General features: G+C 40.1%; 2 long non-coding RNA genes across 2 annotated transcripts; one reads left to right on the top strand and one right to left on the bottom strand.

Annotated features, from left to right (window-relative positions):
• Window positions 1-22,840: 22,840 nt before the first annotated feature.
• Window positions 22,841-52,386, bottom strand: LOC116588092. The gene is made up of 5 exons (XR_004284777.1): window positions 52,216-52,386; window positions 48,837-48,891; window positions 39,817-39,909; window positions 36,414-36,544; window positions 22,841-23,213 (listed from the first exon to the last, which is right to left on the bottom strand). It is a non-coding gene; the product is annotated as an uncharacterized LOC116588092 (long non-coding RNA).
• LOC116588093 lies at window positions 30,674-44,663 on the top strand. Its single transcript, XR_004284778.1, has 3 exons — window positions 30,674-30,780; window positions 31,059-31,247; window positions 44,012-44,663. It is a non-coding gene; the product is annotated as an uncharacterized LOC116588093 (long non-coding RNA).
• Window positions 52,387-72,089: the final 19,703 nt, after the last annotated feature.

Raw genomic sequence — 72,089 nt, 5'->3', positions numbered from 1 at the left:
GTGTCTTTGAGGAAGAAGGAAAACACTTCCTACTAGGACAAACCTATTATAGCTGAGTACCTTTGGGAAGTGGCAGGATGGTGGTCCACTGAAAGTCATGATCATGGCTGAATTCTGACAATGAAAAGTGTTCAGCACAATGCTCTTTAGAGGCGTGTTTTATTTTGTCATCTAAATTTTAAACACCTTATTATGTCATCAACAAATTGAGGCTTAGAAAAAGCAGAAGGAAAAAAGGAGTTAAAAAAAAAAATCACTGAAGGATGGAAAAACATGTTGCCAATACTCTTGAGCAAATGTTCTCATTGGCCACTGAAAGGGAACTAATTGGTAAGAACCTGGTTTATATACAATATTGAATAAGAGAGTCATTTCCCCAGTGAAATGAGTATTGGGCTATTTTGTAAATATTACTTTGAGAGAATATTAAATCAGGCACCGACTCAAGTTGCTTCGGGTCCTAGTCAGTCCTGCTGGTGTTCTTTCTAAACAACAAAGTTTTTTTTTCTAGAATAAATAACTGAAGATCTACTGAAATTGTTCATGGGCCAAATATAGCAGAACCACTGCTCTAAAGACAGTAAAATAGATATTTCCCCTGGAAAGTACCTACTGATAAAAAATAATAGACTGAAGAGCTGAATATATTCCAGTTTTCCTGGTGGTCTTAATTAATAAAGTAGTTTGATTACATGGTTAATCAAATTAACTGGATTAGGTCAACTGGGGGGGGGGAGGCACATTAATCCTTTTTTCCGAGTGCTAGTTTATGTCAAATAAACATGGTCTTTCCAAAGTATCTCTGGAAAATGAGATTTCTTATTGCTTTTTGATAAATTTTTCCAATGATTAAATGCTTTAAAACTCAAATATTATGTTCCTCATCTAATCTAAACTTTCTTGGTATAAACCTATTTTCTCTTTGCCCAAGATCACTTTCAAAACATAAGTGTCCTCACATCTTCATTTTCCACCCTGAAAAAATACCCATGTCATTCAGAATAAAATTCCAACTTCTTAATTTTCCCTAAAATACCCATCCATAATCTCTCTACGCACCACTTCACCTCTCTGATCTCATCTCCTCCAACTCTGCCCCTGCTTACTCTGTTTTAGGCACATGATACCTGATAACTCTAAAAAACACTAGCCACATACCTGCCCCAGGAACTTTGCACTTGCTGTTTATTCCCCCTAGAACCATTGTTCATAGATATCTACCTAGAATGTTCTCTCATATCATTCAGGTTTCTGCTGCATGTTGCCTGACCAAAGAGTCTTTCCCTGATATCTTTATATTTAAAAAACTACTCTAAAATTTTCATTCTGTAAGTTTCTCCATTTACCTTTCTTTCCCATTCTAAGCATTTTTCTTTTAAGAGAGAGAGTGTGAGAGCATATGGGTGCAAGCACAAGCAAGCCTGGGACAGGGCAGAGGGCCCGAAATCATGACCTGACCTGTAATCAAGAGTCAGATGTTTAAGCAACTAAGTCACCCTGACACCACACAAACATTCTTTCCTTCAAATATTTATATATCTATTGGAGATCAGGGGCTTTATCTTTGTTTACTGGTATATCCCCTATACCATTTATAACTCTTCCATAAGTATTATCGAACATCTCTATGTGACAGACACTGAGACATACAAATCAAAAGTGTGTCAGAAAGATGTGGAAGCAGACATTTCCAGTGAGAAGGGTGGGGTGCCAAGGGGCCATAAGCTTTGTGAGCCTTCTTCTCTCATCTATTCTCCAGCAAAGCAAAGATAAAGCATGCACACTTTTTAAAAAAAAATGTTAGTGTCCTATTTTGACTGTTCTTCCTTAGTGTCCAATTCTTAACGGTCTTCTCTTTCTCTTCAGACTAATGTCTCTCATTCATAAGATATTTTTAAGGGGCTGAATTTTCCCTTACACAAAAGGTAAACATTTTGTGCTTGCAAAGGGGCATGTTTTGTGAATGAATTCATTGTTTTTGACTCTTGCATATAACCTGAAGTCATAGTTTCTAGCGAGATTAATGACATACAAACTCAAGCAATTGTAGAGGCTCAAATTGGTCCAAGTTCAGGAAAAACACCAGGAGCTAAGATATTTATCTGATGTTCATCTGTGCATTTAAAGAGAATGCCCACGATGAATGTAAGCCCCACCCAGATGGCGGCAGGCTGGTCTGACTCATCTTGGCGGTAGCCACCTGCTACCTCGCAGGGTGCCAGGTCCTGGTGAATCTGTTAGTAAGCAACTGGTTCTGGGAAGGCTTCAGTGTGTTCAGCTGGTGCTTCCCCCTTCACTCTGATGTTCTTGGATGTTTTCCTTTGTTACAGTCATGTATTGTGTCTTCACCACCTACTGTCTTGAAAATTATGATGCTATCTCTCTAGATAGATGTGAAAATGCTATCTTCTCAAGCAGAGTTTTGATTGTGGGCACCCCACCCCTGACTTCTCAGTATTTCTACTTCTCATCCCACCCAAATAAATACCTCCTACAGACTTTGAAACAGATAAGGAAAGTAATTTCTTTTGATGAGCCACTCAAAGGGTTTGGGTTCAGCTTGAGACTTTGGCCAAGATTTAGGACAGTTCCTATGTTGTCAAACATGTTTAGCCATCCCAATGGGGAACTTTATTCTACTGCTTCCTACACAACAAGGAGAGAGAGAGAGAGAGGTGGTGGCAGGTTATGGGAAATAGGAGAAAGGCCTTTCTCTTACCTCTGGGGATTGTCAATGGCTGATATGGAAGATTACACTGGAACAAAGATTGCATTGCCAGCTTGTGTAGTTTATGCTCTACTTGTACTACATTATTATAGACTACTTCTATTGTCTCGGTGGACAATAGAGGGTTTTATTTCAACATTATGTACAGAATGCCTGTATGGTCTCTTTCTTCCCTCCTCCAGATGCAGGAAGATACTGAGTATCAGATTTCTGAAGGAGCCATGTCCAAATGAGGAGGTATAAACATTTCCTTTTTTTTTCCCCTCCCCACCCCCCGTCAGCTTTCAAAGCCCAGTATTCTGTTGTTTGTGCAAGAAGACTAAGTCAGAACCCATTAGAGTGAGGTCTTCTCGGGCAACTCTGCACAAACAAAAATGAGTCATAAAATAGGATCCCGAAAGAGTGATTTCCATGCCAAACACCTGAAAGGTAAGTCTTGAAGGGATTTAAGGAAAAAATGTTTTAAGCATAAATACTCAGAAAATTCTGCTTTTAGGTAAAATTTCTTCTCTTTCTTTCCCCTTCCTGTTCCTGCCTCATCAAATACACGTGCCAGACCATAAATTATATATTCTCAGGTAGATACACAAATGTACAACCAATGTACATTCACAGTAATTGTTTCAATTAAACCATGGCTTACTGGTGTCATCTGCTGGGAGATACAGTCCGTGATATCGTCAAAACTTGTCTTCAACTGATCTTTCCATTCTTTCAGATGTTTTCATTTTCTCTCCCCAATGATGCGTCGCGGGTGATCCTTAAAAAGACAATCTCATGCAGGCAGCCTGTAGATTGGGGCATACTCAATACAAAGTGAAGAATTAGCATGACTTTTTCTTTTTTTATTTTGAATAAGAGACAAAAATTAGTCCAAATAATCCATGACAACAGTCTAATGTCATTGTCCTAAATTTTTCAAATTATCCATGCCAGTTTCAGCAATTAAGGACAGTTCCTTGTTGGATGAGAAACTCCAGTCCTCCACATATGCTCAACCTTAATTATTCCCAATTAGGCTGTTTCGTCAAAAGTTCGGTCTGGTCAAATTATTTGACTGTTAAGTAATTGCCACCTAAAGTTCTCCTGACCTGTCTTCTGCGAAAGAAAATTGATGTAATGAGAATACTGCTTTTGTGTCACCGTGTGTACACACTTTCTGGGCTACAGTTTCCCCATCTTCAAAACACAAATGCTTCATGGTGCTCAAAGGGATGGATGAGAGCTATAATGTCCCTAAGGTCCCTTGCATTTGCAGAGTGTGGGGGGAGTGGAAGGTCGGAAGAAGAAGCCTATGGATCTGAAGATGATGATAATCATTGCCTATCATTTGATATATGTCTTTTAAATCAATGATTGAGTCCATTTCATAAGTAAATGATGGGCCCAGTTTCTGCAAAATAACTTGCTACATCTTTTAGAAGTTTACCAGCAGCACAACTGATTTTATTGCTTCACTGATCGACGCAAACTCAGTTCTCTGGAGAAATAAAATAAGACTCCCATGTTATGAATCTTCTCTTCCTTTTATTCATACTACCACCACCACCGTTCCAATCTTGTCACACCACACCTTGAATGTTGCCATAGTTTCCCAACCGCCCTTCCTCCCTCCTGGGGTTCATCCTGAAGATTGCACTTAATCATTTTCTTAAAGCACAACAAAATCACCAAGATCCTACTTAAAATTTTGACTGCCTCTTCACTGAGGATGGAATGAAGACCAAAACATTTAGTGTAAAATTCTGGCTCCCAACTGTTCTTCCAGTCTCAAGCTCTACTCCTCCTCAAGGTTGAGCTCTAAATGCAACTTATTTTGGATTATTTTCTGATCACAAAATGCCCTTCTCACCTCCACGTTGTTGTCTCAGCTGCAGCTTCTCTGCCCAGCACTGTCCTCCACACTTTTTTGTTTTTTTTAAAGATTTAATTTATTTATTTGACAGACAGAGATCATAAGTAAGCAGAGAGGCAGGCAGAAAGGGGGTAGGGAAGCAGGATCCGCGCTGAGCAGAGAGCCTGATGCGGGGCTCCATCCCAGGACCCTGAGATCATGACCTGAGCTGAAGGCAGAAGCTTAACCCACTGAGCCACCCAGGCACCCCTCCACTCTTTATCAAAAGGAAATCTACCCTTCAGCTCTCTAAATAATATTCCCACTATAGCCAGAAGCCCTTTTGTTTCATATTTCTGGAGCTCATGGTCTGCATCACAGGTATGGGACATCATCACTGCCTGGAATATTACATGTATGGGTACAAGTCTTAGCCCTCCCACCAGAATACAACCCCAATATCTTGCACGGCATATTATCTGGCACAATGCCTCGCTGTAGAAGGAAGATGGGGCTGCTACGTATTTGCTTAGTAAATGAATTAATAAAATCAATAAAAATAAAAACAGAGCTACAAGGGGAAAAAATGAAACAAAGAAAGGACCATGATTTTTTTTTTTTTAAAGAACAGAAAATCATTTTATCTGTCAGTAAGATGACCACATAGAATGCGAACAAAGCATGCTATAAGCCATTTTTTATGGAAACTCCAAGTGGAAGGCGACAACCTTATACCAGAACTAAATGCACATGCATCTAGACATCGGCAGGACTAAACACATTCAACCTAACACCATGTTTTTGCAGGTCAGGGCAAACGAGACTTTGCCATTGGCAGATGCTCCAGTATGTCAGAAAGGGACTGCTCATTTGCATTGTTAAATAACTTGTAGTTAACTCTGTTTGAAGCAAGCATCCTAAGAACTTAATTAGAAAGCAAAGACTTTTGAGGAATGCATTAATCACTCTGCCTCTAGACTTTCCAGCCTGCTCTTCTAATCTACAGATTCTGGATGTGAGCGACAGCCTCCAGCTGGGTTTCCCACTTCCAGCTCTGTCAGCTCAGCTCGCTGCAGACTGGCCAGCCCCCACAGCCCAGAAAGGCCTGGGCCAGTTCCTTCACTTCTCCTGTTACTACTGTTTCTCCTAACTGGAGATTTGGTGCAATTCAGTGGCATTTGGATCCTGACAGACTTTTTCACCTTGTCTGAAGTCTGAAATCAAGGGGAAATCCTTGTCAGCAACCAAGTACCTCTCCTTTCAGTCCTGAATGGGTTTTTCCAATTGCAACACAGTTTTACCGATCTTACTGCCCTTAGAGTTTATTTGTGCTACTAACCGTGTAAATGTATAGATAGAATTTACCACCTGCTAGAGTCTCTAATTATTTAATATAAAGCCATCCATTTTATCTTTACAATTCAAACACCTGGACATACGCCAAGGCAAGTGTATACTTTGGCTCAGCATTTAATAATGAATTTCAGAAGCGTACAATAAAACATGAAAACTATACCCCTCCCCCCAAAATGTCTTGCAGTTAAAGCAACAGTGAACCCATGATCAATTCAAAAAGATGATTCAATTCATGAGATAGTGCATGTCTGAATAATGAATTCCATTAAAGCTGTGCAGAAATTCAGAGCTGAAAGTCTGAAAGCATTTGCAAAGATAATGTTTACACTAGTCCTTAAATACTCTGGCAAGGCAAACCCTAGAAGATGATGAATCAATGATTGAAGGGTGGAATAGAGACAATATCACAACCATTAGAAGGTTTTTAAATGATCTAATGAAATACCTTACCCTATATTTTTAAATTTTTCTATGAGAAACAACCCACCAGAATTAATTGTTAAAAGGCTTCATTTTCACACAATAAAAAGTAACTACCATGTAATTAGATTGCCAATTGTATGCCAATCTAATTAAGAAATCAACTTAAATACACCATGCATACATTATTCTTTTATATCAAAAGTCTTGGTATTGCACTGATCTCAAATATCCCCTGTCTTCCGAGTAAGACATGATAGCCACACTCTGGCTGTCTTCGTGTGGTTTCCCATAAATGTCATTTTCAGAAACCTATACCATAGCTTCATAGATCAAGGAATGAAAAGTATATGAAGCCAAAAGCTTGTTTTCCACCTTGTGTTTCAGATCATTTACACCCAGGAGTCCTGTTGATCACCTGGTGTCCGTTGGCGTCACTGACATGGATGGTGGGGTATAAGAGTAAATGAAGAGGTTGAGTTATGAGGTTTTAAGGGTGGATCTCAGAAATTCTACCAAGAAAGCTTTCCCTTTGTCTTTCAAGTCTTTGCTCCTTTTAAAATTACAAACAACCCTTCAAAAAACAGACTTTTCATGCACATATCAATCATTTGTGAATTGGTGTTAGTGGAAGACTTGGAAGACTTAGAAGACTTAGTGCCAGGCCTTGGAAGGGGAATGGGAAGAGCAACAGCAAGAAGACAAAATTGGTAGAACTTCTGTAGAGTTGGTGACCTCAAGTTCTTAAAGAAAACCCTCTTGCAATAAAACTGTAGTCATATGAGAGAAAACAAAGTCATATGCAACAAATTAATTTATAAAAAGACACTAAAGAAAGATGTTTTAAGCACTAAAAATATTAGTTAGGAAGACCAGAAAATTTATCATTCAAATGGAGACCCAAAAAAGAGCTATCATTTTTTTAAAAAAGATTTTATTTATTTATTTGACAGAGAGAGAGAGATCACAAATAGGCAGAGAGGCAGGCAAAGAGAGTGGGAAGCAGGCTCCCTGCTGAGCAGAGACCTTGATGCAGGACTCGATCCCAGGAACCCTGAGATCATAACCCAAGTCGAAGGCAAAGGTCCTAACCCACTGAGCCACCCAGGCACCCAAGGGCTGTCATTTTTATCAGGAAGTCGAACAGGTAGACTAGAATGTATGTTTATCCTACCTACACATCCATTTTTAGTCATGAAAAACTACTGCTATCTTTCTGGCATATTGGATAATTAATTTTCATCTTTCAATGTCCTCCAGAGTTGAAGGACTGATTCCATAGCTACAACTGTTTACAAATGCGATTCGTTTTCAAATTCCTGATCTAGTTTTCCATAATGTATTAGTTGCTTAGTTAACTCAGTAAACTTTTCGCTGAGAGGGGACCTTGCTTGGGGTGACGAGTGGCAGGCACACAGGGCTGCAAAAGTTAGATGTTTCCCCAACAGGAAGTCAGTGCTCTCACGCAGGAGAGAGACGGCTACTGGAAGACTTTGAGACAAGAAGGCTCTAGGAAAGAGTCTGAGTCCTTGCAGGAGGAAAAAAAGACCTTTATAAGTGATGAAGAAAAATGCTGATTAAGAAAGAATGAAAAGAGGAGCTCCTAAAATCTCTGTGACAAAAAAGAATAACTAGCTTCTTTCTTTCACAAAGATATGCTCAGATTTATTTCCATGTTTCCATAAGCCACATTGGACCGATTCCCATGATGCCAAGCTATGGTTACTCTTCTTCCTCTACTTAAAAAGTAAAGACTGTGTGATTTCATCATCCCTAAGGAGAGGTCTTCATGGCTCAAGGATAAAATCCGTTGCCAGAATAGATTCTGAAGCACATGGAGCACTTGTGGGACCTGTTTTGATTTTGTGTTTTCTGTGTAGGAAATAGAGAGCATCACTCACGAAGTTCTAATATTTACCCTCCCGTGCTAATTTAAGAACAACCCCAAAAGCAGTGCTGGGAATGGTGCACGCATTTTCATATAAAGACCTGCAAACGCTTTTGATTCTACACTATGCTTTTTGTCAAAAAAGCAGACGGGACATTTTAATGTGATCAAGTGCACATACCAGGCCCTGATTTTCCTAAATTGCCCCTACTAAATGGAATTCCTTTACCAAAGCACAGCTCCATTTCCCCCCTGAGGGGCATACTATTTAAATTCTCCAATGAAACTTGATTCTGTACGGTTCAAGGTTGAGCCAAAGCTGTAATAAATCCACCTTTAAACACTTCCACTTACTTATCAGGGGGCTTTAAATTATTTGATTCTATATATTCTATTTTAATAGACCAAAATATATACAGCCAGGGAACTTAATCTCTTAGCCTTTTCACCTAGTTATTCTCTGTTTATCACTTCACTTTGATGAGAAACACATTTATTACAAAGCTATTGGCTGAGGACAACATAAAATGGATAGCTTTGCTGATGGTTTCGAACACAGGAAAAACCTCAGGGCGACTTTTTTGCACATTTTCCTTTTCCAACCGTTCCACTGCTGTCAAAGAATGTCAGCTTTAGGCAAGACTTCTAGATGTGTTTTTCCAAAAACCCTGAGTAAACTTCATTTTGAAATCTTTAAAATGCCAGCCGTGAAGGTTGCCTTGCACACAGCCTCTAGGAGAGCAGCCCGGGTTGTCATGGTGAAATGGGTCACCGCCGTTCACCAGGCAGCCCGTGAGACTTCGAGCGCGCTGCTGGCGTAGTGGTAGCAACGCAGGCTAAAGCAGTCCCCGATCTATAGCTGAATCTAGGTCACCGGGATTCTTTGATGCTGCAGCTGGCCATGTGGGACTTCCATCTCCAGCAGGGTTCACAAAGCTCTCGCGTACACTGGGCATCCCCCGGAGCTGTAAACATTGCCATTTCACTCCGTCCGCTCCTTCTGCTGGCCATGTGTGATTCTTTGGATTAATTGAGGATTCCCAGCCCTGTGAGCTGGGAAAACATTCTGTGTGTGTGAGCGCACGGGTGTGTGTGTGTGTGTGTGTGTGTGTGTGTGTGTGTGTAAGATGCCGAGAGACAGAGATCTTGCTCGGGAGCCTGTATGCTGAAATTGCTATTTAAATGCATATTTCTACAGAGTGAGCTAAATATTAATATCACATTCCTCTGTTAATGTAAACACCAGCAGCAAGATTTGGCAGCTCATAAAACGAGGAAGAACTTAGGCTTTTCTCCATATGCAACATGTGCTTTTTTTTTTTTTTTCCTGAGTACCATTTAAGTTAACACCATATCTCCAGTGTGCCTAAAACGGCAGGAATGCAGTGAGACTGGCAGGGGGATGACAGCGAGGGTTTGAGCCTGTGGGTACCCTTGACGGTTGGGCGGGGCTCCTGTTGCTAGGAAGGCTCTCCATTGTCCTTTGTCCTTCCTTGTTGGAGCTGGACGCTACACATTTGTGCCCATTTATTTGACATTACTTTTTAAGTTTACATTACCTTTTCCATTCTATTTAAAAGGAGCAGTCTGCATTTTTCATATAGAGAAACAATCTTCTTCAGCATTTCTATTTTTATGATTACTTTTTTCTGTAGTTGGTTGTCCCCTGAGAACCTATTTTTCATTTGAAGAGCAAGCTTTTTTTTTTTTAAATTGTTCATCCAAATACCAGTGAGGATTTCCCAATTTTCTAGCTAAATGCCAAGTGCACATACCTACACCTAAACACACACATACACACACACACACACACACACACACTGCTAGTATGTCACTTGCTGCTCCCAGATCTGCACTATATAAAAAGTACTTTTCTCAATTTAGCTAAAGAGAAAAAAATAAAAAGCCTTTCAATCTCTACAGGAGTCGATGAATGAGGGGGAAGATTTCTATTTATCTACCTCTTTCTTCAAAGAAAAATGTTGAAATAAATAAATATCTGAAAGGAATATGACATCAAGCCCCAGATAGCAAGCCACTGAAGAAGAGAGGCAGAAGGCAACGCTTGATGGGATGTGGACCACATGTGGTCCACATGATGGGATGTGGAAGGATCCCTTTTCCTTGAAAAGGAAAAATAGCTCTCTGAAATCAGAGGGTAGAAAGCAAGAATGGTTACCATGATGCACTGAATCACATCCCTTCCCAAATTGGAAGGTCGAAGCCCTGAACTCCAGGACCTCAGAAAGTGACTGCATTTGGAAACAGGACCTCTCAAGAGGCAATTAAGGTTAAATGAGGCCATATGGGTGGGGCCCCGGTCCAACATGACTGGTGTCCTTATGAGAAGAGTGAGAAATGGCAGGTGCACAGAGGAAAGGCCACACAAGGACACAAGGAGAAGACACCATCTGCAAGCCAGGGAGAGAGGCCTCGGGAGAAGCCAAACCTGCCGACGACATCTGGATCTTGCGCTTCTAGCCTCTAGAACTGGGAGGGAATAAATTTCTGTTGTTTACGCCACTTGGTCTGTGGTATTTGGTTATGGCAGCCCTAGTAAATTAATACAGTTGCAAACACAAATACATTTGGATGTTCAGGAATTTGAGCAAACCTTTGCCTTTGCTAGGCATCTAAGACCATTAGTAATGAAGACAGCTACCTTTTTTTTTTTTTTTTTTTAAGATTTTATTTATTTGAGGGACACCTGGGTGGCTCAGTTGGTTGAGCAGCTGCCTTCAGCTCAGGTCATGATCCCAGCGTCCTGGGATCGAGTCCCACATCGGGCTCCTTGCCCCGCAGGGAACCTGCCTCTCCCTCTGACTCTGCCTGCCACTCTGCCTATGCTCGCTCTCTCTGACAAATAAATAAATAAAATCTTTAAAAAAAAAAAAAAAAAAAGATTTTATTTATTTGACAGACAGAGATCACAAGTAGGCAGAGAGGCAGGCAGAGAGAGAGAGGAGGAAGCAGGCTCCCCGCTGAGCAGAGAGCCCAATGTGGGGCTCGATCCCAGAACCCTGGGATCATGACCCGAGCTGAAGGCAGAGGCTTAACCCACTGAACCACCCAGGCGCTCCGATAGCTACCATTTTAATCAGCATGAGTTGTGTGCCAGGAAGCCTGCCCATCCTCCATGCACTGTTTCACTGAATCTTCACTGTTAACACCGGGAGATGAGCACTATCTTTGCCCCTATCTCATGATAGGGAATTGTGTGTGTGTGCGTGCACATACACACACACACACACACACACACACACACACACGTGTGCACGAGCTCAGGGAGTGACTCAGCGGACCAGAACCTCAATGACGGCATGGGTGGGTGGGCAGTCAGATGGTAGGCAGTCTCCCTCCAGATCCCATGCTTGATGACCACACAACAACTCCATTTCCAACCACATGGCCTTCCTGGGGTCCCTCCAGTAGAAAACATGACTTCCCATTCCCATTACGCCCTGTTAGGAGATACACCCTCCTTGCCTCCTCTTTGAATCTCATCTGCCAATTCAAAGCCCAGGTGAGATTGTAGCAATCAATAGAAGCCCACTTATGCTCCCAGCTTCTTCTGTCTCCTAGAACATAACATTCTATGCATTCCTATAGCACTGCCTGCATATTGCTGGGAATTATCATGAATCATCTGCCTGGGGGTATGTCCTGTGTCCATATCTAGAGAAAAAGCTTCTTGAGGGTAGGGGCTCTACCATGGATTTCCCCCCAGCATCTATTACCAGACTAGCATATAAATATACTTAAGAAACATATTTGACTAAAGCTTCCAAAAATAAATTTTGGTACAAGACACTGTAATTAAACTTAAAATATCATGAAAACACCTCAATAATAATCTGAGATGTGTGATTTCAGCTGTAGTAAGAGTCTGGTCTGCCTTGTCCTTTTGAGAGTCTACATGAGTGTGGCACCCAAAGGTGATTATATGAGGACAAGTGGGGAGTAAATCCAGTGGCCCTCAGATGAGTCAAATAGCTGTTTTGCTACTCAAGCACCCAAAAACTCCCCTTGCATGTGCATTTCCAACATTTATCAGTTTTTAATTAGACAGTTTGTTGTGTAGGAGATGCAAAGTTTTAAAGTCAGATACTTAATACCTAAGAAACATTGAACAAGTTAATGTCTCTGAATTTCAGTTTTGTATTTGCAAAAGAATGATAATTTTTACTTCAGCATCCCCACCATAGTCTTATGGGTCTGTAGTAAAATTTAAAAGAAGCAATTTATATAAGAAGCCCAATATACAACAGATATTCAGTATATGGTAAGGCTGCCTTCTTTCACTTCTTTCTGTGCCAAATGTAAAAAAAAAAAAAAAAATCAACAAACTGTCACTGGTAATTAAATTGCTCTGCATAGCCATTGGAAAATGTTTCCAATCATACTGATACTTAACATTTGATTAAAGATTTGCTATTTACAAAGGGCTTTTATGAGCCTTAACATTTGATCCTTAGAAAAAGTTCCATGAAGGAATCAAAGCAAGAATTATTACCATTTCAATTTCAGAGAAAAAAAGTAAAAACATTCTAAGTCCTCTATAGAACAAGTTACTCAATCAAACTTACTGAACTGGAAAGTAACAAAGCTCAGGTTTAAACCCAGAGAATCAGGATCTTTCTGGGAAAGCACAATAACTCCCTGAACGGGGCTCTGGGTAAGGTGACTGTTCTGAAAAATACAATGCGAACGTTTCACACACATTCTGTGAGTAATCGTGACAAAGGGTTCTGCTGCTTTTTTCACCAGTCTTCCTTAAGTTATACTCCCTTCTAGGGAGTATATTCTCAGTATAAAGGAAAAAATTATCCCTTTCCCATTTCCATGAGTATAAGAACATGGTGACATCTATCCAACTTTCTTCCAAGAGAGGCATAGCGAAAAAGCTGAGCAGGACTATGTGTATTGCATAGCTTGATTCAAATTATTTTTCATGTGATGCTTCGGGTTTTGTGGTAAAATAGAATCAATTTAATTGTGGTTTTATGAGAAATGACTTATATAAATGTTAGTGATACAATTTGTCAAGTTTGCAAATGTATTAATCTCAAAATAATAAAGCTAGAAATGATTTTATAAAATTTAATTGACAAACCAAAAAAATTGGAAAATAAAATTTCAAAATTATACTACGTATGAGATCCAAGGACATAAAATGCTTAGGGACAAATTTGACAAAAATCTGTGCAAAAGCATCATACAGAAAAAGATTAGACATTGCTAGAGAAATGTTTACAGATTTGAATAATGGAAATATATACTATGTTCATGAATTGGTGCTCGGTAATATTCTCTACTCTTAGCAAATTAATCTATAGATTTTATGTAATCCCAATCAGAATCCCAGAAAATCTATTATTTAAAGAAATTGATAAGCTGTTTCACAATGTGTATGAATATGCAAAAGATCTAAGGGAAAATTAATTTTCAAAAAGACATACAAAACTGAAGAACTTACACTATTTGATTTTAAGACTTTCTGTGAAGCAACCAAGGAAGTGGAATAAAATAGACCCAAACATCTATGATAACTTTGTGTCAGGGAAAATTTCTTTACTAGGTCAGAAATAATACTAAAAATAAAATAAAAATTTATTACATTAGACAGTATCAAAATTAAATCCTTTATTTTCTTCAAGAGAAGAATCAAGGAAATGAAAAGGGAGACTGGGAGAAAATATTTGCAATGCATATAATTGATAAAAAAGTATATCCAGTATATGTAAAGCACTTTCCCAACCCAATAAGAAGAAAAATAATAAAATTTATTAAAAAGGGTAGAAAATTTCAATAAACTCTATAGAAAGATATATGAATATCCAATATGTATATGAAAAGATATTCAACATTAGTCACTTGGGAAATGTAAACTGAATTAAAACCACAATGTGATGTTACTTGATGTCCACTAGAATAGTTAAAATTAAAATGACTGGCAATATCAAATATTGTCTACAATGGGGAGCAACTGGAATTCTCATACATTGTTGGTGAGAGTATGAAATGGTACAACTACTTTGACAAGCAGTTTGGAAGTGTTTTATTAAGCTAAAAATAAACTTACTGTATGACCTTGCAATTCCACGTTTAACTATTTACTAAAGAGAAATGAACATGCATGGCACACAAAAGCCTTGTACACAAATGTTCACTGTTCCTAGAAGTTTTATTCATAATAGTCCAAACAAGGAATCAACCCAGAATCCATCAACAAGTGACTAGATAAACAAATTGTGGTATAGTCATACAACTGAATATCTTACTCACTAATAAAAAAGAATGAATTACTAATGTACACCACAACAAGGATAAATCACACAGACATGTTGAATGAAGGGAGATGATACCAAGAACTGGTATGATTCCATTACACGAGATTTCAGAACAGACAAAATTAATCTATAGTAATAGAAATCAGGTTAGTGGTTTCCTAAAGTAGAGGAGGAGGAACTGACTGTAAGTAGCACAAGGGAACTTTCTGGAAAGGTGGAAGTATTCTATATTTTGATTGGGATATCATTCAACCTGTATATCTGAAATATGTGAACTTCACTGCATATAAATTATACTTCAAAAAAGTTGTATTTTTAAAAATGAATGTGGTCAAATTTCTTTAAATATTCTTCTTCTTAAATTCTTAAAAATTTGTGAAGATCCTTCTCTTCTAGGTTAGACATTAGTCTATACTGAGGGCTACCCCCCTCTATACTGAGTCTATAATGAAGTTAAAGATTAGTCTATACTGAGGGGATTTTACTGAGCTTCCCCCTCAGGTATGCTAAATACCATTCTCCTAAAACCAACAGCTCCGATATTCTTTAAATGGTGAGTGGTAAAAGAGGGTCATACACTAAAACTAGCAACAAAATGAGACAATAACTAGACCTACAAACCAGGCAAGTTCTATGGGCTTTTTAAAAACATTTTTTAATGGAAAATTATAAACATACATAAAAGAAAGCACAGCATAAGAAATCTTTGTGTCCCCATCACCTAGCTTCAAAAATCATTGTTCTATGGCCAGTCTTGTTTGACTATAACCCTATTGCTCCCCTTCTGCAGCTTCTCGATGAATATTTTATAGCAAATCCTAGGTGTCATGTCATTTTATCTGTAAATACAAGAAGCTCTAAAATTGTGATTTGTTTGCTCATGCTGTATGCTCTGCGTGAAATTCTTAACCCTTTGCCTGGAATATCGCTGAATCTTTCTCATCTGTCAGATGAGACCTTTTCAGAAAGACCTTCCCTGATGTCCTTATTGAAATAGTATTGAAATAGCTCACCTCTACCTTGGCTCCACTACATTTTGTCCTGTTTTTGGCAATCTGTGAATTATTAGTTACTGGTTTTTATCTGTCTTCTCAACTATATTCAAAGTGCCACTGGACCAGCACTAGTACAGTGTCTGAAAGGTGACTACTAAATGGTAAATCATCATTGTTAATGAATTTTCCTGACCAGGTAATCTGCTACAACTTTTCAGAGGTCCATAATTAATATTTTATCTATATGTCGTGATGCTCTGGATAATCACCAAAGGTGAGCTGGCATTGTTCTTTCATAATTTTTAAAGCCTAAGGTATAAGGAGGTGTCAAACAGAGCCATCGGTTGTGTTTCTTCTTTTGTATATTTTTGTAAGAAACATGGAATGTTATAAATGGAAGCAGCTTGAGAAATAATCTAAATTCATAGATTTGTTGGCTTTTAGAGTGAAAAGAATCCTTAGTTAACATTTTGTTGAAGACGGTTCAAACTTTTTCTGTTAACAGATAACAAAATGTCATAACCCACACCTAAAGTTGTAGAATTTGTGATCTGAAATCCTTGTCTAGATATATAATCCACTAACTTAAGCAAGAATTTGCTTTTATGAAACATTAGAAAAATCACTTCATTTTATTTTATCTATACCTAGTACACTCAGTTAAGCTATTTATTCAATGAATATTTATTTTACATCCATCATGTAATAAAATCTCCTCTAGGTGGTTGGGGTTAAGTCAGTGGGAGATAGAATAACCCTGGAATGGGAGTAGAGATATAGTAAGAGACAGCTTTAAACCCAGAAGTGTCCAGTATTAACAGCTTAAAGGTTCCGGTAACCATTCAAGTTAGCCACTCAACCAAGTCTGATTCATACAGAAGAGTGTCTTCCATCATATTTTCTCCAAGAAGTTATATCAAATATTCGGTCCATTTCCATCATCATTCACTCACTCTTGCCAGGGCACTAATCCCAAGATATGGCATAAGGAAAGGGGTCGCCACAATGATAGTTTCTTCTGCACAGGGCATGGAGTCAGGGGCAACGTCAGAGGTGGTGGGACAGCAGCAAGGGAGGTGGGCTGGCCGGGCAAGAGGAAGTGCACACCTCCCCAGAGTAAAGCAGATGCAACACCCCTCCTCCCCCAATAAGCTCAATCAGGGTGATGTCACTATCCTGTTCTCTGTCTCTTCAATGTTCTTTTCTTCCACCACCACTACCACATGAGAGGGAGCTTTTCTAGTTAGTTCCCTGGCAAAAGTCTTCTCATCCTCTGAATATTGGCTATCCTGGCAATTCTAGCAAGACTTCCTGCTTTACCTGGACACTACCAGTCCATGAAGTAACAGCTTCGGATGACAACAATATAACAGCAGCACAACTAGTCTAACAAGGGTGGGTTTTTGAAACAATGGGATACCACAACTACAGTGTTTTCCCCTCTTAGAATAGAAAATAACATGCGTTGCATTTTTAGAATTATAAAATAATGCAAATTTCCTATTTTAACATTTCAGATCTCAGTTGCCAAGTAACAAAACCACAAGTTCTCCTATTTTCCATAAGCTTTCAAAGTTTATGTTTTTGGCATACTTCAGGGCAAGAAGGAACTTGTTGCTAAATATATTGCATGTTCTGCCTCCAAGAAATTTGGGGATTTCTCAGAACAACCTTGGGGGTCAAAGGGTGATCGAAAAGTCACTGCTGGCTTTTCCTTTCTGAGCTGCTGGTTCTACTACTACTGAGAGACAAAGACTAATTGTTCTCCTCAGGATGAATGTTGCTTTGAGAAGCCAGAGGCACTTCTGAAAAGATGGAGCAATAACCTTGGTGAGTTCAGAAAAGGGCATGTTGGGATCAAGACTAGGATTCTGTCTTCCTTGTGGATAGCATTCTAACAATCTGAACCCTGAAGGATTCTAATGGGTGCACAGAGCTAGATGTCTAGCCCTGGGTCTTGTCTTGCTGGTCCACATCCATGGTGAAAATTAGTACCTCCCGCCTCTAAATTCTTGTAGATCTTATTTTTTTTTATATTTTATTTTTTTTTAAGATTTTATTTATTTATTAGACAGAGAGAGAAAGAAATCACAAGCAGGCAGAGAGGCAGGTAGAGAGGAGGAAGAAGGCTCCCTGCAGAGCAGAGAGCCCGATGTAGGGCTCGATCCCAGGACCCTGAGATCATGACCTAAGCTGAAGTCAGAGGCTTAACCCAATGAGCCACCCAGGCGCCGCTTGTAGATCTTATTTTATATATAAGTTCTTGGTACTGATCATACGTTGCACCAGTTATTGGTGCTATTGTGCCTGTGATACATCCTTACCTAAATCACAGGCTTCCAGGGAACCACTATAGCTTACACTTCTTGTATCTCTCCCACAGTCCTAGAGGAAATGCTCTATACCTAAGTTGTAAGTAAGTATATGTTAAATGACTAAACATTCATATCTGACTGAGCTAAGGAAGCATAAGTAGTATCTGCTGACAATATTCCCCACAGATTCTCTGTTTCCTTCCATAAATACCAAACACACACACACACACACACATACACCCCTACACACAGATACACACACTCGTACAGACACTAAAAGCCAAGTCTGTCCTTCACTCTCTTTACTCTGACTCCTAACGTCCCTTGGCCTATCTTGATTTCTTATGGTAAAATATATTAATAATTGGGCCTGTGCTTCATTTCATCTTGATTTTCTTAGATTCTGTGATTCTGCAGAATGGACAGTCCCTGGCTTTCTCCCTGTTTTTCTCCACTCTGAGTCTCCTTTGTGGGTTCCTGACTATGGCCCAGCCCTTAGTTATTGGTGCTTCTCAACAGTGTCACCCACACTCCTCTCTCAGCAGTCACTCCAGGTAAGAGCTTTTATTATCATCTACAGGCTGTGACTGCCAATTTCTAGTGGCAGACAAGCTCTCTCCTCTGAATGTCAGAACCATGTAACTAACTGCCTACTGGACATCTCCACCTGCCCCCTTCAATGACCCAAACCAGAACTACCACCCTCCAGCTTCAAACCTCATCTTACTCCTGTTTCTGCTCTCTGAAAATGGCACCACCATCAACCCAATTACCTACACCAGACACTTTCCTCTTGGCCTGGCTAAGCACCAGCTCATCGATGGCTGTTAACATCACATTCCTCTTTATCTTGCTGGTCACCGGCTAGTTCCGGGGCCAGCATCCCTCACAATATTATGGAAGTCCTATTCTATCTGTCTCACTAAGTATGGTTTTGAGCACTCCAGGCCATTTAATGCTGAAACCAGAGTAATCTTTCCTTCTTTCCTTTTTTTTTTTTTTTTTTTTTTTTTTTAATGTAGGCTTCATGCATGGAGCCGAGTAAGAGGCTTGAATTCTCAACCCTGAGATCAAGACCTGAGCTGAGATCAAAAGTCAGACCCTTAACACACTGAACCATCCAGGTGTCCCCCTTCTAAAATATAAATTTGATCATGTCACTCTGTGCCTAAAAGTCTTTCAATGCAACCCATTGTTCTTCATGATAAAGCAAAATTTCTTAACTTGGCCCACAGGCTTCTGAGTGACGTCACCTGCCACCCCAGTCCCAATGCTAACCTTCTTCCTAGCCCACCCAAATATCTTTTCTACCTAAATGTCTTTACTATCTCAAATGTGTCATACTGTCTCTTATTTTTGAGTTTTTCCTCAACATATCACACTGCACCCCTAACCCAGTCCCCAGTTTTGCCATAAACCCTGCTTATCCTTTATTTTAGATCTACCTCTTCCAAGAAGCCTTTCCCAACCCTCAAGTACAGATGAAGGGTCACTCTCTGGCATTCCCAGAGCATCTGTACTCACTCTGTGATTGCATCTATCACACTGTGGTATCCTTGGCTTTTTTTCTGAATCTCTCATTAGCCTCCCCCCACAAGGACAAAGATTCCATCTATTTTGTTTGAAGCTTAATCTCCAGCATCTGGCCCAGTGCTTGACCTATAGTTAGCACTCAGAAAATATTTGCTAATGACTGTCTTGAATAATAAATAACACGAAATCACTTTCCCTACATCAGTGAGAGATACTGGAGAGAAAGATATTTCTCACCTTGTATTTAAAGTTGACATGGGTTTTCCCCTTCCCTAACCTTACCGGCTATTTTAATTATCAGGAAAAGGCAACTTCTGTATGAAGTGGGGTAAGGCAGAAACTGTAGGCAGAAGTTTGATAGGAATGGTTCCAGTGGCCAGTGACCACAGATTCCCGTGCATCACGAGATCCACACAGAATGCAGGTCTAGACACCACTAAGTTAATTCCCCAAGGATTGTGGTTTTTTGTTTTTTTGTTTTTGGGGGTTTTTTGTTTGTTTTGTTTTTAACTTACTGATTTATTAACCGATCTGAAATAGAACCAATAATAAGTACATTTCAAACCCTTGGTACATTCTGGAAGGTCATGTATCGGTTTTTCTGTGCACATTAAATACATACTAATAATGTCATTCAGACCTCATACTTGGCAGAGTATTTACATTAAAAGGGGCCTATTTCCTATTTGACTACTCAGACCACCTGGTACTCCCAAGTAAATTCCAAGAGACTCTAGGTTGGATTCCTTTCCAATTAGACCCTGAGCAAGACAAGAGAAGAAATAGTATATTCAGTGATTCAATGACTAATCATGTCAAAGTGCAAAGAAATCCACTCTCTTGCCCTGAATGGATTAAGGAGAATATTGTTAAAGAGGTGGTTAAAAATAAAGGTCTTAGCAGGCAAAGCCTATAGAATCTGTTGGCCCTTTCTGAGAAAATAGACTGCCTAAATTAAATAGTAACTCCACCAAGAGACATTTGAAAACCACTTTTAGAGGAATGCTCTTGTCAGGACCATGAGACCTAATGTCCTTCCTGGGTGCTGGGGACACCAGTTAGCTCAGAACAAGGAAAAACAAAAGAAATAAACAAACAGTTCTTCTGTCATATTCCTGGATCCAATGTATCTTAAATTACAGCTAACAGACCTTAGAAGAACACAGGGAAAGTAAGCCTTTTAAGCACCATGCTCAACAAACCTAACACTGAAACGTTGGTTTCTGAACTCAGAAAGGGCCTTATTAGAGCTCTTTAGGGCTGGAACCTTCTGGATCCCCCAACGTCTAGATGCACATGTGGCAGAGTCAAACAAACACAGAACTCAAGTCAGGTGACCTGACTTTTTAAATCCAGGCTTTTTCCACACACCAGCAGAATCAACTCAGGTAAGTAAATGCCTTTCCAGAGTTTTGGAAACCTCAAGGTACAACTCGTAGGTTAAAAAACCAGGTTGGTTGGTTTCTTGTCTTCTTTTCTAGAAGCAATCTGCTACAGAAGTAGCAAGTCTCAGCTGGCCTCCTTGGCAAAGGGTTAAAATTCACTTCACGTCTCTCGGCGAAGCTTTTAGCAGCAACCTGGAAAGCTCTTTCACTTCTGCCCAATTACACTGCAAAATGTCAAGCCTGTGAATTTAAAAACTTACTGTCAACACTTTGTGGCAAGTAGATATTAATTGATGTGAAATCACGATGGAATGCCTATAGAAACGCACTGCGTGCCAAAGACTTTCTGACGTAGGGAAGGTAAGCACAGTGACATAATGAGATATGACTTTCCATTTCTTTACAAATGTTGTTAAAATACTTAATTCAGCAGCTCTTGGGTTCTCGCTGCCTTTATTATTAGCTTACTTGTATTCATTTTGTCTAGTTCTCTGTAGGTGCTTCTTTTAAGCCCCTTAAAATAAAAGAATATAATATTCAAAATCAATTTGCTTCATTGATCCCAGTACTTTCTCAGCATTAACCATTAAACTGAAAGCTGAGTCTGCAATAATGCTGACACTTCAATGCTTACAAACACTTTTATGAAAGAGGATGGGTACCTTGGACTTGAGCATGGAGTTATTGTTATAATTGGGAAGATATAAGGAAATTCAAAAATTATTTAAAATTTTTCCCTATTCTACAAACTTGGGGTCATGGAATAGATGTAAATGCTGCTTAGCAGTACTGCCAACTTTCTTCTCTTCGGACAAGGGAGTATTCTACTTTTCGTGTCCTTGAGATTACATGTAGTCACATGACTTGCTTTGGCCAATGAGATAGGAGTGTCACCTCCCAGCAGAAGCATGTAATGGCTAGTGTGAGACCCTACGGTGGTCTCCTGCCCTGCCTTGGTTCCAGTAGAAGCACAAATTGATAGGAAGACATGACACTGAGTCGTCATGTGAAAGAAGGTTACTCTAGGGAGTCACCCAGCCATGCAGTAGACTTAGAATGAGTAAAAAAGGAACTTCTGTTGCTTTAAGATTTAGAACTATTTGTTATCACAACATGGCTTAGACTTTCTTACCAATACAGGGACCACCAAGTCCTACCATACCTAGCTCCCTGGATTCCCTAAGCATGTCCCCACAAACTGTCCATTCTCTCCTCTAATTTGTTACTAACTTCAGAATCATACATTTTTTTTTAAGGAAAACTATTAATATATTGGGTACTAGCACCAAGAAAATCACATGATTGGATTGACCATATATACATATAATCTTGACAGAAAAATTCACACAGTTATATACTGGATTAAATGTCTCCTGGAATTTTCTTTTTCCGAATCTAAAGGGTATATCATTGCTTATTGCTGCTATAACAAACAAAGTGGCTGAAAACAATGTAATTGTCTTCTTTTACAGTTCTGGAGAACACGAATCTAAATCAAAGTGTTAGCAAGGCTGTGTTCCTTCTGGGGGTTCCGGGAGGTCTGTTTCCTTCCCCCCCCCCCCCCCCCCCGCTTCTGGTGCTGCCTGTATTCTTTGGCTTGTGACCTCATTTCCAAGGTCGTTGGAAATGACCTCATTGTGTCCTCATTTCATCACTTCAACCTCATTTTTCATCATCACATTTCCTGCCATTCACTCTGATCCCCTGCCTCCCTCTGATAAGGACCCCGTATTTACACTGGGTTTATAAGGATAATCCAGAATAAGTCCCCCATCTCAAGATCCTTAAACACATCTGCAAAGACCCTTTGGCCACATCAGGTAACATGCACAGTGGGTGTTTTTAAATCATCTGGCCCATCTTGCTTTGTCACCCCTCCACCTCTTCTCACCCTTGCCTATGTCTTAACAGCACAATGTCTTGAACAGAAATCCTTGCTGAAGAAATGAATGTTTAACTCAAATGTACACTGTGTCAAATCTCCTTTATTCAAGAGCACCAAACAATATAGGTAATAAAGATACACTCACAGAGAGAAAAAAGTAATGCCTCTCACAAAAACAAGAATAGGGGAACTTAAAATGAGCTCCATTCAGGCTAATCAAAATTAATGGAAAAGGAAGCAAAATATTTTCTCAAACTGGCACTTAGTGCCAAGTCTTTAGTAATATGAAAAAAAATGCTTCAAGTCTATGACTAGTCATATAAATACATATACTATACATACATATGTTAGCATTAGATACATCTGCATAGATTCAAATCACTAGTAACCAATCAGAATATAAGTTATATGTCTTCTTGCTGGAAGTTGCTTATCAGTTATCTTTCATTCTTCTCATATGAGACAATGTGCTGAAAGGAAAAATCCATTATTTCACTCTTCTCAGTTTGGGGTCTGTCCAGGACAACTCCCTCTATTTCTGTTTTTTTTTTTGGTATCTTCATATTCCCCAATTCACATGGGCCCTGAGGTTTAAAAAAAAAAAAATGTAAAGATTTCCCTCAAAATGTGTGATCTCACTGGGTGCCTAGATGGCTTAGCCAGTTAAGTGTTGGACTCTTGATTTCTGCTCAGGTCATAATCTCAGGGTTGTAAGATGGAGGTCTGCACTGGGCTCTGTGTTGGACATGAAGTCTGCTTCGGATTGTCTCTCTCCCTCTGCCCCTGAACTTGTACATTCTATTTCTCACCAAAAAAAAAAAAAAAAAAAAAGTGATCTCCCAAGTCCACCAAACCCTGTGACTCCATGGTAACTTTTTCCAGCAGTTTCCTCTGCTGACCCAGCACTTCCAGGTTGAGGAGGAAAACTCACTTTTATGGGCTGTCCAGTTTGCCGGCACCCTAACAGCTGACATTATAATTTATATCATTCTTTCTAAAGAACAACATTGACAGTTCTGGGATCTCCCAATGGTGAGTATAAACTCATTGGAACAATGATCAATGGGCTTCCTAAATAGCCAGTGAGTGAATTCCAATAATTGGATTGCAAATAAATCTCAACCACAACAACAACAACAACAAAAGGTTTCATTTGACTGCAGGTTCTGAAATGAAAGCTAAAAATGTGAAAGATCCAACTGTTACTTTAAGAGGCTATTAAACAGAAAACATAGTAAGTACTTTCGGCCACAGACATGTGGTACCCAGAGCTCTGCAGACACAGAATGGCCTGAGAATGCCTCAGAGGTGGTGATCCCCATGGCTGTGGCTGGGAACTAGAACCAGCTGGGCCACAACAGTGAATCCAACAACATTCCTCAGCATTCCAGACCAATATCCTGCCCATGTAGGCTTTCTCCCCTTGAATTTCATATCTCTTTTCCATGCTTGTCCATTCTAGGTGTTCCACTCACTTTATTCCGAGCTTGGTTTCAGTTTCCTATCCATAAAATAATGTCAGAAGAATGATCGAGGATAACTCATACAAAACACCTAACATACCACAGCACAACCGATCCACAAAAGGACTATTTGATTGGTTGCTTGGTTGATTAAGTCATTGACTGAATCATTCATTCGATGTATGCAATATGTACAAGGCTCTGCACTAGGTGTGGGAGATAAGCCTGTCCAAAAAGTCATGGTGCTGGCTTGGTCAATTATTTCACAGTGCAGAGGAGAGTTTTTTTAAGCTAGGGTCTATGGAACTCTAAGGTAAAGATACACAACTTCAGAAGTTCTGTGACCTCCTGAAATTCTGAGCAGAATTATATTGTGTTCATAAGTGCTTATGAAAATTTTTCTAGAAATAGGTGGTTTCATCAAATACTTGAAGGAATCAGCGTCGGGGTCATCTTTGCCACCATGTGAGGAAGTCTACCTAAGATGAAAGCCAACAAGGAAGAATACTAAATAGAAATCCGGAAAAAGACAAAACTACAAAAAACTTTTGTTGGAAGACATTCTTTCATCCGAAGCTAAAGCTATATCTAGCCTGCGACTTTTTAGTTACATAAGGAATATATTTTAGTTTTTGTGCAAACCTGTTACAATTGTCTTTCCCTCCTTTTAGTGAGAGTCAATCTGGTTAATTCAGTGTAAACACTCCTTACAAACAAACAAAGCCACTAGTTTACTGCTCCCAGATACTAAGCTCTCTATTCTATGGTTATTGAGTCAACTTAGCTCTCTTATTTTTGGGGATCCATTACTTTACTCATCTCCAAATTCAAATTCAATCCCACCATAAGCCCATGGCTTACAATGCCTTCTCGTTTTACTTTATCATCTCTACATTCACTTCTTCTCTTGTTACAGAATATGACAACAGAGATTATTTTTCCACTCTGATTGGCCCTGAGTCTCTTGCAAAATCACAGAACTGACAGTTAAGTTTCCTTCATTATTTTCACTCCCATCTTCAGCATGCCAGAGTGATGGTATAAACTCTGTCCCAATCAACGTAGTTTTACTCAATCCTCACTGGGTATTCAATACATATTTGTGAAAGATCGTGGAATCTTTCTCTTTCATTCTTAAAGGAAGAGAAACACCAGAAACAGAGTTTGATCCCAGGGCCTCAGAGAGGGGCCAATCCCTAGAGCGAGAGAATGTTATCTTCATCCTAACTTGGTATGTTATAGGTCTGAGAGGAGAGAGCACATAAAGTAAGAGAAGTGGGTAGGCCCAATGCAATAAATTTGTGGCAACATCTAGTTTCACTTTTATGGCACAAACTTTTAAAGCCTACCTTAAGCAATCATAATACATGAATAGTAAGTGAATAAAAACTGAAAGTTAATATTTGAAAGTGAAATCAGTCATTAGATGAAAAGGGAGAGATTGGAGCTATATTTTCTCTTTTCAAAAAATTCTTGTAAAATGTTTAATGTTATTTAAGGTATTTTCAAAAACATTGGCATAAGTTGCATTTTTTTAAACTATTGCAGATAGTTCAGTTGTGTTGCAACATATCCTCCAGTGGGAAAATTCTCTGGCGACAAAATATCTAGAAAGTAGGGCACTGAGGAGAAAACACACACACACACACACACACACACACTTGGGGTAAAAGGACAAATCCATTTGATTAAATAGACTTTATTTTATCATCATGTGTATATAGTATTCAAAACATAGAAAAATGTCACAAGAATGACTGGAGAATTTTTTTTTTTTTTCACTGCAAGACCTGATTGAACATGAGAACTGTATTTCTGAAGCTATGTTTAAAAAAAAAGAGGGCCTTTGCTGCGAAGTGGCAATCCCTTGTTCGGGTGAGGTGGGGGGGGAACCGGCCCAAACTACTGGGCAGAGAAGGAAGAGGCTTCTTAGGAAATCCCTGTGAGCTATAAAGGAAGTGAGGACCCAGAAAATACAGAGCCCAATAACCCCCTAAGAACCACAGAAGCCTCTAAATTTCCATTGGAGGTTTTGAGAGTTGGCCCTGGTGACCGGGGAAAGGTGACACAGAGAGAGGTAGAGGGAAGAGAAGCAACAACAAAGGCCTTTGGGGGGAAGCCGAAGGGATCTGGAGGCACAGTGACAGAATCCAGGGCAATGGAGACACCAGGAGTAAAGAGGGCCAGAGCCTCACCTTCCCACTGTGTTCAAACTGCCTGCAGAACGCTGGGGCAGACATTGGCCAGGCTGAGGGGCTGCCTGCACAGTGGGAAAGAGAAGTGTAAATCTCAAGAAGAGGGGAAATGCCTCTTTCGGAGGGGACTTTCCCTGGCCAGTGAGGTTTCAGATCATGTTCTGCAACAACCTCCTGGCTTGTGACAGCGTTTCAGGGAAATGAGACAACCCAAATGCAAATCACAAAGGAAAAGAAATTCAGCAGTGGCTTGAGAAAACAAACCGAGCCATGCTGAGTCTGACAAGGCAGAACTCAAAAGTAGAGTGAACTGTAGCAAGTGCTGCTTTGAAACGGAAGAGCAGAGAGGAAGGGCACACGTCACTCCGGAGTAAAGAACGATCAGAGCCTCTGTTTCTGGACAGCCTACTATGTGCCTTGAGCTCTGCATGCCTCATCGCTTATCCATCCAGCAGTTGATGTGAAAGAGATATTATTATCCCTCTTCTCATCTGTATGGATGAGGAGACACACTCCGAGAAATTAAGTGGGAAATTAGCCAACATCACCCAGTTCCAGGGCCAAGATTCAAACAGAGACCCATCTGATACCAGGGATCATGCTTCTCCCCCTGACCCTTCTGCCACTAATTGAAGTGATTCATGGCACAAATCACAATCTTCTTTATACCCAGACTTCCCTTTATGACACGGTACAGGTAAGCTTAACGTCAGATAAGACAGCAGCTTAACATCAGCCAGTTTCAGCCCCGAGATGTTGGTCACCGACCAGTTTTGTGGCAATGAGTAATTCATGCAACTTCTCTGAGTCCCCGTGTTCTCATCTGTAAAATGGGTCTGTGCTGGGGGGCGCTCCGGTTCTCCACTTCCAGGAGGCATTCCTAGTCCTCACATGTCAAAGGAAGGAAATTTCAAAGTTGTGTTTCCTTTTTAACAGAATATACGGGATTGTCATGTTCCAGTCCTCTGTGGATACCAGGCCTGTAAGGATCCCGTGCTTAGAAGGTGAAACTACTCTTAAGATGGTGTTTCAGAAGGCCTTGTGAATGGAGCCAGAGCCTTCCTAGCCAACCCTCTGTTAGCAGAAAGGCTAGATGGAAAAACAGCCACTCCACATTCTTCGCCCCTTCCCAGCATAAATCATCACTTACTGTGGGAAAGTGATTACTTGCCAGGATGTAGGGCCTATGACTCATACGGTTGTCCTTAGCCCCTGATCAAGCAGGAACTAAAGGTGGAGAGCCTGAGAAGCTGGGGCGAGGACACTGAATTGCCAAGTCTCACCTATGACACCGCTCGAGAGGCAAACGGAAAGTCAGATGAGCAGCGGGGCCAAGTGGAGTCATGACGCTCTATGCTGCGCGGCCAAGCCCGGAGCAGAACGACATGGGCCCGTGGCTTTGAGTCATTCCTTGGGTCTGAGTCCTTACAGCCCCAAAGAGGCAATGATCAGCAACATGCAAACAATGCCACCCCTGAGCTTGTCCTGACAGGCAACCAGCTGGCGGAGGAGTGCTTGTGTAAGACATACCCTCCTCATCCAGAAACACCAGCAGACTTCACAAAGAAGGGGTTAAACTGCTCCACATCAGAGCTCATATTCTAGAACAGAAATACATGAGCGATAGACACCACAAACACATTCCCTTGTGGTTTCAGCCAACACTGGGCTAGCCTTTCTCCTTTGTTGCTATAAGCTGTGGCATATCTATGTATCTACTTTCTATTATATTTTTCTACATGGTCTTTGGTGTCCTTAAAAATGTTCCATTTGAAGGGGCACCTGGGTGGCTCAGTGGGTTAAAGTCTCTGCTCGACTCGGGTTCTGATCCCAGGGTCCTGGGATCGAGCCCCACATGGGGGGGGGGGGGTCTCTGCTCAGCAGGGAGCCTGCCTCCTCCTCTCTCTCTCTCTCTGCGCCTACCTCTCAGCCTACTTGTGATCTCTATCTTTCAAATAAATAAATAAAATCTTTAAAAAAAAAAAAGTTTCATTTGAACAAAGAGCTATTTTGTGATCCAAAGCACAGAAAGTTAGAATTACAAACTGTATCTATAAAATCCTAGGAACTTACTAAGGGCGATAGGAAGATTGATCTGTTATCTAGGCTGAGTATTGTTCTCTACTTTCTTCAATGTCATAAAGGTAGCGAAAGTAGAAGTTCCTTATGGCAATGATGTAGGAGAAAAAAATTTTTTAAACTCTCCTTGTCTGAGGAGAGGCTGTTGGATATGGTCTCGGGGTAGTGGTTTGTGATTAAGGAACTACAGCGAAGATACTTGGAATAATGAAATGCAACCAGTGTTAACTAGTCTTCAGCTGATGTTAGGAAACAGTAGGTCTTTGGATGTGAAAAATTGAGAGAATGGAAGCCTCTTCCTTATGGTAGTGGGATAAGTATAAAATATTTCTTCAAGTATGTTCCACAGAACTCCAGGCCCACGAGCCACTGCATAAAGAAGGTTTTATACTCCAAAGTAAGCAGTTTGGAGAACTCTGCCGTGATGTCCTCCATGCCACACCCACGTGGTTGGAGAAACCTGGCACCTTGTCAGACCTAGCACTTCCCGAAGTTACTAAAGACCTCAGAACCACACACCTCCCCTTTTATATTTCTCGTGATCCTTATTAACCCCGTACAACTAGTGGTGCATGACCAATTCTTGGTAAAACACTGATGAGGAAGAAAAACAGAAGGGGAAGAATTTACATGGTAAGGGATCCCCAGAAGATTCCCGATCAGTGATGCCCCAAAAGGTAAGATACTAATAGGAAGAGAGGTAGTCAAGGGACACCATGCAGTTGATGGGTTAAACCAACCAGGGGAGGGGATAAAAAGGAGAAAAGAGAGTTGGTACTTATAATACTTAAATTATATGGCACACAACGTACCCAGCTTTGTGGGGAGGAATTATTACTCCATCTACCATTAAGAAGAATAAGCAACTCATCCAAGACCACCTACCAAGTACTTCAAGCACTGAGGCTCAAGCAAGCACTTCCAACCAGACAGCCACGAAGGGCAGGGTGCAGAAGGCGCGGGCCACCTAGACGGAGATGGGAATGGCACATGCGAGCTTGTGACAGAGCAGGGACATGGTCCTCCTGAGATTTGAAAAGAGATATTCAGGTTTTCAAACTTGGAGTGTGCTTTGCTCTGCAGGGAGAAGCAGGCTGATGCAGTAGGAGGAAAAAGAGAAAAAAAACAAAAACGAAAAAAACAAAAAAGCCTTCTCTTTCCTTCCCTTCAACCTGAGGCCCTTAGTTACTAACTTTCTGGAGAAATGGGCAGGAATTATGCCTTTAACACCTTTTCTTACCAATTCAAAACAGGCAACATTTTCTCTCACAGGAGGGTTCTCTCTTCTGATGTCCAGAGGAAAACAGGCTCCAATTTTTCTCCCTCAGAGGGGAAAGACCACAGGTAATCTACATGAGCACCCGTACTCATCATTTTGATTTCCATTCCTCCGGCTTTCTCAAATCCCTGCTTTGTGAGCACTTGTAGCAGTATCTAGGAGGAGTATTGCACAGCCATGACACGAAGGAGTATGCAAAAAGGCAGGTGCTCTGGCCTAAAAATCAATGTTCTCTTACAAGGGTCGCCATCAACTTTATCTAAACTAATGCAAGACTCTCAAGGTGGTTGGAATTCAGAGGAAAACTTTGGATTTTCATGGGTCTATTGTTTTCATGAGAAATAGTCTTGTAGAACCCATCTTCACACAATGCATGGATTGGAAAGACTGGGTATGATAGGTAAGGTGCTACCTAATCAGGAAGCTTCCACCCTATTTAATCTCCCCTGCTTATCACTAAGAAAAAAAATTACGCCAATATATCTGCTTTTACCTACAAATTACATAACTGTGCTGCCAACTAATATATTATGAATAATATAAAGCATTTTAAAAATGAATTTTTTAAAATGATATTTAAAGATACACTTATTCATTTTAACTATTTCCCTCATACCTCAATAAACCAAGGGCTCTATGCACCTCACTTTGGGATCACTGACCTTACCCTTTGCCTGTCACAATAGAACTCATCTATTAAATGAGCTCAGAAAGGTTTTGAGTCTCTAAATAATCTTGTTAAAATCCTAAACAGCCCATTAGTAACATGATTGGTCTTAAGGCAACTGAACTATGCACTCAGAAGAAATCATCAAGCAAAAGAATTTAGGCCACTGGTTGGCTGGTTTATAACAAGTTCCTTCTATTTCGCCAAATGTTTTTGGATCACTGCCCACTGGATTTTAAAGGAACAACTAAATATCGTCTCCTTGGTAATGTTGTTTTCCCTCAAGTGTGGGTAATCTTGCAGAGCTGTTTCTCTAGAAGAGAACAAGGTTATGTGAAAAGGAGAGAACATCTTTCCCTTCAGGGTACTTATGCAATGCGGGGTCAAGGGCTGTCTACAGAACTCAAAACCAGATCTTTAGGGAGTGCTAGGAGAAGAGACGGAGCTGAATAGAGATGCTTGGGCATGGTGAGTACTTGAATTTTCAGATGAAGAGTGACTATCAGAAACACAACAAAATATTTGGCACAACTAATTAAAAAAAAAAAAATACAGGCCTGGGTATGGGGAATTATCTGAGGACAGGAAACCACTAATGCCCTCACATGCACTCTCCATATTGAGGTCCCCATGTGCAAAATTCTCCTATGTAGAAGGACAGTATTGGTCCTTTACCTGTTTTTTGCTTTAAAGGTGTGTTCACTTCTCTTTCCATCTAAAAAAAAGTCTATATTTGTTTTTAAAAGACTCCTTGGCAGGGAAACCCAGCAAACCCGTATTAACCTCTTAGTGTGGCCTTGGGAAAAGGTCCCGTGACCAATGAAAGTGATAAGAGAATTGAAAATTTGGTGATCGGCGGCACAGTAGAGAAGGAAGATGCAAAGGGAAACTGGAAAGGCTCTTGATGTGGAGGGGGGAGACGCTGGGGCCAAGTGGTGAGTAAGATCTCTGAAGGGCAAGCAGTATCACTCGGACTTTGGTTCAGAAACCATTCGAATGGCAGCTGCTCAAAATTCTGGTTCTTTGTTGGGTTAGTTCAGTGATCACCGAAATGAGGAAGTAAGCCCAACACTTTTGTAAGCCTCAGAGTCCACAAGAAGTTATGAAAATTCCTGGTGGGCTTCCACAAGACTCGAACATGAAGGCAAGGAAAGACAGGGAGATTCCACCGATGAGTCAGACCAAAGGGACAAGGAAGACTCCAAAAGTTTTTCTCAGACAAAACGAGTCCTTAAAAGTTTGGGAGAATGAAATCAAGTTAACAAATTTGGGAGATATGGGTGTGTTTCCTACAGAATCTGAGAAAGAACACGAAATGATAAAGCTTTGGACATAAAGACTGATGTGAGAAGGATGCTCAGATTAAAGAGAGAAAAACAGAAAGCAAAGGTGCTGGTCCCTGGGGCTGGAGACAAGTTGGGAGAGGCCCTTAAGATGTGGTTGGTTTGGACCAGGAAAGACCCAACTATACCTGGAGGTGCTCAGGGGAGGCAAAACAAGTCCATTGTCCGTGAGAGGAGGTAACGAGTGAGACTGAGTACCCGGCCAGACTCTGACATACCCTAATTCTTAATGAAATCAGCATGGCAGTGACCTTGCCAAAGGCGCTTTAACTGTATGGCCTAAAGTAGACAAAGATTAAGTGTATCAGGAAGAACCACATTGATGGGAGATGACTAATATATGGATGAGAATTTCTCATAAGCTTTTTCTTATTGAATGCATCTGTGATAAAGGCTCTGGCATCAAATTTTATACAATACCAAAATTGTAAAAACTCTGAAGTGATTATTAAATGCGCGATGTCAGATCTAATGTAGGCACAAACAACACGGGACACCACAGACGGTAATTTAGAAGGTTCTAATCACATCTTGACAACAAAAACATGAGAGTTATATAATGTCAAGGCATCTGAATGAAAAGAGAAAAACACAGGCAATAATTTTTCTTGCAAAAGCCAAACATCTGGATATTTTGGAAGACCAAACGTATATTTCACAAAACCACAGCATTTAAAGTTAAAACATTCTATGATCTGCTTGGATCTAATTATTTTCCATGGTTTTCCACACATATGGCAAAATAGTATTGGTTCAATAACTAATAACTGAATATAATAATGATAATTAATATGTAGCAGAGGTTGAGCTTCAAAATTATAATATGATGTATGTATTTTAATGCCTGTATTTTATACATAATGAATCTTTTACAAATCATTCGTTCAGTTGCAAGACAAGTAGAGAGCTTCGGGACTCACAACTCCCTTTTGCTGTTTCCAGAATCCTAGTTCATCCTGTCTGTGGTCATTTACCTCTTTTAATTGGATTTAAACAAGAATTCTTTCTTTAATTAGCAATCATTTCTATTGCATGTTTTTATCTTATTTCCGCCTGTTGTATTTACGTCGGAGTGTCTGCTTCCTTGCCGTCTTCCCAACTACACTGTAATTCCTCCAGTGCTTACACATGGTCTTCAGTTTCTGGCTGTGTTGGGAGCACAGCAGGTGCTCAATTAATATTTATTAAACTAAACAAGAGCTAAAGCTGACATAAAATTAAGAATTCAGCTAGAGTTCAGAGAGCATGTCAGATCATTTGCACCTTAACTAATTTCTGTACTTAAGCAAAACAAGTTAGGCCTGCAACTTTGATTTCATTGGGTTCTTCAGTATTCACATCAACTTGGATGCAGTTTTATTATTTTAAATGTGTGTAGTTCAGCTTGTTCGTTATGACTTTTCCTTTTTGTTTTTCCTTTAGCTGATTCCGTGCCAGCTTTTCTACACTTCCTTCTCACTCCCCACGTTGTCACTGCCTCTGGACAAATCCATTCGGTCATTTGTTAGATTTAAGATAAAAGTTAGAGACACAGGAAGAAAAAAACAAACAGAAACCTTGGGCAATGCCTTTTTACTTTAATTTCGTTTCCCAAATTACTATGAAAACAACTTAGTGCTATTTTTTTTTTCTTTTCCCTTTTAGCATATGGTATACCCTGGATAGGCAGCTATGATTTCCTAATGATTCTACCTGATTTTTAATGTCTTGCCTTTAAATATTCAAAACAGTTTGTTAAGTCCATAATAACATTTTAACTTGTTATTCGAACTCAGTGCACAACCACTGAGAAACACGAAAGACAACTGCTGCCACTCATTTTCATAAGATAATCAGAATCCATTTTCTAGCGGGGGGAGATATTTTGGGGGTTTAACACTTCTAGGCACAATGACTCACCTCCATGTAGACCAGGCAGGGGGACACTACAGGCGAAGCCGGATACAAGGGCAACCTTTAAATGCTCCCAATTCCTGAATAGAGAGCAAGGTCAGGAGCGAAGCCCACAGCTATCCTTCAACGTGAATCTCCAAATCTACCTCTCAATGTTTGTCTCCTTCCTACAGTTTGAATAATTTTTTTGAACTTGTAAATTTTGAATACGTTTTTTTGAATCAATTTCAGCTGCACAGAAATGGAGTGGGAGTATAATAAGCCCTTGCACCTCCCCAAACCATTAATCAAATATTCCGATACGTTCTGTTCTAAAGGGCACACCTCATTCCATGATTTCCAGAACAGGCCAGGTCAAAATGTTGCACACCCAAAATTCAAATGATATACAATATATTTGTCAATTTTGTTGTTGTTGTTATTGTTTTCTAAAGCATAGTCCGAGGTAGCTCCCAAGTAGACTGCAGAACTGATAAATTTTATTTATTAAACTTTCTGTCTTATCCTCCAGCTTTCTGATTCCCTGGGGAATCTACATTTTCAGATAATACTTTGACACCCGAGTATGAACTAGACTTGATCGTGTCTACCCAAGTCTTCCACCTCACCGTTTCTGTGCTACAAGAATCACACTGCTCCAATGGAATTCTGTTCTTTCCAATGTATTTAATTCTGTGTTTGTTTCGTTTGGTTTATTAGTTTGTTCTAGGGCTTTGCTCTTTATTTTCCCTCACGTGGGTATCTTGCCAGATTTTCCCTACTTTATCTTCTTTCTCCACTCCCCACCTTGCTACTGCCTCTCAACAAACCGATTTCCAGATTTAAACATGCTCATGTGGGTAATGTAGCTACATTATAATACTCAAATATGAGTATTCGAGTGGATCTATACAAAGTGGGGAGCTTGGGCAATTCTTACATGGTCTCCGGAGAGTTGCCTTGCCTGTGCAGATGTGAACTTTGGATTCACTAGGCCACTGTCCCATGCTCTAACTTTGCGTCTGAATTGAAACCGGAGCCCTGGAATCCATTTGTACTGTTGACATTGGTCATTCTTGAACTCCCTGGTCACCCACCTTCACCAAACCCCTTCCCTAAAATACCAGCGAGACTAGTAATCTTTCAGAAATAACAAAAAAGAAGAATTTACAATTATTTTGATAATGTCTGTACAAACACCCATAAACTCTATACTTTCCATCATGCTAAGGGCTGCAGTGTTGACAGTAAGAAAGGGTCAAACCAAATATTTGCATCTAGGGCCTCACCTGTTAGACCAGCAGTGAAGAGGCCAAAGTACAGCCCCGAGGCACCCCCTGAAGCCTAACAGTGCACTTTATGAGAATTTCCTTGAAAGTTCCTGCTAGCCTACTCTCTCCCGCCCACTGCCGGCTCCTTTGAAATGGAGATAGCAGCTCTCCCCACTCCCTTATCGAAAATATGTCCCTTACAGGATCAGATAAAATTGTTTGTATACTCATATGAAATCCTTAGCAGGTATGCCTGCTTTGGACCAGGAAGACGGTCATTTAAAGTGACAGCAGATAAAAGAAGAAAAAATAATTCAAAAATTTATCCACACTCTCACCATCTCTTGTCTCCTTCCTCGAGTTTGAACCGAAATCCCTTGTCTGCTGCCGTGAAGGGGAAAATCCCAATTCATTCTACTGGGAACCCTTAACACATCTTTCTTTTGGTCCTCAGATCATAGGAAATCAAGAATTTTAAAGGAAGCAATTTTATTTTGTTCTGGTAGATTGAAACAAATTCAGGTCCTTAGATAAAAGAAAGAGGAGGAATGGAAGTATGGTTGCCCTGCCCCACCTCAAGCCTGGAAACCTTATTGTCTCAAAGCAGCATTTTAAAATATAAATTTAGCATAAATAATTGCCAGGAGGAAGTGAGTCCATAGTTCTTACAATAAAGAACATTCTAACCAATGAGCTCCAAAGACCGTGAAGTCACGTGTCACGCTGGCGTGAAGAGTAGATAGCCTATCAGACACTTACTAGAGACCTTCTGTGGCCACTGATAGACAGAAGCATTATGCAGACAGCAACCGGCTTGTGCAATGAGAATTTTCTGGATATTCTTCATGCAAATATCTTGTCCCTTTGCTAAAACAGAGGAACAGATACATCCATCTGTGTCCAGCGTGCATGTTCTCGGCTACAGGAGGACTGTCCTCATTGCGGATGATCCAACAAACCATGGGGAGTGATCATATTTTTTAATTTTTCTACTTAAAATATTCATTGTTAATTACAGACTAAATATAGCTTGAGCCCAGTTTCCAGGGCCAGTGACAGAAGTTATTTACAACCTGATTTTACTTCTCGATCAACAAATATACCAACATTTTGAGCTCAAAAATGATTTTTGCCAATTATTTTGCTCTTCCATAAGCATGCCTCCAGAATCATAGTTAGAAGCTGAAATACGGGGGCACCTGGGCCGCTCAGTCAGTTAAGCCTCTGCCTTCAGCTTGGGTCAGGATCCCAGGGCCTGAGCTCCAGCAGCCTTGGCTCCTGAGGGAAGCTGCGTCTCCCCCTGCCCCTCCCTCTGCTTGTTCTTTCCCTCTCTCTCTCAAATAAATAAATGAAAAAAATCTTGAAGATTTTATTTATTTATCTGACAGACAGAGATCACGAGTAGGCAGAGAGCCAGGCAGAGAGAGAGAGAGAGGAGGAAGCAGGCTCCTCCCCAAGCAGAGAGCCTGATGCGGGGCTTGATCCCAAGACCCTGGGATCATGACCTGAGAGGAAGGCAGAGGCTTTAACCCACTGAGCCACCCAGGCACCCCTGAAAAAAATCTTAAAAAAAAAAAAAAGAAGCTGAAATACATCCCATTCCTTGGATTCTTACCTTAATGGTTTGTTTTGTTTGGTTTTGTTTTTTTAAAGAAACAAGACCTCTTGTGGTCCTCAAGAGTATCCACACAGCCAACTTCCATTGGGCTAACAGTCTTGGTGTGAAAGCATTCGGTAGGGGCTCAACTGTGAAACCAAAAAGGCCAAAGATGGCTACTGAACACCAAGCGTGTAAGAAGAATGAAACTGCCTGAGACTATTTAAAAAAAAAAAAAAAATCCTAAATTATGATTTCCTGATGCCTCTGGCACAATAAATGCAACCCCACAAAGCCAGGAGCCTTCCACAGGGTGCTGCCCAGTCATGACTTAGTGGGAGCTCTGGGAGATACCCTAAACCCCAGAGAACATGCACATACGTGGAAATGCTCCCAGAGGCTTGTGGTGGGTCTATGCTGTGGTTTGAGTCCCTTTATGACTAAATAGTTTATTTACCATTTCGTACCCCCCTCTCCAAGGGTTGAGTGGCTATGAAACAAACATTGCTCGGAGGATAGTTTGCTGGGTTTTGGTTTGCGTTTTCAACGGTGCACCGGTCCTTTCTGAACGCAACTGGTGGGGGCCTTGGAGGGGGAAGCACCAGAAGAGAATGCACGAAGTCTAATCACCTGTGATTCCACCCCTATGCCCTGGGGTGGGGTGGGCAGGGGGGAGGATCATTTCTCAATAATAAAAGGGTGATGGGATCCGGATCCTTTATTTCGTCTTAGCTCCTTCCAAAAAGAGCCAAGTGGGGATTCAGTGTGTGCAGCGGCTTCAGCACGTCCACATCCGCCCCTGGCCTCTGCGAGGCCTAACCATGTGGCCTTGGGGAACAATAAATGCCAAGGTGTGTCAGGCCAGCCAGCTGACCATACGCTGTGCTTGGAACACGAATGGCTCCTTGTTTTCATGCTGAAAATATGCACCTCTTGGAACCTCTTACGTCTTGGTCAGATGTGCAGGGATGCGATTCACGTTATGGAATGCAGGACAGGCACATGCTTGCAAGTGTTCTGATCCAAGAATCAGGTTTCTATTATACACACGATCTGTATTGCCTTTCGTAGTGACCTGAATACTTTTTTTTTTTTTTCATTTTAGTTTTGGACTTATTTTTAAATGATTTCATTTTCTATCAAGCCCTAAGCCCAAAATGTCTGCCTGAAAGATAACTGCTATCAAATGTGTTATCGAAATGTCCTAGAGACTAATTTCACAAGCTCCTGTTTCCTGGTGTCTAAAGAGCCTTCGGCCTTACACCCAGGAAACCCTATGGTGTGGATAACAGAGAGGTGAGGATACGTCTGCCCCGGGTCCTCTCTCTGGGTGGTGTGTGAGCAGACATGGCTGGGATTCCAAGCTTGTCAAAGAGACACCACAGGTTCCATGGAGAAGTCATTAATATATTTGCCGGAGCTATTTAGATATTATTTTCTTTCTCTTGATGTTGTTTGTGTTCATTGAAGCTTACCTCTCCAGGATGTAGGGAATAAGGAATAAGTTTAATGTTTCTGGAACTTAGAAAGCCTAGGGAGCTTAATTTTAAGCCTTCACTCTACTACTAATGCAGCAGTAGGCTTTTGTAAATTGTTTTTCTGGGCCTCAGTTTGGGAACCCTTGTTTGCATTCAGAGAGGTTTGGGGGTTTTGGTTTGTTTTGGGGTTTCTATTCTATAGGATCTCCTTGAGGCTTTGCAGCACTAATGAGTATTGCTTGCTCCAAGAGGATCTAGTGAATCCCAAGCTGGCAAGACCACTGAACACTTTTCACCCCCCAAAAAGTGTTCCTATCCTGGACTCTATTGAAGTGTTCTATAGAATATGGTTGAAAAAAGCAATAGAACTAGACGTGTTCTTTCTGCTTCCATGTACTATGAATCTATAAAGGCAATGCAGATTTGTACACATTGAATGGACATATAAAGAGGTCATTTATGAGCCTCTTGTATCAATCAAGGCTTTATGTTGCAAGTAAAAGTACTCACTATAGCTAGTTCAAACAGAAAGGGACTTGCTCTAACGATCAGCTTATACCATCTAAAGGAGGACAAAAGAACCAGTCTTGAATACTTCCAAGGAAAATGCAGGAAGAAGTGGGCCAAAAAAAATACTCAACCACATTAGTTGTTCTAGCAAAAACACCCATGTTGCTGCCCATGGGTTAGCCCATGAAGCAGTAGGAAACAGGAGGAAACCCTCTCATGCTACCCTGGAAGGACCGTCTTCGCCACTGCGCTTGCTGAAAGGTGCGATCTCCCAGCATGTGAATACTATCTCACCTCGATTACCTCTGCCTCTAAATGGTACATGATGGTACAGGATTCTGAGATGGCCCCCAAGATTCGTGCTCCCTGATTAAATGCCCAGTACAATACCCTTTCCTTGAGTATAAGCAAAGCTTGTAAATATGATGGGATATCACTTCCACAATGACGTACTATCATATGACAAAAAGGGACCTTGAAAATGTAATTAAAATCTCCAGTCAGTTGACTGGGAATTAATCCAAAGGGAGTTATCCTGGGTGGGTCTGACCTAATTCAATGAGCCCTTCAAGGAAGTCAGACATTCGAAGCCAAGAGACAGTCTCCTATTGGCCTTGAAGGAGCAAACTGCCATGTTACAGACAGCGCCACAGGGCAGAGAATGGCAAGGAGCCTCTACCAGCAATGAATGACCCCAGCAAAGGAATAAGGAGCTCACTCCTGCAAATGCAGGCAACTGAATTCCAACAACGAGGGTGTGAGCTTGGAAGACAACCCTGATGAAAGTATAGCGCTGGCCAACATCTTCATTTCAGCCTCGGGAAGCCCTGAGCAGGGAGGATCCAGCTACTCCATGCTCATACTTATGCTCTGCAGAAATTGTGAGCCAACAAATGATGTTATTTTAAGCCACCAAATCTGGGTAATTTGTAACACAGCAAAAGAAAACGAATATTTGCCTTTCCATAATAGAGCCAGGTGGTCCTCAAAATTAAACTCCAATGGCTTTTTCCTTTCTGCCCTCAAAAACTTAGTTAAAAAGAGCCCACAGTAGGTGATGTTGGCATTAGGTCCATCAATTTCTAATATCAGCAACCATCTTCTTCGGGGAATTCTTTTCCAAAAGTCCATGTCTCTCATAGGACATACGATAAGCTTTAAAAAGTCCCTTAGTTTTTGTTTTGGTTTGGTTTTTTAAGATGACAAAGATCAACTTAACATACAAGAACTCAAGAGAAAATAATGAGCATTTTCAACAGCAAGTCCCTTTTATGAATCAACCAGTTGTCTAAGCTGACACACCAAGATTTCTAGGTTGATTCCGCTATAAAAACTTTTTTTTTCTTCATGGAACAGATAACTTTTTTAGGAAAATAATGCTATTCTAGGAATAGTCTCTATAATGGGATTCTTTACATGGAGATATTCCATACCTTTATACATGTATTGATAATCTGTGTATAGGGCCTCGCCTCTGGGTCTCACCAACGATGAGTGTATTGGTTATATTTTTAGAAGTTTTTTCCCTGAAAATTAAAGAAATCATCAACAAAACCAAGTTAATGAGGGAAGGATTTTTTTTTTAAATTTTTCCAGAAGAGAAGTAAAAGGGCAAATATTATTTATTTGATAATATACACTATTTCTCCCTGGGAATAGGAGGAGACAGGGATCCCACGGTACTCCTAGAAAGTTAGGAAGTTTTCTGGTACAGCTGAACTTGTTTCTCATCCTTATATGAATGCCTACTCACATACCCCTTGTCTAGCCTACCACCTTCCCCACATTAAAGGTTTCAGTTTCTATTTGTTCTATCCAGTAAGTCTGAGCCACCTCTTCTGCCTCATTAGTACTCCCTGTCTGAACTTCCTCTCATTTCAGAACCACCTGTGGTGAGGAAGGGTAAACAATGAGAATGACAATTAAGAACCCCGTGATCTCCAGAAACAAAACAGGAGCTCCATTTGCTTTACCTTGTGTCGTAATTTCCCAGACCTGTTCCTCTTGGCCAGTGTTGAGCCAGGCATTTTCTCCCCTGAAGGCTGAGCAACTTCTTACAAAATCACATTCTGTGGGTTTTCCCAGGTGCTTTTATTTCCTGAGCATGGTATGGGTGATATAGTCCCTTCATTTTTACAGGCTGAAAGTTTGCAAAATGCGTTCTGAAAGTCTTGACTCAGCTCATTTGATCCTCTCAATAGTTCCATAAGGGTCAGGCCCAGTGTCATTATTTTCCATTTATAAATAACAGAAACTTGTTTCTGGAATTACGTGGCTGGGCTAGACTGCAGGAAGCCGTGAGGCTGTGATTGGAACCCACGTTTTTCAATGTTAAGTCCGTCTTTCCCCAGGATTCTTTTCCTCTTACAAAAATATCAGTGAATGGATGGAAATAAATATCCAATAGGCACTGGCTTCCTACAGTTCTCTCATCTCACTCACCCAAATCCTCTGCCTTTGTGAAAAGCACCTGTGACCATGGCTAACACCATCAAGTACAAGTTCCCACACATAGATCTGGATCCTGCCTCCCTCTAAGCCTGACCCTTTATCTTCCAGGAACACTCCATTTTGTATAGTCCATTCCTCATACTTTCTTGTTTCTGCCTAGACTTGCCTCTGACTGCATTTTTTTGTCCGAGTAAGTTGTATTTGTCCTTCAAGACTCTGCTCAGACTTTGCCCAGGCTGGTCAGGAAGGACCCCTTCTGTGCCCAGTCTGTTCCTCTCTTTATCACAAATTGTTAAAATTTCTGCTGAGACGTACATACATCTCTAGGGTATGGACCCACGTCTTATTTATATTGTGTCTTCTGTATTTAACAAAGCGCTAGGAATTTTGTCCCCAAAATGCATGTAGAATTCAGATTTTTTTAAGGAGTGGATTTACTGGCAATGAAATAAAACCCAAAAAACAGTGAACCTCCAAAGGAGAAATTTCCCTACCTACACTGGTTCGGAGGGGACTGAGAGTGTAAGAATGGAATGAATTACCATAAGCTGGGCTGGACGTGGGAGTGGAGAACAGAGGGGAACATGCCCATAAACTCTGGAAAGTTCTCCTGAGGATCCTAAGGATTTAAGGTCACATGGTTGGGCACTTCGGGGCCATGGAGCTACCTCTTTCAGCCCTCCCTTCCAGAAGATCTGAGGCAGGGAACATAGCTACCTGACAGCCTCAAACTGCCATTAACTAAGGACCCACTGCAGCATTCAGGTGAGGTCTGCTTCCCATTTGCTGCTCCCAGACAATGAGAACACAATAGGAATAGTAAGTCTGGGCCACTTCTGCCTAACAGAGGACTCCTCCGATGGGAAGTGAGCTTGAGGAGCTTGGGGATTCCTACTGGCCTAGCGGAGACTTTCTCAGAACTGCGCTGTGCTCTGAGGCTGCTTCCAGCCCAATTCTCCTTCTCTCCTGAAGCTGCTGCTTGCCTATTCATGTCCGCCACCCGTTTTTTCCTTCACAAGTCTTTCCCCCTGGAAAGGGAGTTTTTCCCCATCTAATCCCTCCTTGACATCTGTTCTTCAGAAGAGCTGGACTTCTGAACTCACGGAGTTGGTACTTAAAGTACTTAAGATTAAGTCTAAAAATCAAACTTAAGACTTGCTACTCTAAATCTGTAAACTATGCTTAAAATTTAGCAACACCCTAACTTAGTCTAAAGCTATGTGGTGGTTTAGAATCAGAGCCAAAAATACCACAAAACAGGACAAATGTTTTCTGCTTCTGTATATCTGATATACACACAAGCAAAATAAAGGGTAAAAGTAGCCCAGGTTGGCCAAAAGTCAAGGGAAAAATGTCATGGCTCAGTTGACTCATGGGACAACGGGAGTGTGACCATGTCATTGAGGTTCCAGAGGGGCTGAAGAGCTTGGACAAGGTGTCCAACAGTTACAGAGTGTAAACAGCTCAGCTGTCCCCACCACTAGCCAGGCAAGGCGAGCCCCAGAGTAGAGGAGATGACAAGAAGTGAATTGTGCATCAACTGCTATGATGGGGTGACATTCCAACCTATTTTTTAAAAAAATTGTATTGGGCATCTCAAATCATTTTATATTTTTGTTGTGGTTATGGATTACTCATGATGGGAAAGGTATTTGAAAATCATGCATGGGGCACCTGTGTGGCTCGGTGGATTAAAGCCTCTACCTTCAGCTCAAGTCATGATTCCAGGGTCCTGGGATCGAGCCCCACATCGGGCTCTCTGCTCAGCAGGGAACCTGCTTCCTCCTCTCTCTCTCTCCGCCTGCCTCTCTGCCTACTTGTGATCTCTATCTGTCAGATAAATAAATAAAATCTTTAAAAAAAAGAAAATCATGCAGGTTGTAACCTGGAAGCATTTTATTGTATGGAGATGTCATTCAGACACCAAACAGCAAAGAATTAACCCTTAAAAAAAACAGTCTTCAAGTAGAGACCCCAAGCACCATGAAAGCACAGTCTCTAGTCCCTCAAAGACAACAACTATTCACCCAGACATGCTGTGCTGTGTTTCAACTCTCTCACAGAATCTTCTAAACTACAATTAAATTAAACTATCAGCCTGGCCCCTAAGCATAAGGGCAAGCCCGTGAAGTGATGGAGTAACAACTTCTACACATGGATACTTTAGTAACTCTGTCTGACTGTTTTGCTTATCTTCTTTATTTTTCTAAGGCTCTTCTCAATGTGACTTATAGTTTTGCCTTCAAAATAAGATGTCTTAAAAAAAAAGTGATTGAACTTTTCAGTAAATCCAAAGAAAAACAGGGTATATGTCAGCCATGATGAAATCCTAGGGGATTAGAGCTTCTTCATATTAACGCAGTATCTCTCACCTTTATCGGATTCATTGAAAAACACAAAATAATGTACATTACGGTCCCTCCCACACCTGCCCTAGAGATTCTAATACACTCCCCAAAAAAGAGTTGGCCCCCAACCTCTGTGAAATCTGGCAGTCAACATTTTCCAGAACTTTTTTTCTACTGTTTAGTATTACAATAATAAAGGGACTTTCATTTTCTTTTCCAAATATAAAATTATGTAATGATACTGAGAATGTTTTCTCAAACTACAAATATCCTAATGAATATTCTGATGTATCCTTTCCCATCTCTGAATACCAGGATTGGTCTCACCAACATCAGTTGAGAATTATTGGTCTAGCCTAACACTTTTCCTTCGCAAATGAGAAAAATGGAGGTCATAGATTAAATAATTTGCCCAAGTTTGAAAAATTAATAAAAACTGAAATTTATTGGGGTGCCTGGGTGGTTTAATGGGTTAAAGTCTCTACCTTCGGCTCAGGTCATGATCCCAGAGTCCTGGGATGGAGCCTCATCGGGCTCTCCGCTCAGTGGGGAGCCTGCTTCCTCCTCTCTCTCTGCCTGCCCCTCTGCCTACTTGCGATCTATCTGTCAAATAAATAAATAAAATCTTAAAAACAAAAAACTGAAATTTATTAGTGTAATATAAATTTCTTTAATCAATTTGAAGAGGATGGCCCAAATTTGTTGAGAGGCAGTGAATATAATAACCAAAACATAATTATTACCCCGAAATGATTAAATATGACGCTATGTTTCCTATATTATAATTTGGTTCTACCTATTAAGTTCCCACACTCTTTTTTCTACACAGCCTCTCATGGTGAAGACAGTACACAGCAGAGTACAGTTCCTGCCCTCTGGGAGCTCATCATCCAATGGGCACAACAGACAGATGATTTATGATGTAGCTCTGATGACTGGAGAACAAAGCAACACTGAAACACAGACGAGAACACCTGAACCAAGACAAGTCTCATGTCAAGAAAGCTTCCTGGAGCACTCTTCTTGTCACTGCACAAGATATTCCTAAAGATAGAGCTTGTAACTGGTCGCCTTACTACCTCCACAGTGCCTACTAGTCCCACTGGCTTACTAACCCTTCATAAATATCACTCGTCCCTTTGCGTGACAGTTTTCTACATTGTTCTATAGCCAAACAGTTTCTACAACTTTGCAAACCCATGACTGAACGCATTGCTCTTTTTGTTTCTTTAAACTTGAATTAAATGTTTACCTAACTGTAGAATATCAAGAAAAATCCCACTTTTACCTCCTTCTATCCAAAAGGCAATTTCTCGTTCACCACCTCTTCTTTCTTTTACTTATGAGAACTTGGATACTTGAGTGTTTGTATACATGAAAGCAAAATAGGATTCTGTTTGTATGCATCTTACAATTAGAAAAATAAATAAAAATAAACTTACCAATTAAAAATCTTCAGATCACATTGATGGCCTGGGTTATTTTAACCATAATATAAGACTCAAAAAGGTTTAGGGTCTTGTTACAAGATCTATAATTTGATGCCCCTCAACTGCTTCTTTCCTCCTCCCTTTTCTATTGGCTTCAGGGCTGGCCTGGACAAGCAGTATGACACCATAGCCTCTTTCTCAGAACACTAGAATTGTGCCACCCACCAATGGCTGGAGGCCAGGGCACTGCTAGTCACGCAGACATGAGTCAGGCTGTGGTGTACTAGAATTCCCACTCAGGTTCTTTCCGGATGGCTTTCTTGGAATTGCCGCCATCAACAGCAAGATGGTAAGAAGTGTGTGATATAAAAGAAATATGTGGTATGGCTGGTCAGAAACTTGACCCCCACTCTTGTTACTTTCTAGATTTGTGACCATTAGCAATTTTTCTAATCTGTTCTGCTATTTCACAGTTACCGTAAAAATCAGAATGAGACCATGAAAATTAATAGTTTGATTTCTGTTAGTGAAAGAAAAGCATTCACATATTTATTTGGTCAGAGTGTAAATTATCAGACCTTCTAGAGAACAATTTATCTAGTAATTATTATACTTTCCAATGCCCTGAATTTTGGCCTAGTTACTCCTCTGGAAACTTAGCCTAGGGAAATAATTAAGAAAGTGCAGAAAGATATATGTAAAAGGATGTATACCACTCTGCTGATTGTAATAACAAAATGTTAAAGACAGCCAAATGTCCAATAATAGAAATTGGTTAAATAAATTAGAATGTACCTACATAATAGTATATTACACAGCAGCTAAAAATAACGTGAAAATGTAAAATATAGCTATTAGTACATAATGGCATATAAAGGTAATTATTAAGTTACAAGCATGTAAAGGATTGCATATATGATGAGAAAAATATATGCATCCATAAACATCTACATAGAGACGTGGGGTGGGTATGGAACTATGCTCACCTAAGTATCCAGAAAGTTTTACTCAGAGTAATGTATTTTATTTTTCTTCTATTTACATGTCTGTGTTTTCTAATTTTTCTATAATGTTCATATATTTCTATTATAACAAGTGAAGATAACTTTACATTTAGAAAGCACAGTAAAGTGTATGACAACCTAGACTCCACTGCTATGGTATATCCAGGGATCAGAGTACTATATATACCTATGAATTGTAAAATGGCTTAGGTTTTGTCTGTCACTATAAAGTTATAATAGAAAAAGCCCCCCTTGGGGCACCTGGGTGGCTCAGTGGGTTAAGTCTCTGCCTTCAGCTCAGGTCATGGTCACAGGGTCCTGGGATGGAGCCTCATGTCCTGCTTTCTGCTCAGCAGGGAGACTGCTTCCCCCCCATCTCTCTCTCTGCCTGCCTCTCTGCCTACTTGTGATCTCTGTCCATCAAATAAATAATTAAAATCTTCAAAAAAAAAAAAGAAAAAGAATAAAGCCCCCCTTTTCCATAATAAGATATTGCTAAGCATTCAAAATACTGAAATATTTTATTCATTTTCACTCAAATCAACACTCTGTTAGTAAACTTAATTGAGGTTAATGAAGAAACTGCAGATCTCCATGTAAAAGGTGATGTTGCAAAAAGGGGAGGGGAAAAAACCCTGATCCTTCCATCTTGTATAACAAGTTTGACAGTCTTTACCCACTAAACATACAGCAGAGTGTGTCCTAAAATAGTTACCTCATTTGCAAATAGGAAACTCCAGTTCTATTGCTGGTTCCGGCAAAAACTTTCTGCAGAAACTCAGACAAGTATAACTTGTCTGTGCTTGAATTAATTTGTCTATGAAATGAACATCATGTTGGCAAAGCCTTTAAGTGAAGTTTAGCTTTTGAATGTAAAAATATTATAAACCTCCTTAAAATGAAGTAGGAGGAGAATTTGGAAGAGGAAGAGAAGAAAGTTTTGATGATTCATTAAAGGAAAATTCATAGCCATTTCTCAACGAGATGCTACAAAATCTCTTTAATGAGACAATTCCAGTGATTTAACTCCAAAAACTTACTCTGTTGCTGCTAAAATTGGAACTATTGGCCTTCATATCTGACTTATAAACACCAGTATATGTGAGTTACATGGTTCAAGTCTTCTAAAGTTTTAGCTAACTTTAATTTAAATACTATGTTTATTCAACAATACTAAACTTTTAATGTAAAACTACCTGAATGACACAGTATTGTTTTTCAAAATAAATTACTGAACTATATTTTATTGAACCATCAACTCATAAATATATGGAAACACAACTAATAAAGAGAAATCTGTATCGCTACTCATTATTGACTATTTTTCAAGTGAAGGAGTCATGTAGAATTCACTCTAAGACATTCCATAACAAATGTATCAGGTCTGAGTCTACTGAAACAGCAGTAAATGACTCTCTTTTCAAAGGTATGTTAATGATTTTGGAACACAAGGACAATATTTCTCAATTTTTTCCAGTCCCTAGCCTATACAAAGAATGACAGCTGGCACTCACATTTCCTTTCCTCTTTCTACACTCTTTAATCTGTTATCTGTATTTTCATATTCTTAATTTATAAGCTTCAATCCGTTCTGAAAGATGCTATGGAAAGTACAACATAATTTAGCCATCAAAAAAAAAAAATGAAATTAAAACATAAATAAAAAAAAGTTTCTTGATACAAGTAAACTTAAAGGACTGCCATGTAATGCTAAAGACAATAAAAGACAATTCACATTCAAAAAGAAGACGAGTGCTCCAATGCCCACACTGAATTAGAACTGCATGTGATCAGTACCTTTCCTGGAACAAAATAGGTGCTCAGTACATGTCAGAGGATTTTGTTTTCCCTTGTGCTTTTTCTTAGCTGGAAGTTTCGTCAAAGTCAGAGCTAAACATTAAAAGATGGGTAAGGCTTGAATAGGCAAAAGGAAATGGAATAGGCATTAACACAGGATATTGTTATGACAAAAGGCTTAAAGACAGGATGACATATTCTGATTCAATAAACTGACCTCCTCAGTTGGAGTAGTGGTGTTGGTAATGGAGAAATGGATGTACAGATGTGAGTCCAGTGGTCTTTGATGTTTGCACTTGGAAATGGGCATCTATATACCCATACTATCAATGGAGTATCCATCAAATTTATACTGGATCTAAAATGAGTGCTTGGAGCTCATTAAGACCTCCAGTCTCCCTCTACTCTTTCTTTGCTTAACAGCCCTCTCCTACCTTTACTCCCATAATTACCCTGGTTAGGTTTTGCAGTTGAATATTCTTTCTTACCAATGCTCTGGATTCCCCTGCCCCACTGGCAAAACCCCAACACTAGGTAAACTCAACTGTTTACTTTTTCCATGCAACTTACCAGGTTTTTTTTCTGTGTTAAATGGTACAGGTGAGAAGTAACAATTGGTCAATTCACAATCATAAATCTGTGATCACCCCTCTCAGGTGGGCTCCCCTAACCTGGCTGTCAAGGAGCTGACCAAAATTCCATAGCCCTGCTTCCATCCTTCACAGCACTTCAAGCTCTCTCCATTCCCCTCAAGATCTGACAGCTACATTTCACCTTGCATTTCCATCTAAGAACCTTTCCTCCTACTCCCCTGAGAAAATAGAGATCATCATAAGAGAACTTCTTAACCTCTAACTTTCAAATCTATCAAACCTACTTTTGTTTTCAACCTCCTTTTGTTTTTCTCATACTGGAAAAACAGCAGAATCTATCATTTTATAGAAAGCCAATCCCTCAACATGTACTGTAAATTACATTCCCAGTGTTCTCTGGGACACTGATTAATTCCTCTCTTTCTTACGTATCAGTCTTCTCTCTTTCTTACTCCTTCTTCAGCAGTATTTAAACAAACTCGAATCTTGTGACCAGGAAGGAAGGCTCTTCCTCTTTCCAATGTCCTTTGAATCAAATATTCTACTCTTCTACTTTTCTTTGTCAACCTTCTTGAAAACCTTGACTAGACTCATTTTGCTCTCTCACTGGTCACTCTTAACTCCTTACTCCACTGTCATCTAGTTTTCTCTAGAATTCTACTAGAATTGCTTCCATCAGGATCACTAAAGTCTATGTATAAATAAATTCAGTGGATATTTTCAGTTATTTTAACAACTTTCCTTTCCGTCAACATTTGGAACTGCTGATCACTCGTGAAAATACTCCTTGTGGCTTCCATGGCTCCTCACACTAGTGGCTCACCACTTACCTTCTGCTTCCTCTCTTGCAGTCTTCTTTAAGAGTTTCTCTCCTTATCCTCTCTCCTTAATAAATATTAGCCTTTTTCACTCTTTTCATTTTCTCTGGGCTATCTTATTTATTCCCAAGATTCCAAAATTCTCCCAAATCTTTAATCTCTATCTCTTCTGTGAGCTCCCTGTCCACATATTCCATTCTTTCTTGAGTGTCTTTAAGTGGAGACACATGAGCAACCCAGACTCAACACAGGTCCCAAACCAAGGTCATTCCCTTCGTCAACAAAGTGGCTTCCCTTAGCGGGTTTGTTGCCTAAGAAAAGGCTGTCATAATCCAGCCAACTGCTCAAGTCAGGACTCAAGAGTCACGTGTGTGTATGTGTGCATGTGTGTGTTCCTCACACACACTAAGTCCACCACCAAGTCCTACTGCATCTCATGCTGATTATTGCAACTTTCCTATTACCCAGTTCATTTCATCTTTTCAACCATCTCAGTGACTGAAACTATTTAAAGTCATGTCATCTTCCTAAGTCATTAGTGTACCTAGAAGGATCATCTGTGCACAAGTTTAAAGTTCTGGTTTCCTTTTTATAGGAGACTGAAAAAAAAAAATACTAGGAAAGGTCTTTTGGTTCCTTCATCTCATCTTTTTAATGATAGTGTTGATTAAGATCACATTCCCAATTTTTGCACAACAATTTTTTGCAGGTACATATCATCAATGTTTAGTCATGCTGACAAAACTGGAAGGAATGTGTTTTCTTTCTGCAAACATAACATTTCTATAGCCTCTGAAAATACAGGTTACTGCTATTTGGCTGGAGACATCAATTATATATGTGTAACAGGCTGAGATAAAATAATTGAATCAGTGTTACAGGTATCTGTTGGAATTAAGAGCAGTAATGAGAATGTCACAAGGAAATCAGATTTTCATTGCCCTATTACCTACAAATGAACCACAGATTGCCTATGTAAGGCAAGGTCACAGGTGGTGCTAGGCTGGTCTTCCATGGCCACTTTTCCCAGTCACTATAGAAAGATGTCCACATGGGGACTTCAGTTTAAAGCTTTCCATCTGTCCTTTTAGTTACAATGCTTTGCGGATGATGTCAATAATTTTTCTACATACAGGAAAGACGGGAAAGGAAAAAAATTAGTAAAACACTATGGGATATGTGCAAGTATACTTCTAATAGAAAATAAGTGTTTACTCATGGGACAGAAAGTCCAATTTTTAGACAAAAGTTTATATATTTCAATAGTTTTGAGTACAATGTCATTAAAAAATGGCCAGTTTAGCCAAAAACCCAAGTGTAATCCTCAATGATGTTTCTCTTTCCTTCACCTTCCCCCACAGCAGCCTTGACAGCTCCCCTATAATCAAAATTCTAAATCTTTCCAATTTCTCCCACCTCTCTAGCTGCCCCCCGATGCAAGCCACCATCAGCTCTCATTGGGTCGATTGCTGCAACCTCTAACTGCGACATACATGTTGACTTCCATTAGAATTTCTTTTCCATACAATTTTCAAATCGACCTTTCTAAAATTTAATTCAGATCATATCATTTCTGGGCATAAAAACTCGGGTTTGTCTTCCACCCCCACCCCCCACAAAACATACAAACTCGCCTCATCCTCAGTGGCCTTTCATGACCTGGCCTCAGCCTGATTCTAGCTCCCTGTCTGATCTCCCATCCCTTTGTAATACAAGTCTGCTTCCTTGTTGCCCATCTCCTCCGCTTGCCGCTCTCTCTGACTGGAACTTTCTGTTTCTAGATTCTTCATGGCGACTTCTTGCCCTTCACCTCTCAACCCCACTGCCACAAAGACCTCCTAAATTAACCATCTTCACCCTCTATCACATTGTTCTGTTTTATTTTCTTTGTAATACATTCAAAGACCTGAAATTATCTTGTTCATTTATTTTTCTTATGTTCCTATTAGAATGTAGTTTCATAAATACAGATTTTTTTTCCTGTTTTGCTCATTGTTGAATTCTCAGTATCTAGAACAGTGATTAGCAAACTTTTTCTGTAAAGGGCCTGTAAATGTTTTAAAGTTTGCAGACCATACACTATTCATGGCAACTACCTAGCTCTGGTTTGGAAGTATGAAGGCAGCCATAGACAACAGGTAATTTACGCATGTGTGTGCTCTATTAAAATTTTATTTCTAAACACCAAAATTTGAATTTCAGATAATTTTTTTATTTCATAAAATAGTATTCTTCTTTTGATTTTTTTAACCATTTAAAAATGTAAAAACTACTCTTAGCTCACGAGCTATGCAAAAGCAGGCAGCTGTCCAGATTTGGCCTGCAGGTAGTAGTCTAACACCCCTAATCTGGAAAGACTATTGCTGTACAAAAGAAACTTGAAAAAAAAAAATTTAACTGAATGAATGAACAAGGACATGGAATTTCCTTATAAACTTTCATAAACTTGCCATGGAGCAAAAGTTAATAGGATTATCCATTCTATTGCTTCTGTCCACAAGATGGATTTGTTCTATCTGTTTGGTTGTTATTTGTTTATGGGAATGCCTGATTCTTAGTCTGAGTCACAAAGATCAATGTAAAACATGGAGTTCTTATAATGTAAGAAGAAAACTTAAGACCTTGTCAGTACTTGAGGTATAAAGGCCAACTAAATTGTATTGGGTTCTATATTCAAGATCAAAACTTACATATTTGACTTTCAAAAGCTTAAACACTATGATAAAAAAAATGAATAATGTATTGCTCTTAAAATATATACCTATAAGTCATGAGTGAAATAAAAAGACTCTTAAAGGCAATTATAGAAAGATTATTTTTGCCTTTTCCTCCAACTCCTTATGTCATATAATTGGGGAGGTTTCCTAAAGGAAGCAATATTTGAAGAGTTTTATATAAGGACTTTGAAATGGAGCAAATCTTATTTACCCTTATTAGGCCTATTTTCCCCATCTATGACCATGTTTCATGAAATCTTCCCTTTTAACAATACCCACCCACCCCCAAATGCTGAAATAAATGGAAGAGATTGGACTTTTGTCCCTAAGTTAAGATTAGAACAAATATTAAGTTAAAACGATAAAAGGGAAATTACAATAAAAGCAAAAGCCTTTCATTTAAAAGCAAGTTAAAATGACAAAGGATTACTGTAAGATACTAAATCATTCTCAAAGAATGATTTCCTCTAACAAATCAGGATAAATCACTCATCAGCGGGAAAACTCAAAATGTCTTAAAGAAAGTTTCAGCAAAGTCTTCAACAGCTCCTGGCAGCAGAAACTTGATGGAAATTTTTGGAATGACAGCAAGAGTTTGCAAGAGTGCTCAACGGATCGCTGTAAAGAGAGCATTGAGGTCTTGTTAGAAATAACTGCTGAATTGGGGATAGTACCTTACCTTAGAGTAGGCCGGGTTTGTCTGCTTCTAAATTGTCACTTGTAAAAGTAATTCACAAGGTAGAGAAATTTTGAGTGATTTCTTGGGCTCTCTCCCAAGTACACCAAGTTTACTTTATACTTCATAGTCTCACTCTGATTAATAAAGAAAGTACACAATGTCGGGGGCAGGGGGTTATTCTTCTGGAAATTCTGACAGATTATACTAATATTTATAGCCTTTATAAGAAAGGAAGGAAGGACGGAGGTAGGGAGGGAGAGGTGGAGGAAAGAAGGGAGGAAATGTTTCCTCTCAATCACTTTCGGTTTGGAGCATGATATGAAGCGTTCTTAGTTGACAGTCTTTGTCTGGGTGTCCATTTCATTCCTTTTCTAAGCTCCGATTTGCAATGCTGAGAGCATTCCCAAGGCTTACTCACCTTTCATTGAGCTTGGAACTTGAGGTATCTGTATGAAAGCCAAGTTCTGAGTAAACCTGAGACTATTTACAGTTTCAGGTGGGAATCAGGTGTTATTCAAGATTAAACTTGGCAAGTTTGGCCTGGCTTATGCATTTAATGGTTCCTGAATTATGAGGCATTTAGGAGTGAGGGGAGCCCCACTGCCAGAAATTGAATTTGACAAGTACCCCATTTAGCTTTGTACATTTCCCACCTAGAACCCAGTCCTCTGGCTTAACACACTGTGGATACTCAAAACATGTCTGTGTGCCAGGTGGAAATATAACTGACTATAACTTGAGACATACCTTCAGCCTTCTAGAGTTAAAAATGGACAGCCTTACCTAAAAAGGCAAGGCAGTCTTGAGTGAGGAAAATGAAGTTGGAGGCGTCACACTCCCTAATATTACAAAGCTATAGTAATCAAAACAGTACAGTACTGGCATAAAAACAGACACACAGATCAATGGAACAGAAGAGAGAGCCCAGAAAGAAACTCATGCATATATACCCAATTAATTTATAACAAAAGAGCCAACAATACACAATGAGGAAATGGGGGTCTCTTTGATAAATGGTGCTGGGAAAACTGGACAGCCCCATGCAACAGAGTGAAACTGGCCCCCTATCTTACATTATACACAAAAATTAACTCAAAATGGATTAAAGACTTGAATGTAAGACCTGAAATCATAAAACTCTACAAGAAGACATAGGCAGTAAGCTCCTTGACATCAGTCTTGGCAATGACTTTTTAAATCAGACACCAAAAGCAAAAGCAACAAGAGCAAAAATAAGTGAGTAGGACTATATCAAACTAAGAAGCTTCAACACAGCAAAGAAAGTCAACAACAAAATGAAAAAGGCTACCTCCTGAATGGGAGAAAATGATCGGAAATCAAATATCCGATAAGGGGCTCATACCCAAAATATAGGAAGAACTTACAACTCAATCACAAAAAAAAAAAAATCTAAAAAATGGACAGACGATCTGAATAGACATTTTTCCAAAAAAAAATACAAATGGCCAACAGACACATGAAAAGATGCTCAATATCATTAATCACAAGGAAATGTAAATCAAAACCACAATGGGATGTCACCTCACACTTACCAAAACATCTATTATCAAAAAGACAAGAAATAACAAGTGTTGGCAAGGATGCAGCAATTTCACTTCTGGGTATTTATCCAAAGAAAATGAAAACACAGGGAGCCTGGGGGGCTCAGTCAGTTAGCCAGCTGCCTTCAGCACAAGCCATGATCTCAGGGTCATGGGATTGAGCCCCGCATCAAGCTCCCTGCTCACCAGGGAATCTGCTTCTCCCTCTACCACTCTACCTCCTCCCTGGCTTGTGCTCTCTCTTCTCTAGCTCACTCTCTCTTTCTCTGAAATAAATAAATAAAATATTTTAGAAAATGAAAACACCCTTTGAAATGATATATGCACCCCCATGTTAGCTGAAACGTTATTTACAATAGCAAATGCAGAAATGACCTAAGTATCCATTGACAGATGAACGAATAAAGAAGTGAATATTATTCATCCATTAAAAGGGAATATTTTTCATCATAGTAAAGAATAAAATCTTGCCATTTACAAAAACATGGATAGAACTCAAGGGCATTGTGCTAAGAGAAAACCGAAGTAAATCAGAGAAAAACAAGTACCATATGATCTCTCTTGTGTGTAGAATCAAAAATTAAAAATAGAAATAAAACACAAGCTCATAGATACAGAGAACAAATGAGGGTTGTAGGAAGCGAGGAATGGGGGTAGGAGAAATGGATAAACTTGTGTTTTTTTGGTTTGTTTAAATAAGTTGATAAAAAATTAAAAAATAAAAGACCCTATCTATAAGAAATAAAGTAAAATATTTATGAGTGTATAGAGCATGACAACTATAGTTAATAATATTGTTTTACGTATTTGAAAGTCGCTGAGAGAGTAAATCTTAAAAGTTCCCACCACAAGAAAAAAAAATTGTGACTATGGTGATGGATGTTACCTAGACTTAGTGTGATGATCACTTATAACACATATAAATGTTGAATCATTATGTTTTACACATGAAACTATTCTAATATGTGTATATATGTGTATAATATGTCAATCATAGCTCACTTAAAAATATTTTTTTGACAGACTCCTCTTCATGCTCTCCTCTTCCAAATGCATCCATTAGGTGGTACTTTTCTCTGGTAGGAGAAGCTTCATGAACTCTGTGTACAGGTGTATGTGTGTATATAGGTATGTGTTTCCCTCGCTGCACAACTGCTGCTGCTGGACACAAACTGAGGGAGACAGAGCCAGTTGAGATTTTCTGAGATGAAGACCAAAAGGCCTACAGTGGTAGAATCAGAAGTCACGCGTGGCCTTGCTCCCACCTAAAATTAAGTATCTCTCCCTTACAATCTGGGGATGTGCTCTCAAGTTCAAGATGTTATGAAAAAGTAGGAAAAATTACTGTACTCACATTGCCTGGCTTTAAAAAAAAAAAAGTCAGACCTGACCAAACTGAGGTTAGCTCTGTATCAACTATCGGTAGCCTTTAGCCCACTAGTGGAAGAAGCAGAGAGGTTGATGAAGACTTCAAGTCTGAAAACAGAAAGGGGAGGTCAAGTGGAGGTTCAGAACTTCTTTGAGTCTTTTTAAAGAAAGGTTATCAGAGACTTGCATAGGGGAACAATTCCTTGATAAGAAATTGCTTCAGGGCAATCTTAGTCAATTAGAATCTGTTTTTCTAAGATTAGAATTTGACATTTTGATTCTAGTATAATTAAAATTATCTTTATCACCATGCAAGTTGAATATAGGAAAACACTAAACACTAAACATAAAACTAAGTCCTTGGGAGAGAAAAGGGAAGGAACCTGGGAAAACAGACAACAGAAAGTGGAGTTTAGGGGCACCTGGGTGGCTCAGTGGGTTAAAGCCTCTGCCTTCGGCTCATGTCATGATCCCATATTCCTGGGATCGAGCCCCGCATCGGGCTCTCCGCTCAGTTGGGAGCCTGCTTTCCCTGCTCTCTCTCTGCCTGCCTCTGCCTACTTGTGATCTTTGTCAAATAAATAAATAAAATCTTAAAAAAAAAAAAAAAGAAAGAAAGTAGAAATTATCCAACCCCTCAATTTATAAATGAGGAAACTGAATCTAAGACAGTTTAAACAATATACAAGTTCACTCACCAAATTAGTATCTGCAATCAGATTGGTCGCAAATGAAAGGAATTTCCAGTGAGGTCTAGCAGAGGTATTTGGGGCAGACAGAAATTCCAATATTCTTCATAACAAGCTGTGTTTATACACACAGTGTAGTTGTTTTTAGAGCTACACACAGCATGCAAATATATCTTAAAATTCTCAAGCCAACCTTAAGTGCTGTCATGTCCATACTGGGAGGGATCACGTTCCCATTCATGGCATTCCTTAGGTTTGCTAAGGTTATTTGTGCTCAGTAGACAGATTGCCTTGGCAAAAATAAGGCAGTTATCGGAAAAATACATAAATTATCTATACACTTCAAGAAAAGGCTGACCCAAACTATCCTGATACAGTAATTGCCTTTATTTTCCATATTATTGTCATATACTCTTTTGAAATTCCTGGAACAGTCTATGCTGCTATTCCAATGATATCACGTGCGTGCAAACACACACACACACACACACACACACACACACACACACTGAAGCCAGATAGATCTCTCTCTTTGCCTGAGCAAAGAAAAAGAGAAGAAATGCTTGATTCTGTGGTTAACCCATGAAGGGAGCATCTCCATTTCCATTAGGATCTTCTTGCTAACTGCTTCCCAGAGTGCCTGGCTTCCAATGTACCATTCCCTGACATGAGTCAAGCTGCCCCTCCCCGTTAACATGAAAGTAAATCCAAAGTTCAAAGAGGGAACAGGGAGCAGGAGGTGGAGAGGTAGAGGTGTGATGCTGTCGAAGGTACTATAATTAACCTGAAGTAGCTTCCTGTGTGTGATTATCCGCTCAATGTGGTTTGTTTTGAGAGGTAATCAAGATACTATTTATGTAGGCTACTACGTGAAGCTTGTGTGTCTCTTTGGTCCGTTGAGTAAAAAGACGTCTCTGTGTTTTCTTCCAAATAAAGCTATATTGCATTTAAACAATCTTGTCTCCCAACAAAGGTTTTGAATCTAATTCCTGTAATACCTTCCTAATATATGGTGAACTTACTACAAGGAAGGAAAAACTCAACTATCCCCACATGCTTGAACTTACTTTGGGCTGTTGCATTATTGATTAATCTAACTAGAATTGTTAAGCAGGGGAATGGCATAACTCCTTGATATTTAAACCCGAAATTATTTCTGAGCCTATTTTTCCAACTCAGCCTATTTGTAGATATCAATGTGTCAACTTACTCAAGTCATAAGTGCTTCTCTAAGAAAGTGATACACTCTCCATTTATTTCGTGGGGGACAGAAAATATCAGAATCTCCAAGAGGGAATCTGTCCTTATTATGAGCCGTCACCATCCGGTTGAATATCTCCTCGGTGCACATTAGCAGGGTAAATATATACGAACCTAAAGAGATACACAACTATAAAATGTGTCCTCCCCCCCCCCCGGTTTAATTGGAAAGCGAGGCATGTCCATAAAAAAAAAAAAAGAAGAAGAAGAAGAAGAAGAAGAGTAATAACACAAAGCAAGATAACAGACCTCAAAGAAAGTGCTATAGACCATAAAAGCTACAGGTGTTCACAAAGCAATAAATCAGAAGTTACCAAGGGCTACAGAGGTGACTGTTTTGTTTTGTGTGTGTGTGTGTGTTTTTTTCATTTGCCTTGATCAAGGAAGCCCTAAGTAAGGTTTCCCCAAAATTTATTAAATATTTATTCCAGCTTCTGCAACACTTGATTCTCATCACTTAAGTGACTTCACTGATCCAGGCCAGGTGGGGTCTGTGGGTGAGAGTGCATTCCAAAGTAGCATAAAGATAAAAAGAAATTACTCTTGATTTCTGAATGTCATTTCAAAAGTATACAATTATTTTTTAAAGCGTTTCTCTTCAGTCTGCCTTGGGTGAGAAGCAGCCACCCTGCTGTTCTTTTCCCCCACTGTAGCTTTCAGCAAATCCTATAGGGGGTCCTCTCTAGGAATGAGTAACACATGAGCTGGTGAGTAAGGGACAGGTAAAGCTAGGTAGAGAGACACAGATAGGGGGCTACCCGACTAGACTCACACAGGAGGGTATAGAATCAGGCTCACAGAAATCCCAGACCTGAAGAAATGTTATAGATGAGATATCAACCAGAGAGAAGGGAATATAACTAATTCCCCTTGCTTTTTCTAAATATAGAAGGAATATTCACCTGATAGTTACAAATCTACCTTGTTTGTCTTAAATGTTATAGACAAGATATTTACCAAGTTCCCTCCACAGTTTTCTATAAAAAACCAACCACAAAAGCCCTCTGTGGCATCCCATTGGTTTGTCTCTTGCTCTAAAGATCTTGTTTTTCTTTCCTTTCCTTTCTCACCTTCACTAAATAAACTTTTACTTCACTTCCCCCTTTTGCATTTGTGATTGATTCTCCAACTCTATGAGACAAGCACTCTGCAACCCTGAAGCTCTGGGACCCCATCAGAGGCCAGCAGATGATTATCTGTCCTCCAGCAAGTCCCCAAGAATGGCCCCAAGAGGGAAAGTTTCCTCAAAAAGAAACATAAGAAAACATCTAAAACCAACAGACCCTTGACGTGGTATTCAGAAACATTTTCCAAACTTCCCTTACGCAAGTCCTATCTACATGAAACCATTGATATGAAAAATTTTAAATATATATTTCAATCAGTTTGTGTTCATAGATTCCTGGATGACTAAAGTTTTCAGTTTTCACCCAAATGTGAGGTTGGAGTTTATATTATCTACCCAACTAGTCGGTAAATTTGACAATTTTGAGGTCTGTCTTCAATGTAATGGTAAAAACTATTCATTAGAAATAGGATCAGGTGCCACTTGGATCCTATTAAAAATTATGAAACCATTAAAAAAATGGAATATAATTTATACAGAGCTATAATAATGAGTTTGTATGATTAAATCGGAAGAACCATTAGTTGAGATTAAGGAGTAAAATGGGTTTTAAAAATATTCTGCCTTCCTTCCAGAAATGCTGGATAGGTCAATTTAAACTATTTATTGAAGGGATGCATGGGTGGCTCAATCAATTGAATTTCCAACTCTTGACTTCAGCTCGGGTCATGATCTCAGGGTCATGAGATCGAGCCCCACATGGGGCTCTGCTCTGGGCATAGAGCCTGCTTACGATTCTCTCCTCTCCCTCTGCCCCCTTCCTTCCTTAAGTGTGCATATGCTCTCTCTATCTCTCTCTCCTAAATAAATGAATAAAGTCTTTAAACTATCTGTTTCAAACTATAAATATCTAAACAAATGAAAGCTCTGACAGTAAGGATTGTTGAACGCCAAGCCCAGCCCCCCACTAGCTGAGTCCTTCAATCTTGTTTTCCCGTTTTTTATTTGAAGAATGTAGAAAATGGAACCATACTTGTTCTGACCACCTTACAATGTTGTTCTGAGATTGAATTATTAAAAGAACATAAATGTGCTTCAAAAAAACTTTAAAGCATTTAAAAATTTGAAAATGCTCGTTAAGATAAAATATAAGATAATTAACTATCTAGCATTAAATTTTTTTTAGAAAAATGAGTGAATTAATAGTGAAAAAAAAAAGTAGCTTAATTATAACAAAATCTTTCTCTACCCCAAAGAATTAAAGAGTAAGGATACTGAGCTCTCCACTTAGTACTCATAAAATCTTCATCTACACAGAGAAGTTAAAAAGGTAAATGTATTCCCATATTCATGACCACTACTAATAGCATTCATATGCTATTTCTTTTCTACTGTTCACATTTCTTTAGGTTGTGAAAATAAAATGACTTCGGTGTATGAAACTATTTTTAAAAAAGCAAAAGCACCAAAGGCATTCCCTTTAGAGTACTGGTCCAAATCATGAGTGAATTCCCTGCATGATGTTATCAGCTCAGGTTTACCTCCAATGGAGTATATGTACCTATTTTTTCTTCTTTGTTCTTAAAATTGCTTTTTCATGTTTTGTTATTCTTGAAATATCAGTGAAATGATAAAAGATACCATTAACAGTTCTTGAGTGTTTATCACGTGTCAGGCCCTGGACTGAGCTCTCTTATCCTTTCCTTCTACAGTAACCTCATGAATGTTTCCTCACTGTACAATGAGAAGAATGAGGCCAGAGAGGTTAAGCAACTACAGCAGTGTCACAAAGCCAGAACCAGAATGGTGCGGATCCCAAGGATACAGTGAACCCATGGCATAATGCAGCCCCTTGGTCTCTTTCACAGTCTTTTCATCCTCCGGCAGGTAAAGTTTTCTTTATTCAGTGAAGGTCATCAGTCTTGATTACAAGTAGTTGTACTTCTTTCTTCATCAGCTCCGGTGAGGGCGTCAGAGTTCTAGCACTTCCCGAATAGACCCAAATGTCACTTTTACCATCACGGTTACTCTGTCTCTGTCCGACACTGGGGTCTAACCCCTCAAGTGAGAATCTACTGGAGTGTACCCCATGCTTCTACTTCTCTTTCTACTAAGACCCTTGCTCTGGAGCCTAAGAATACTCCACAGCCATAGTCGTTTCAAGGTTCTACTGGAGAGCAAGATCCCTTTGAGATGTTTGACACTGAACCAGAACTAGTGTTAGTTAGACAACTAACTAGATAATGTTAGACAACATTATCTCAGCAGGTAGATGCGCTTGCTTTTTCCATATATGCTGTTCGCAAATCCAAGCACTAGTCCTGTATTAAATCTGAAGGATCACTGAATCGAGTATCAATTTGTAAAGATCTAATAATATAAAGAACTTAATCTGAACTCCACCAGCCCTCATCTGCTGGGCGGTGACTGCCCCGCCCCCACCCCATCACTCAAAAGACATAGGCAGTGTCCGGTGCTTGCGTGGCCGCCACTACAGCTTCTCTGTGCAGATGAACACATTTAATTGCACTACTAGTTAAACCAAAGCTTGGTATCTAAAGATGGTAACAAAGCAAAACAGAAGTTCTTCAAGACATCCAGCTCTCCCCGCGGTGAGTACATGGAGAGGATATGCACTAGTCAATGTGGAGACACTTTCATAAGTTTTCCCCTTGATCATTACTTTTGAAGGAACTTTGAGAGCAGAGGACAAAACAAATATGTTCCCTCTTAGTAAGTCTTTGTCCAACTTTTCATCTGATAAGCTAACAAAAGGAAATCCTGTAAATCCTACCGAGATTGAAAACTGAATCTATATACTCCCGGTTAAATGGTTTTATACCTGTTTTATTTCCCCCATAAAGGACGAATCTTCATGGGTAACCTGTTAAATTAGCTCAGAATGAAAACATAGACGTTGATGAATGGATGACAATTCTTTTACCGTGAGTGAAGGTGGAGAATGAGCACTTAGGGAGACCCTGACCAGCATGAATGGAAGTTCCCTGAGAACAGGGGCTAGTTATGAAGAACAAGCCAGAAAAGACAGAAGCAGCATTTACACAGTGAAACGAACATCAGCTGTGGAGGACAGCCTTCCATTCTGTTCTGCAACAGACAGCTCCTACTCACCTGGGTCATCCTTGCCCTAAGCTTGTCAGATGGGTACACGTTGGAGTGACGCGGGCATTATTAAGCTGAATTTCACCAAGATTTTCCACTGCATGAAAGTGTGGCTCTTTCACCCTTCAATCCACTTGGGACTAATTTGAGCAATGCAAGGCTTAGTGGCAGGAAGCATGTAAAAATTCTACCCCCAAATTTCTGACAGCTTCAGAAACTGGTGTGTTTGCTTTAGGATGTCCAAAACAATTCTGGGACTTCATAACTGAAGAAGCGAACTGTAAGACCTTGACATATTTTTGAAAAGTGAAGAAGTCAAACTTTTCCTCTTGCCTGCTTCTTCCAGATCAGTGCAGAAAACCTACCAAACTATCAGATTTTGCCCTGGAGAGATTTACGCAGGCAGTGTGAGACCCACATGTTCCCAACGCTAAGAACGTCTGATAATAGGCGTACAGGCCCGTAGCCCTCCTATCTGTGGGCCTCAGTCCTTCCTGGCCATCAAGTAAACTTGCAGAGGGTAGAGTTGCAAATTCCCATGAGACAAGGCCACTAGTTCGAGTTTCCAGAAACAGCCAACAGTTCTCCGCCACTTCTCTGTGCTGCCATCTTCAGCCCCGGGGGAGAACTTAAAGGGTTCTGCCTACCAGTCAGACCACACAGACAAGTACCAACTGCTCACAGGGCAGTCCAGCCCCAACTGCACAGAGAACAGCTGGTCCCTGAAACACCAGAACACCGAGAAACTCTCATAATACAGACAGGTCTCGGCTACCAAGATGTTCTGTTCTAGAAATTTCTTTTTCCACACAGGGATGGGACCCTGTGTCCTCTTGCTGTACCATAAAGGTATCTCCTGCTTTTCAAAAGTTTGTGCTTCATCCCGTTGCTTTTATGAAAAACCTACACTACTGACTTGTTTTTGCTAACCAAAAAAATCCAAAGGGGATTTTCACTTTTAAGAAAAAAGATGGAAAGCAGAAACGGCGTTAAGGGTTTGTTTGGCAGCAGGCTATTACAGAAGCGGGTGCAACCCGAGCAGTGAGCGTGGCCCACCAAGCTCCTTCCCCAGAAACATCTCTACATCAGCTGCCAGAGCTTCCAGCTGTGTCTGTGAACATCTGGGCTTTATCCTGACTTATTCTTGTGTGAATTATTAAGATGTGTCCTCAGGTATCAGAAAAGGTATTTTTGGAAGCTGGGGACATTCAAAAGTTTTTCATATAAATTAATAGTAATTCAAAAAAATTAATAGTAATTCAATAGTAATTGCTTCTTTGCTTTACTATATTTCAGCTTATGAAAGACTTCTGGACAGTGGGAGAAACCTGTAATACTAAGAATGGCTAGCTAATATTTCTTCAGCACTTTCTGTAAGTCAGGCATTCTTCAAAGCACTTTTACAAATTACAATTCATTTAATCTTCATAACAAACCTATGAGATTAAGAATCCTTTGGTTTGTTTGAAGTAGGCTCTATGCCCAGCACCCAGCACTGAGCCCAAAGGAGGGCTCAAACTCAAAATTCTGAGTTCAAGATCCCAAAATCAAGACCTGAGCCGAGATCAAGAGTCTGACGCTGAACCCACTGAGCCACCCAGGAGTGCCAGGGATTGTTTTTATCTCCATTTAAGTCAAAAGGAAACTGAAACCCAACCTGTCCAGGTGGTTGGTACATGAACGTATGAAGATAAATATTTGCTAATTGAATCTAACAATGTAGGAAAGCGCCCCTCTGTATAAATAATGTAATAAATAAGAGGATGACCTCCAGGATTGGCCCATAAAATCTATTTAACCCATGTGTATCATTTTTATTATTAAGGTCATGCAATTTCCTTTAAACCTAATACCATTAAAACATTGTTTTGATAGGGAGATGTGTTCCAAATTCCAGCTTGCGGTGCCAGTCAACAGTTGACTCAGTAAGCAGTGACTTTCTGAAACAGTATTAGCACTAAGGGAAGGCGCAAAGCTGAGCGAGGCACATCCTCATCATTTAGGAACTTCTATCCTTATCCCACCACAGGGAGCAACAGGAGACTTTCTGGAGGGCCTTCCTGGCTGGGACTGGGCTAACGATAAAATCCTTCTGGACGTAAGGCCCATTCCTTCTGTACCTCAGACGCTCCTCCATTCTCTTAATAGAACCCCGGGATTTTCTGAGCTTCTGCAGAAATTGAGAGGTCACCATTTCCCAAAAAGCAGTTTTAAGCTAAGCGCGTGCAAAGAATTTTCTCAAGTCTTCATTTTCCTCCGACTTGTGGCACCTGTTACTGCTTGTCTGGTGACAAGTGCTAGCAGATGACAAAGTGAATTAACGAGAGGTATATTAATATTCACAGAAAAATGGGGGAACGGTCCATCCTGCTTATCTCAACACCTTGGTGTTCTTTTTGCGGGCGTGGGAGTTCACCGTTGTAATTTTACAGTTCATCAAGAGATTTAAGTAGTCATGCTTTCCGCGTGTGAGATTGATTCCAGTTTTTGTGGTGAAATAAAATGGATCAGCATTCCTCAGGGTTCCACCATGGCATCCACACCCTCCACCACCTAAACAGGTTTAGAGATTCCAGACTATTCTTCCTTGATTGAACCCACTGCCCCCAGCTACAACCCCCTGAATACAACAGCTTTTCCACCCTAGACTGTGAGCTCTCTGAGGGCTGGGGACCATCTCTTGTTTATTGTTGTATGTGCGTCCAGTGGCACCAAGAGTTAGGGATTAATAATAATCCTAGTAACTGTATAAACTTCACTGAATTTAAATTAATTCCAGTGTAGGTGAGTGAGTGAACAAGACTCTAATCTTGGCTTTCCCTCCTGTGCCATTTACCTATAGAGGGCTGCCCAAGCCACTGGTTTGAAGAGGGCCTATTTGTGAGCCATTTCTTATTCAATCTTAAAAACAACAACAAAAGGGGCGCCTGGGTGGCTCAGTGGGTTAAAGCCTCTTGCCTTCGGCTCAGGTCATGATCCCAGGGTCCTGGGATCACCCCAAATCGGGCTGTCTGCTCAGCAGGGAGCCTGCTTCCCCCTCTCTCTCTCTGCCTGCCTTTCTGCCTACTTGTGATCTCTGCCTGTCAAATAAATAAATAAAATCTTGAAAACAACAACAAAATATTAAAACAACAAAAATATTTAAAACAACAACAACAAAATATTAAAACAAAGACCACTGGCTTAAACAGCGATTTTCTGTCCAAGTGAGAAAAAGACTGCTTGTCAAACCTAAAGATATTTTGACTCAGTTCATTTCTTAAGTATTATTTTTTCCAGACATAGACATACTCTCATGAGGTTTACCTGGTGAAGTTAAATTTCAACCATGACCCAACCAGGAAAGGTCTCTAAGTAAACCAACATTCTCTGCTGACCATTTAAGTGAAACACCAACTGAAAAGAAAGCAAGCTTGAAGTTCTAATCCAATATTAGACAAGTAATTTTCAGTGTATCTTTCCATGGTCAGCACAAAGGTAACTTCTATCACTGTCCAACTGATAGAAATGTGCTGCAAAGTCTTTAATCACCAAGAAAGTTTTGATTCATAGCCACTGCTCACTGATTTTAAAAAGTCAATGGTAAGCATGTGAGAAAGATTTTCAACAAAAATTGGAAGCAGGAGTTTTTCTTTTAATTAACTCTCTGTCAATCAAAAAAGAAGAAGAAGAAGAAGAATGAATAACAAGAATCCTCCAATTCTCTGAAAATTCTGAGCTTTTATTGCGATATGGACATTTTTTCTCTTAAGAAATAAATAATGAGATAATTATATTCTTGGCAAAAGATCTGCCAGGAAATTCCTTTTAAATGGCAATTTCTCTGCTAAATTTAAAATGCTATTTGATTTACAAAAGTATGATTTTCAAACTTGGTCAAAATCTGTCTGTTGTGTGAAGTGTACCCAGCTGGTTCACTTCCTGTGCAGGGAAACCCTTCCAAAGGTACATTTGGGGCCAAAGAATAACTTAGACCCTGGGAAAATTTGTCTCGGTAACATTTTCTGGAGGAAAAAAAAAAGATATTTTTTTTCCCTGCCCTTGAAATTGGCTAATATCTCATTTATAACAGCTTGTTCCCAAAAGAACTATGACACAGGAAGGGGGAAGGAGGAGTGTCCCTCGCAAACTGAAACAAACAAGGTACGTGAGGTCCCCTGTGTGCCTCCCCTTCCAGGCAACATTCTTCATGGTTTCCTTAGCCAGGCAGAGCTGCCCCTCGACAGCTCATTGCTGGGAGCTTTGGGACCCACAGATTGTGTTTGTTGATAAGTAAATGCATTATTGCTTATCAAACTTGCATCCTTTTTCAATGTGCAGAATATTCCCGTATGGCATGCAAAATTCTGAGTTGGAAATATCGCCAAACAGCTTTGAGCAGCAATTCCCAGGAAGCCGATTCCTCATTATTGTATCCAATTATCCATTCGGAGTCTCTCTTGACATTGTAATTGACTCCTTGATGAGGATTGTATTGTTCTGTCTCTTGCCAAAATAAATTCAGAGATCCATTGATCTGGTTTAAGACTAAATCCCTGGGTTAAAAAATTAAACTCAGAATGTGGGTTTTTTGTTTCTTTGTTTTTTTTCCTTACCCGCTGATTCACAAACTTTAGCATGCATTAAATTCACCCAGAAAGCTTGCTAAAACACAAATTGCTAGATTGCACCCCTGGAGTTTCTGATCTAGTTGGTCAGATTTAGTCTGCAGGAATCTGCCTTTGTAACAAGTTCCCAAGTGATGCTGATGATGCTGTCTGGAGACCATGTTTGGCTGTTCTGCTGAGAACATAAACTCACCTAGTGTGCACAGATAAAGCTGGCTTTTATCCATCAGTCCAGCCATCCTTAGACTCAGAGGAGGAGAAAGAGGACGGGCTATTCCCTTTCTGAGAGGGAGTAGAGAATGACACGTGCCACCAGGCCAAGTGAAATGGAGGAACTGGGTTGGCCTTATCTGAGCAATTCTGCTCTAGCGTGATGTGTCCCACACGGGCTGAAGTATATGTCTGGTTACTTACTCCCAGCCATCTGGAAAAGAGAGCCTTAGGAAACTCCTTTTAATGGTTTTTATGAAAAGTAAAGAGCTGGTTTCCTAAGCACAAGTAATCGAACAAATTTTCTAAATTATATTACTGCTAAGTCAGTCATAATCTTGTGTTTCAAATATTTGCACATAAATTCAAATTTCTAGATTATAACTAAATTATAGCATCTTGCTTGTATCTTAGAGCCTATAAGTTCTAATTTAGGAGACTGCTAATCAAAGAGACAATTCTAGTTATCAAATGGCATTTGCATAATAGATCTAAACCCCAGAAGAGGATTATCCATGGGGCTTCTTCTGATACTAGATGAAAAGAACATGAGGTCCAAACGCTGTAATGTATGTAGTTCATGTATGCAAGTGTGCCTTATTACTCGTATGCAATCTGATCTGATACCAGATACTCAACTATTTTCTGGGTCTGAAGACATATTCATTTCTCACCATCCAGAGCCAGTGAATCATTTATTAAGCCAATCCTGAGCCAAGCACTGTGAATAGAGAGAGTCCTGGAGGCCATTCCAGTCCAGGCCCTCATCATTTCAAGATGCCAGGATTCATGCAAAATTCCCTTTATTGATCTTAATCGGTCAAGATTGCTCCTATTTTAAAATCTTTCCATGACTCCTAAACTTCATAATATGGCCTCCCCATATATTTCTAGCATCATGTCTCCCTACCGACCCAGGCCCTGCCCACGAGTGCTCATCCCAACAACACAGCAACTCTCCCTTCTATTGCCCCAGATTAATCCTTTTTTTTTGGTCATGTCAATAATCACCTTACTGAAAAATCTACAATGATCCCTCATTGCCTCTGGGGGCTAAGCTTAAATTTCCTCTCTTTCTAATAAAGAGAAAGCTCACCGTTTGACCTGATGCATCTTATTTCAATTGTTCCCTAACCTCCCACCACCCCCCTACCACCACCACACACATACACACCCAGATGCAGGTCTGCTCTTCCTAGACTGAACCCAGAGAGATGGGTACTCCTGTAGGAGCAACTAACCTGCAGGGCATGGCTCAGTCTGAGCTTCTCTGGCCAAACAACATATGGGGGTTTTCCTGCCCATCTGACCTCCTGGAGTAGTTCCACCTAGAGAGTGGTCTGCAGAAGAGAGTAGCATGTCATAACCTCTAACGGGCCTGCAGTAAGATAAGTTTAGAAATTAAGAGGAAGCCTTTGGAAACTTTCATCCCAATGTGACCAAGAAAATGCATGCCTTTGAATCGAATAATAAAAAGTGGGGACTTCAATTGTATATGCCTGGGTAAGTCAGGGTTCTCCAGAGAAACAGGGCTAATAGGACATGTACACACATATGGAAAGAGATTTATTATAAGGAATTGATTCAGGCAGTTATGGAGTTTGGCAAGTCCAAACCTGTACTGTAAGCCAGCGGGCTCCAGATCCAGCAGAGTTAATGGTGCATTTCTAGTTCATAGCAGTCTGCTGGAGAATTCCCTCTAGTTCAGAGAGGCCAATCTTTGTTTCTGCCAGGCCTTCAACTGATTGCATGAGGCCCACCTACATCTTGGAGAGCAATCTGTTTTACTGAAAGTTCACCAGACTGAATGTTAATATTATACAAAAACACCCTCCAACTATATAAAATTAAACATCACAGTGCTTTGGGGGGTATTTTCCCTAGTAATTCATTTTTATTGGCTTCTATAAAATATCTGTTGGATATCGATTGGGAGGTAATCATCATTCACAAATGATTAAAGAAGAAGTATAGTGCCATGTTTGCACCATACAATCTATAAGCCAAAGCTGGACTGTGTCCTGCATTTGTTTGACCAGCAAGTTAAAAATGATTTTTACATTTTTAAAAGGTTGTGTGCTCGCTTCGGCAGCACATATACATTTTTAAAAGGTTGTACAAAAAGAAGAAGAGGAAGAAAGAGGAGAAGAAGAAAGAAGAGGAGGAGGAGGAGGAAGGGGAGAAGGAGAATCAGAGACTCTATGTGACTCACAAGCCTAAAGTAGATCCTATGTGGCTTTTACCTTTACAGAAAGTTTGCTGACCCTGTTCCCATGTGATCTCTCTATACCAACTTAAGTGCTTCATATTAATGTGAACCCTAATACTATTATTCCATTTTCTATCCTAAACAGACAAAGCAGTTTTTGTGTGAGTGGAGACCAGAAGACAACGTCACACAGAGCAGAGCCTATCCTACACACAGGTCTTGATAAATGCTGATTTCATGGAACTGGCTCAGTTGTCTTTGGTGTTCCCAGAAGTAAATTTCTCAAGAGACTGGTCTTCTCACACGTACCTCCCATTGTCTACTTTTTTCTGCTTAGGAAAAGACAAATTAGCTCTGCTTTAGAATCACCAAGAGCATTCTTTTGATCTCACCAACTAGTTAATTAAGGGAACCTAAATGTCTGTTTGTATTTAGTGATCAAGAATGCCCACAGACAGGAAAGTTTCTGTGTTGGGCCGGTAGTAAGTAGGCTCTAAGACAGTCCCCAAAGATCCCTCCTGTAGTCAACCCTTGTGCAATCCTCTCCTTGAATGTGGAGTTCAATTCCATTATAGTTAATATACAGTGTTACATTAGCTTCAGGTATACAATATAGTGAATCAACACCTCTATACGTTGCCCAGTGTTCATCACAAGCATACTCCTTAATCCCCATCACCTATTTAACCCATCCCCCTACCCACCTCCCTTCTTGTAACCATCAGTTTGGTCTCTATAGTTAAGAATCTGTTTCTTTGTTTGTGTCTCTCTCCCTTTGTCTCCCTCTCTCTCTTTTTCCTTTGCTCAATTGTTTTGCTTCATGAGTGAAATCATATGGTATTTGTCTTTCTCTGACTGATTTATTTCACTTAGTATCATACTCTCTAACTCCATCTGTGCTGTTGCAAATGGCAAGATTTCTTTCCTTTTTATGCCTGAGTAGTATTCCATTACTGGAATATTCTATTCCAGGAGTATTCCACTAAAATCTCACATTTTCTCTCCTCATTGATCATTCAGGGGATATGGGCTGCTTCCATAATTTGGCTATTGTAAATAATGCTACAATAAAACAGGTGCATGGATCCCCTTGAAGTAGTGCTTCTGTAATTTGAGGGTAAATGCCCAGTAGTGAGATTACTGGATAGTAGGGTAGTTCTATTTTTAACTCCTTGAGGAAGCTCTGAAATTTTTCACATTGCTTACACCAGTTTGCATTCCTACCAACAGTGCACCAGGGTTCCTATTTCTCCACAACTTTGCCACATTGTGCCAACATCAACAAGAAATGACACAACACATTTCTTGTGTCATTGATTTTAGCCATTTTGACAGGACTTAGTAACTCACTTCTCATGAACAGAATATAGCAGGAGTCCTATGTGTCATTCCTGAGATCAGGTTATAAAATGTTTGTACTCTGGCTTGGAGGCTCTCCCTTCTTGCTCAGGAAAGCCAACTACCTTTGTAAGGCAGCCCCATTGAAAGGTCCACATAAGTGAGCTGGGAAGCAAATCTTCTCAGGCCTCTCAATAGTCACAGAAGTTAGTTTGGTTGGGGATCCTCCCCCAGCTGAGCTTTGGAAGGACTGAGGCTCTGACCAAGCTTTTAACTATAGCCTTTCAGAGATGCTGAGCAGGAATCCCCCACTAAGCCACTTCTGGACAGAAATTTTGAGATGGGGCGCCTGGGTGGCTCAGTCATTAGGCATCTGCCTTTAGCTTGGGTTGTGATCCCAGGGTCCTGGGATCGAGCCCTGCATTAGGCTTCCTGCTCAGTGGGGAGCCAGCTTCTCCCTCTCCCACTCCCCCTGCTTGTGTTCCTCCCTCTTTCTCTGTCAAGTGAGTGAATAAAATATTTTTTTAAAAAAATTTTTTGAGATAATAAATGTTTACTGTTTTAAGCCTTTTCAGTTTTTGAGAGTAATTAGTTATATAGTACTAGATAACTGATACAGGGCTATAATGTGTGTTTCAGACTAACATATTGTATATTACCTGCTAGAACACACAAAAACTTAATTTTTGCAGGAACCCACTTACAATCATAGTGGTGGTCCCTAGACTCCTTTTTGATAGACTGAAGAGTTAAAGGAGGTCACATTTAGTCTCATATCTGAATGTAATAACCACAAAGGAGGGCTGGGCTTTTTAAGGACAGCCTAGATATGCCTGGAATTTTTTCTTGGTAACTCTAAAATAATTGTGGGAGAAGAACTTTTCTAAGACTAACCTGGGGTCAAGAGAAACAGCAACTGTTTAATAAAGGTTGTCGCGCTCCTTATGCTACTGTGTAAAAGATAGCTCAGCAATGGAGCCCTCAACTCTGGGGAGGCAGGAGGGGAAAACTAATATCTCACTGGGGAATAATTTTTCTAAAACTCTACACTGGTGTCACACACACACACATACACACACACATTCTGTCTCATATAATTTCAGGCCCAAACAAATACATTCACACCCACAATTAAACAAGGAATCCACAAACAAAAAAGCTGTGCTCTCAGCTTCTAGGGACTGGGCCTGTCCCGGAAACCTCTATCCGCGGGAGTCCTTGTCTGTTGACCATCAGTCTCCCAGGTTAGAAGCTACTCTCCATGGCAGGAGACTGAATTCTTGGTCATAGTCATTGAGGAAAGACTGAATCCAGTCCTGGGGCTCACCACAACTTTACACCCAGAAATGTCCCTCCCAAATATCACAAATGTGTCAAAAGCAAATACTCTTGTTCCTGATGCTCTTCTCAGGGAGGGCCAGTTCTGCTGCAGCGCTCTCGAGATGCCATCCCTCTGCGTCTTCACAGCCTCACTTGGGGGCCTGCTAGGTTGGTCCACCCCAGAAATGAATCCAGACAAAACTGTGCCAGGGCTGGAAGTGAGCTGCCAGAGCTCGAGCTCTGAATCCGCCCCCCCACCCCGAGCTGTGGTGAGAATTAATCGATATGATGTGTTCAGTGGCAACCACCAAGGACCAAACACCAAAAATGTGCGAAGCCGACGCTGGTGATGTCCCCATTCCCTTCAGAGAGGTGACCTACCTCCTCCTCCTCTCCCACCTCCTCCTCTTCCGCCACACCCTCCTCTCCTCCTCTTCTTCCTCCCCTCACTGCCTCCTGAATTCTAGCTTCTTGCTCCTTATTTCCTATGCGCCCAAATAATGTGTTCTCACACCCTTTGGCCAAACTCAAGCGATGGGAAGACTGGAAAGAGGATGTTTAGTACATTTTCCCCAAAGACACTGATGCAGTAGTTGGGTATTAGTTGGACATTCTGTCCCAGGCATCAGGAGCCATGGAGGTGTCCTGCTGTTATCGGCATCCTCAGGAGTCACACGGCCTCAACTTGAATTCCACCTCTTCTACTAATACTCCGAGACCTGAGGTAAAGAAATTAGCACCTCTGCCTTTATGCCCTCCTCATCTGTAAAATAAAACCATCCTCCCAGCACTGTGGCAAGAATAAGAGAAAATCTGGGTGAGTTCCTTAGAGAAGCTCTAGACACTCAAATAGAAGCTTCGTGAAGGCAGAGAATGTCAGTGCCTCTGACCTGGCACAGAGCCCAATACAAAACAAAGCCTCAGATATTTGGTGAATGAATGAATGGGCACAGGGCTATGCCTATAAAGAGTATGATGTTTATTAGGTTTGTTGTGTTTTTTTTTTAATACAAAGCTATACAAATAAAACATTATCTACTTGTCTTTTTAAAAACAAAAACAACTCATGCATAAAGTTAAAAAGTTCAAGCTATTATGCTTCTGCAAGTCCAACCTG

The sequence above is a fragment of the Mustela erminea genome, chromosome 4, assembly GCF_009829155.1.
Source record: "Mustela erminea isolate mMusErm1 chromosome 4, mMusErm1.Pri, whole genome shotgun sequence".
NCBI lineage: Eukaryota > Metazoa > Chordata > Mammalia > Carnivora > Mustelidae > Mustela > Mustela erminea.
This window is presented reverse-complemented; position numbering and strand designations above follow the sequence as displayed.